Raw genomic sequence first — 69,305 nt, forward strand, 5'->3', positions numbered from 1 at the left:
AAATGAAGGGAAAATGAGCTTAAAGGTAACTGGCTATGGCTGTCCTGTCAAAATAGGGATGAGCAACTAGTAAATGAGCTCCCACGCGCTCCACAGGTTGAATCTGCTCAAACCCTTTGAGATGGAAGACCCTCACTAATGGGTCTAAATCCCCCTAAGAGGGTTTGTACCCATTATGCTCCAGTTGAGAGATCTAAGCCTTCAAACTGGTCGTTGTCAAAACTACACCCACATTTGGAAAAATGCAAATGCCGGGCATGATATGCATCAATATCCTTGATTTTTATGCCAACAAGTTGCGGCTTGACCTGAAGAACAACTCTTGAGAAGAAAGCTCAAAGAGATATGGCCTGATTGATGAGATATAACTACTCCAACAGAGGTAGGTAGGTGCTATCCACAAACATAGTTATGGTAGCAACTCTGAAAAGAGGCGATGCTGAAGCTATAGTTACCCAATCTCATTGATTGAGGTACCAAGAAGGAGCTTTAGAAGTAGAGAAACACTTATCTAGAAGGAATTTTAGAGAGATTTGGCCTGTGGAGAGAGATATGAAAGCTTCAAACTAACAGGGTGCTATTGTCTATGGCTGCCATGGAAGCTTCATTGAATATAGGAATGCAAATGAAGTTGGAGATAGGGTCCAGTACTCAAATTGAGCTGAGAAGAGATGGAAAGGAGCTGAGAGGAGTGAAAGGAGAGTTGGGCCATGCTCAATTGAACTCTGATACCATTTGAAATATGCAGGATCTAGAGCATGGTAGCACATGTGGAAGCTATGGAGGTTGAAAGAGGAAAAAGAAACTCATGAAGACATTGACCCTGACTAGGACAACTTGTTACACAAGTGAATTAGGTTCCAAGATTGAGACTTGGACTCATAAACACAATCTTGTGTATTGACAGTGACATGACACTTTACTGGAAAGAAAAGAGTACTATCATTGCATTAGAAAAAGAGTGCAAGTACAATGCTTTATAGGAATTAAGTGGTGGTACTTTCTCCTACTGTGCATATGGGATTCTGGTCCTGAGCCCTCATTGCTTCTCACAAAGGGACTAAAGTAGGTGTGATTGCAAATATCTCAACAAGCTCAAGAAGAACTTTGAGATGAAAGATCTGGGACATGCATCTCACATACTTGGTATGCGCATTCGACGCAACATGCATCAAGGACTCCTCTACTTGTCAGAGAGGGAGTACATTCATAAAGTCCTTGAGCGCTTCCACATGCAGGACGTAAAGCCTATTGGTTGTCCATTTCCTTCTTATGTGAAGGTATCATAGGCTGATTATCCGCAGACATATGAGCAGAGGGCTGCAATGGCCAAGATTCCCTTTGCATCTGCAGTGGGCAGTCTTATGTATGCCATGATAGCCACTCGTCCAGATATTGCCTTTGCAGTTGGTGTTGTGGCATGCTATATGGCTATGCCTAGCAAGAAGCACTGGGATGCCGTGAAGGGTATGATGAGATACCTGAAGGGCACTATAGATATGTGCATATGCTATGGCAGCCAGGATATAGGAGTCGTGGGGTACACTGACTTTGATTATGCAGAACATGCAGATAGTAGGAAGTCCACTTCGGTCTATATATTCACCTATGCTAGGGTATTGTTTCTTGGATGTCCAGGGTGTAGAAATGTACGGCCCTTTCTACTACAGAGGCAGAGTATGTTGCAGCCACTGAGGCTTGCAAGGAGGCCATTTGGTTGGGTTGTTTGGTTGCTGACCTTGGTATTGATGCTATCCCTATACTACATTCGGATTCTATGAGTGCTATTCAGTTAGCCAAGAATCCAGTCTTCCATGCCAAGATGAAACACATTGAGGTGAGGTATCATTTCATACGTGGGGTCATTGAGGACAAGTCTGTTGACCTTTTCAAGATCTCGAATGACCAGAATCCTGCAAATCTATTCACGAAAAGCCTCTCTATAGAGTACTTTTCCTTCCTCAGGAGGTTGATGGGCGTGGGATGAGATGACGTCTTTCCTCATCCTGTTGTACATATGTACATGTTGTACTATCCTTTTTTCTCTTTTCTTTTCACTCCTCACTAGGGCAGATTTGCCTTTAAGTGGGAGTTTTTGGGGGTAAAGGCACCTCTGCCTAGTTGCCCGTATATTACTACACTGACAGTCACCACCATTGCACACTGCATGTGGTGGGTGCCCATCACGATCACTTTATTCTTTATTCTTTTAGTGATAGTTTGAATAAAGGATGGCCCGGTCACACATTGTGATGGCTGGAGTTCCCATTTCTTGTCTCTCTCCTCCTTGCTCTTAATCTCCCCCCATAGCTCTCAGTGCAAGCTTCGATCCTTCTCACCTTTCATTTTTCCCCTGAAATTTGTAATTTTTGGCTACTTTTAAGCACTTCTGGGCATAAAAAATCATCTGTCATTACGGCTTCTCAATCTAGTAGTAGCTGCTATATAACGCCGAACCTTGCAGGGATTAAATTGTAATATTCTTGTTTGAAAAATATTGCTAGTCCGACTTTCCACACCCCGTGTGAAACTCATGCAAAGGTTAAATCCAGCATTGAAGTTACCGACAGTGCAATCTATAAACCGTATGCAAGGAATCATGTCCTCCGCATTAGCAAATCGGGACCGGGGTTCAAAACCACAGGTGAACTCCCTCTTGGAAGGAGGTTAAGAGGATAATGTTGAGATAAATTTCAAATTTTTTTATTTATCTTCCCCAGACGATGCGTGGCTAAGGGAAGGGGATGGGCTAGTAGGAGCTCCATGAGGAAAGGAAGGGAGAAGTCCATGCAATGTACCACGTGGGGGGAGGTCCCCTCTCCCCCAGACTATAAAAACCCCCTTTTGGGGGGGGAGTAATGAAGGCGTGAGAGCAGGGAGAGGCTGTCAGACTGCACGAGGTCATCATCTTGAGAGGAGGCTGAAGGAGACGTCGAAGCTGCGTGGGGTGGAGGAGCTGCATAAGTTTGCCGCCGCTTGTGACTGAGGCCGCCGCTGCCATTGTCGAAAGTCGCCTGTAATATATCAAATATTTTCATGGAAAATTTTTTCTCTCTCTCGGCGCTGGTTCGTGCTAGAGAGGGGTGAGGGATTTAGAAAGGACAACAAGGTCCTCGTTGGAGCTTGCGTATCCTCAAGCTCATGCAGGGCGACACAAGGCGAGGGAAGAATTCCTTCCCTCTCCCTATAAAAACCCCCAACCAAGGGCAAGGGAGAGAGGACAACGCTGCCCAGACTTGACGTTGTTGGAGTGGAGAGGAGGAGGTCGCCGGCCGTTTATTGGAGTGGAGAGGAGTCGTCGAACGTGCCGGCGTGAGAGGGAGAGGAGGAGTGGGACAACCGCCGCCACCACTTGGAAGCACGAGAGCTACCACCCACGAGCCATTATCTTATCCCTCTCCTCCACGTAGTGCCTCCACGTGCAGAAGCCTTCAAAAGCTTCTCGAAGCTTCCAAGGAGCTTCCTAAGTCCCCCTTCCACACCACACCCATTTCTCTTGTGGTCTCCCATCAAGCCCCGGTTCATGTGGGTTTGTTAAATTAATCTCCCCCCCTCCCAGTTTTAATCCTTTTTAGGGCCTTTCACCCTCCCTTGTGTCCCCTTTTTGCACACCCTTTCCCCCCCGTGCTATAAACACCTTCCACCCTTCACCTTTCCCCTTTTTCCCCTTTCACTGCCAGGTTTTTTAAAAAAAATCCTCCTAAGCCCCTTTTCATCCCCCTTGTGTTCCTTCGCCTCCTTGTGTTGCCCTTCATCTTTCCCCCTCGGGTTTTAAAACCCCTAAGGCCTTTTCACCCCCGTGGTCCACACACACACAGCCTTCCCCCCCCCCCCCCCCCACGTGTTTTAAGCCTCCTCATCTCATGGGTGTTGGAACCCCCGTAATGTAAACCTTTCTTCCCCCGTATTTAACCCTTAAGCCCTTTCTTTTGGGCTTGTTACTTCCCCCCCCCCCCCTCCCCCCCCTGTGTGTAAAACCTTATAGGGCCTTTTCCGTGGGCTTTGTAAGCCTTTCCCTCCCAAAATAATTAAGACCTTAAAGGTCTTATTACCCCCTCCTCATGGTTAAACCCTCAACGGTTCCTTGCCTTTCCAAAATACCCTTGGGACTTGGTTTTTCCCCTACTCGAAAAAGAGAAGAAGAGTATTGACGTGCAAGGGAGCGACGGTGGAATTCCGAAAAGGAGTGTAAAGCTACTTCCACATTTGAAGGACTACAATTGCGATGCCTCCTAAGAAAGTCCAAGGAGTAGCTGTGGAAGGGTCATCTCCTGGTATCCATGTGGATATCTCACCCCAAACGGAGGTTTTTCCTTCTTAATTTTATATTGGTTTTAATTCAATCGTGCAAGATGAATTGTTAGGGATAAGATATATTTTGTCCTAGTTATTTACGACAAAGGAATTTAGTTTAATTGAACATGCAAAATAAATAAAGTATAAACATAGTTTTCCTTCAAATAGCATTATGCATTGAAACGAATTATGAGCAAGATTATTTACTCACTAAAGTAGTATACTTCGGTTAAGCCTAGAAGGTATAAAACTATATCTTGCACTATTAACCCCTATTCTTTTTACAACGAATCATCATGGAAGTTGTGAATGATGAAAGGTTTCTTAGGATGCTTAAACTCTAAGAAGTTATCATTGCTAACTGCATAACTTAGCAAGGTAAAGATTGCTTATTTGGCATGAGTTTTGTTTGTAAGGAAAAAGGAAGATTAATTGAATTTACCTAACCTCAAATCAATAAAGTTTAGGATTGAAAAATCAATTGACACATAGATAACAAATCGTGCGGAGGTAATCTCGATATTACCTTCTAAAAGTTAACCAAATTAATAGAAATACCTATGCTGTGAAATATTCATTGGCAATTAATTAAAATCCAAGAAACGTTTATACCTTAAATACTTGCCCACATTCCCTGATTGTAGGGTCAGTAAATTGTAAACGTAAAAGAAGTTAGGATCTGTCCGTGAGTTTCTTAAAAGAAAATAATAAAGCTAGAAAACCCTAGGTAACAACGTCAGCTTAAAGAAACTAAAACGGATTGTTTCGTAACTCCATTATCGCATAGTACGATATAGGACTTGCGCGGCAAGTACGAAGTCATATGGTCTTGTAATTGATTCACAAGAAGAAAGGCTAAATTCTCGCAACAAGGATGGCGGATCCTTACGCAAGTTATCTTGCAAGAGGATGTATGCTTTGATATCCTTCTAAGTAAGGAAGGTAAAAAAAACCGAAAACTGAAGTATCCAATGAACTTTAGGGTTTGACCAAGTTGGGTTAATAGGGTACACCCTAACCCAGAATATAAGGGAACTTGCCAAGTTGCAAGACACCTCGGATCGAGTGCTGGATGCATTCAAAAGGAAAGATTCCTTCCTTAGCAGTTTGCCAACAACAAAATCGATCAATGGAAATGTTTGTGCTTGTTAGAGATTTTAGAGCACTGTTTGACTTGTTTGACCAATGAACTACAAAATAAATAAGTATCTATACTTCAGGTTGAAGGCCTGAAGGGAGTGGCAGCTTCAGTTACCCCCGACTACCTGCTTGACCCTAACCAAGGGGGTTGTTGACTGCGCCGGGAACATGGACCGAACCCACTGCGAGAGGTCTCTCCGTTGGGCACTACTTGGAGTAGGAGGACGCTTGGGTGCTAGGGGGAGCTCTAGCCATAAATCCTCGCCTTCGGGGTCTTGCACAAGAGGCTAACGTGACTCGGGATTGGATCTCGAGGCCCACATACTAGTCTACGAGCGGAAACTTGGAATAGTGATCCCTATGGATTGCTGGATAGCCTTCGGGCGGATTGTGGTCAAGCCTACGGGCGGAACTCCTTGTATTTCAAAGATAAATATGATGACATGTTAATAAAAAACTTGTCTGATATTGTTTTTCTATGTCACGCGATAAGATTACGTGAAGGAACCAGTGCTTAACGGATTAATTAAAGAAGTTGGTTGTTATATGTCCAACTAATGTGTTAGTTGATTACATAATTAAAACAACCCGAGGAAAGTGCGGAGGATGGGCCATGGGTCTGTCCTACGGATGGGTGGTCCTGGTTGGCCGGGAACCTTTCTCAAATCACGAGGAACAGCAGGATGGTTGTCAAAAGACACGAATAACAAAAGCGTTGACCTAGAGTTATGTCTTACTCGATTTAGGGTGTTTTAGGGGAATGGAATGGGACTATGCCTTATGGCAGAGAGGTTGAGCTTTGCATCCCTCTCGTTTCCCATTCTCCTTGAACCAAGTGCAGCGTGAATCCGCTTCGGACCTGGCGTTTCTACCCTAATTCAGGTTGATCCTAAGTGGGAACGGCCAGAATACTTCCGCTACGTGGCAGATGTGAAAAGCCCTAGATCGCAAATCCCGTAACATTCCATGGGAGTGCAGGGCAGAGCTTTCTAGACATCCTTTCCGATGGACTGCTAAGACGTGTCCTGGATGATACTAGTCGTTACACCGCCAGAGCTGAGCCATAGGCTTCCATGCCACCACGTAGCTGACAGAAGTTGTTAGAAGCTTCTTAGAAGATTCTAAGGGGGCTTCTCTAAGCCTCCTTCCTATTGGATCCACCACAAACCCATTTTACCCCCAGGATAATAAATTTTACCCACAAGATACGAATAACAAAAGCGTTGATCTAGAGTTATGTCTTACCCTATTTACAGTGTTTTAGGGGAAGGGAATGAGACTATGCCTTATGGCAAAGAGGTTGAGCTTTGCATCCCTCTCGTTTCCCATTCTCCTTGAACCAAGTGTAGCGTGAATCTGCTTCGGACCTAGCGTTTCTGCATAAAGTAGTTCGCTTGGGTTCGACACTAGTTGCTGTTAGGAAATGACCAATCAGGAAAACCCTAATTTAGGTCGATCCTAAGTGGAAACGGCCAGAATACTTCCGCTACGTGGCAGATGTGGAAAGCCCTAGATCGCAAATCCCATAACATTCCATGGGAGTTCCGGGTGGAGCTTTCTAGACATCCTTTCCGATGGACTGCTAAGATGTGTCCTGGATGATACTAGTGGACACGTTACAGTTGGTATCAACGACGACCAACAACGGAATTGTTTTTATGAAATCTCAATGAAATGAAGTAAAGCAATAGTTGTTGTCCAAACATTTCCTTACCTTCAATGCTGTCTTGTAGAATTACGAAGCGTGGAACAAGTTTTTGGTATTTCGAGTCATGTTTATGACTGCAATGCATTCTCTGCTTTATAGACAAAGGATTGGGATGATGAACATCGTGGAGCAAATCTATAATCCATCACCTTTGTACATGGAATGAAGATGGACGGGTGCTTCAGGAATCTATTATATAGCCGACCACCGGTTTGCTTATCTACAGACCAACCTAAAGAGGATCAAGTGGTTGGAAGACCTGAAAGTCGTGAAGCTGTTCGTTTTCGTGGAAGCTCACGTAAATTGAACTTTACATATTCAAGGTCGGAGGCCTGAGATGAACTCATATGTATATGAGGAAGTAACCCGTGTAATTCCCGTCGACAGGATTAAAGTGTTGGGCCGCCATGAGAAGTATGGATTCCAACGGAAAGGATATCTTGAACTTCCAATGACTTATCGATTCCTGAAGATCCATGATCCAAAACCTTACTATTACACAGTTCTTGTAGATAAATGCAATACAATGTTGTTCTCCCCAAACTAAATGTAACAATTGGCTTATCATCGAATGAAACGTTGTATTCGAAAGGGCTATGCCCATATAAATACAAATAAAGACTTCTTTTTATCAATGTTTGGCTGTGCATAAGAGTTGATAAAAAGTTAAGTAGCTACATTGTTTACGAGATAGCTGAATTAAAGATGTAATATAAGCTAATGTCGATTATCGTATAATAATGTTAAGAAAACCTTTATTTAGAGACAACCCCAGGTACAGGTTCCTAATTCGCCTCCTACATCAAGTACTGCTATAATCCAGGAGAAGAAGTTCCTTCTTAAGCAAATTAAGCCACCCCAGTTTGACGAGAGAGGCAGATTCATCCAAGCTGATGCTGAAATTTGGATTGAATCAATGGAGGATTACTTCGAAGCAGCCTGTACTACAACCGCCAATCAGGCTATGCTCACCAAGTTAAAACTCACCGGCGAAGCCAGACTTTGGTGGAAGCAATGGTGTAGGGATCAAGGGATCGCAGAGGGATCCGTTACCTGGGAGAAGCTGAAGAAAGCTGTCAGGGAAGATACTTACCACTTGCATATCGCACGCAGAAAATGAACGAGTTCTACGAGCTAAAATAGCTAGGACTCACTCTTGACGCATACTACTCTAAATTCGTCTCACTTTTAAAGTATGCTCCATAGATGGACATGACACAGTAGGTGTCCAAATTTTGTGTGGGTTTAAATCCACCAGTAAATACCCGTCTCGAATCTATGCATCCATCAGATCTTCAGGATACACTCATTCGAGCGGTGCCTATAATTCAAGAGGTGCAAGCTAGACCAAGGGGTAACAAAACTTGGTCTTATAATGACCCAAACAGAGGAGCATTCAGACCTCAAATGAAGAGAGTTCAAGGTCATAATCAGGGACAAAGAAAGAAAGCAAGAACGAATAACGTCAACAACTTTGTTCCTACTCAAAGTAATGGCCGAAACCTCCATTGTTTCCACTGCAATGAACCCGGTCACTTCAAGAGGCAATGTCCCAAGCTTGGTGGAGGACATCGCCAAGTGCCTTTTCAAGGAACATGCCGTGGTCAAGGAGCCGCTACCCGAGGAAGAGGAAGAACCGCCTGCATTGCCAATAGGCAAATGTGCGAAGAAGGAGAAGAAGAAGATCCGACCATGGAAGTAAAATTCGAAAGAGCGACAGTCCATGCCGCTTTACACAAAAAAGGGCCGAATCGCCAGTTCTCGGTGATTCAGACACCGTCGGACTATCAAGGTAAAAGTTTCAAGACCTTGATTGATTGTGGCAGTACACATTTCTTTATGTCACCAGCATGTGCAAAAAGATTAGAAATAACCACAGTAGAAGCACCTACCCTACTTGTGGAATTGGAAAATGGTCGTGAGGTTACTTGTACCAGGAAAACTACTAAGGTGGAATTCTTTCTAGGAGGAAAGAAGACTTCGGTTAAATTCAGAGTCATGAATTTAGGTATCCATGAGTATCTACTCGGAATGGATTGGCTTAAGCCTAACGACGTCCACATTCACTCTGGAAAGGGTCAAGTTTCCTTTTGAAACTCTGAAAGGGAATTAGTCACAACTCAAGGTGAGGCAGGAGTGCCAAGAATCCAATTGGCCAAAGTATCTTGGATCATAAAAGGAGTCAGAAAAGGATTACCTATTTACTTGATCAAACTCAACAAATTAGATCAAAAGTAAGAGTCTCATGAAGGACCTTCTTGGCTAAAGGAATACGCGGACGTATTCCTTGAAGAGTTGACCAAACTTTCACCTCAAAGAGAAGTGGATCATGAGATTAGGTTAGTACCTGGAGCTACGCCAATTGCAAAGAGACCTTATAGAATGTCCATACCAGAAGCAATTGAGTTGAAGGAACAACTCAAGCAACTATTAGATCAGGGCTACATCCGGCCTAGCAATTCACCATGGGGAGCTCCAGTACTATTCCAGAAAAAGAAAGATGGGACACTTCGACTATGTATTGATTACCGAGGGTTGAGTCAATCAACAGTCAAGAACAAGTATCCTATTCCTAGAATAGATGAGCTTCTTGATCGTCTTCAGGGTGCGAAGATCTTCTCCAAGATTGATCTCAGGTCAGGTTACTATCAGATAAGGATCAAGGAAGAAGATATCCCAAAGACAACCTTCAATATAAGATATGGGCACTTTGAGTTCTTGGTTATGTCATTCGGGCTTACGAATGCACCTGCCACCTTCAATAGGTTAATGCAGGATATCTTTAGGCCATATCTTGATGATTTTGTGCTTGTCTTCTTCTATGACACTTTAGTCTATTCTAAACAGGAAGAAGACCATGAACCTCAACTTCGGATTGTCCTTGAGACAATGAGGTCACATAAGCTGTATACAAAAATGAAGAAGTGTGCATTCTTCAAGCATCAAATTGGATATTTGGGATTCATAGTATCATTAGAAGGAATATCAGTGGACCCAGCCAAGGTTAGAGATTTACTTGAGTGGCCAACACCAGTATCCGTCAAAGAGATATGTAGCTTTCTTGGATTGACAAGATAGTATAGGGTCTTCATCAAAAACTATGCTTTGATTGCAGCACCTTTGACGGACTTGCTGAAGAAGCAAACTTCCATTGCATGGTCAACTCCGGAACAAAATAGCTTCCACAGATTGAAGCAAAGTTTGGTATCAGCACCTATTCTAAAACTTCCAGAACTCAATAAGGAGTTTGAGGTAGTAACTGATGCTAGCATTCTTGCCTTGGGGTGTGTACTTATGCAGGAAGGTCATCCAGTAGCATACTCTTCAAGGAAATTGAAGAGTCATGAAAAGAATTATGCTACGCATGATCTGGAATTACTAGCTGTCATCCATGCTCTAAAGCTTTGGAGACACTACCTGTTGGGTAACAAGCTTACTCTAGTAACCGACCATAAGAGTCTCAAATGGATCTTTACCCAGAATGAGCTCAACATGAGGCAACGTCGGTGGGTTGAAATGTTGGAGGAATATGACTTTGAAATCAAGTACCGACCAGGGAAAGAGAATGTAGTTGCCGATGCACTTAGTCGCAAGGCATTCCTAAATTCCCTAATCTTGCAGAATCCATCAACACCCAAATCTCTAGCTACAAAAGTATCTATGCCAAACAATCCTATACTTGAGTTAGCTAGAGAAGAAGCATGCCATGATTTGGCCTACTAATCAATGCTAAAGAAGATCTCTATCAAGGATGAGAATCAAAAGTTGCAAGCGAAGTATCAAGAATTTTCCATTAATAGTGGACTTGTCTACTATACAACAAAGCTGTGTATACCAGCAAGCCAATCACTTAAGCAGAAGATATTGTGGGAAGCTCATGATTCTCCTTTCGCAGGACATCCTGGCTATGCTAAAACTCTTAATGCTGTTAGGAAGAGCTACCATTGGGAGAGGCTCAAAGGTGACATTCTCAAATATGTCACTGAGTGTTTGTCTTGCCAATGTATCAAAGCTGAACATGTCATGATACCAGGAAAACTGCAACCGCTTGACATTCCCCAAATGAAATGGGAATTCATCAGTATGGATTTTGTTGTAGGCCTACCCCAAGTCCAGGGAGGATACAACTCCATCATGGTTGTGGTTGACATGCTTACTAAGGTTGCACACCTTATTTCAGTAAAGACAAACTATAAAGCCTCAGACATTGCAAGATTTTTTATCAAGGAGATATTTAAGCTACATGGTTTATCTAGAAGAATCATTAGTGACCGTGATTCTCTCTTCACATCACACTTCTGGAGAGCTATCTTTGAAGCTATTGGGACTCAACTCTGTTTTAGCACCGCCTACCATCCCTAAACGCATGGCCAAACAGAGCGAGTAAATCAAGTCATCGAGGATATGCTTAGGGCATACTGCTGTTGAGAGCCGAAGAGGTGGATTCAATACTTGCCTTTGGTATAATTTGCATACAATGCTTCTTACCAGCAGAGCATTTAGATGACTCCTTTCCAAGCATTGTATGGTCATGACTGTCAAAGTCCCCTAAACTTTTATGATCCAACCTTAAGGGTTGAAGCTTTAAGATAGATGTTGGAAGAGATGGATGACCAAATAAAGTCAATAAGACAGGACATACAAGCGGCCAAGGATAGACAGAAGGCATATGTAGATTTGAAGCGTCAAGAAAGGGTCTTCGAAGAAGGAGACATGGTCTTCATTCGCGTATGCTCTAAAAAGAGTTCTCTATCCTTAGGAGATTGCAAGAAGCTAAGTCCAAGGTATTGTGGACCATACAAAATCCTCAAAAGCCTAGGACCTAATGCTTATAAATTGCAACTTCCTCAGAACCTAAAGGTTCACAATGTATTCCATATCAGCCTATTGAAGAAATATGTACCTAATCCTAACCACGTACTTGACGACCAACAAGTTGTAATGCCTAGTCAAGGAGTCCTTGAACTAAGGCCTGACAGGATCTTAGATGTTAGGAAGAGACAATTAAGATCCAGAACCCTGAGAGAATGCCTCGTCCAATGGAAAGACTATCCCGAAGAAGATGCCACCTGGGTAGATGAAGGCACACTCAACCATCAATATCCCCGGGTTATCTCGAGATGAGGACATCTTGATTCCTCTAAGGGGGAGAGAATGTAATATATCAAATATTTTCATGGAATTTTTTTTTCCTCTCTCGGCAGCGGTTCGTGCTGGAGGGGGGTGAGGGATTTAGAAAGGACAGCAAGGTCCTCGTTGGAGCTTGCATATCCTCAAGCTCATGCAGGGCGACACGAGGGGAGGGAGGAATTCCTTCCCTCTCCCTATAAAAACCCCACAACCAAGGGGAAGGGAGAGAGGACGATGCTGCCCAGACTCGACGTTGTTGGAGTGGAGAGGAGGAGGTCACCGGCCATTTATTGGAGTGGAGAGGAGGAGTCGAACGTGCCGCCGTGAGAGGGAGAGGAGGAGTGGGACAATTGCCGCCACCACTTGGAAGCACGACAGCTGCCACCCACGAGCCATTATCTTATCCCTCTCCTCCACGTAGCGGCTCCACGTGCAGAAGCCTTCAGAAGCTTCTGGAAGCTTCCAAGGGGCTTCCTAAGCCCCCTTCCACACCACACCCATTTCTCTTGTGATCTCCCACCAAGCCCCGGTTCATGTGGGTTTGTTAAATTAATCTCCCCCCCTCCCGGTTTTAATCCTTTTTAGGGCCTTTCACCCTCCCTCGTGTCCCCTTTTTACACACCCTTTCCCCCCCGTGCTATAAGCCCCTTCCACCCTTCACCTTTCCCCTTTTTCCCCTTTCACCCCCGGGTTTTTTTTTAAAAAAATCCTCCTAAGCCCCTTTTCATCCCCCTTGTGTTCCCTTCGCCTCCTTGTGTTGCCCTTCATCTTTTTCCCCCTGGGTTTTAAAACCCCGAAGGCCTTTTCACCCCTGTGGTCCACACACACACACCCTTTCCCCCCCCGTGTTTTAAGCCTCCTCATCTCATGGGTGTTGGAACGCCCGTACTGTAAACCTTTCTTCCCACGTTTTTAACCCTTAAGCCCTTTCTTTTGGGCTTGTTACTTCCCCCCCCCAGTGTGTAAAACCTTATAGGGCCTTTTCTGTGGGCTTTGTAAGCCTTTCCCTCCCAAAAGAATTAAGACCTTTAATTCCGAAAAGGAGTGTAAAGCTACTTCCATATTTGAAGGACTACAATTGCAATGCCTCCTAAGAAAGTCCAAGGAGTAGCTGTGGAAGGGTCATCTCCCGGTGTCCATGTGGATATCTCACCCCCAACCCAGGTTTTTCCTTCTTAATTTTATATCAGTTTTAATTCAATCATGCAAGATGAATTGTTAGGGATAAGATATATTTTGTCCTAGTGAAGGAATTTAGTTTAATTGAATATGCAAAATAAATAAAGTATAAATATAGTTTTAATTGAAATAGCATTATGAATTGAAACAAATTATGTGCAAGATTATTTACTCACTAAAGTAGTATACTTCGGTTAAGCCTAGAAGGTATAAAACTACATCTTGCACTATTAACCCCTATTCTTTTTACAACGAATCATCATGGAAGGTGGGAATCATGAAAGGTTTCTTACGATGCTTAAACTCTAGGAAGTTATCATTGCTAACTGCATAACTTAGCAAGGGAAAGATTGCTTATTTGGCATGAGTTTTGTTCGTAAGGAAAAAGGAAGATGAATTGAATTTATCTAACCTCAAATCAATAAATTTTAGGATTGAAAAATCAATTGACACATAGATAACAAATCGTGCGGAGGTGATCTCGATATTACCTTCTAAAAGTTAACCAAATTAATAGAAATACCTACGCTGCAAAATATTCATTGGCAATGAATTAAAATCCAACAAACGTTTATACCTTAAATACTTGCCCACATTCCCTGATTGTAGGGTTAGTAAATTGTAAACGTAAAAGAGATTAGGGTTTGTCCCTGAGTTTCTTAAAAGAAAATAATAAAGCTAGAAAACCCTAGGTAACAACGTCAGCTTAAAGAAACTAAAACGGATTGTTTCGTAACTCCATTATCGCATAGTACGATATAGGACTTGCACGGCAAGTATGAAGTCATATGGTCTTGTGATTGATTCACAAGAAGAAAGGCTAAATTCTCGCAACAAGGATGGCGGATCCTTATGCAAGTTATCTTGCAAGAGTATGTATACTTTGATATCCTTCTAAGTAAGGAATGTTAAAAAAAACTGGAAATTGAAGTATCCAATGAACTTTAGGGTTTGACCAAGTTGGGTTAATAGGGTACGCCCTAACCCAGAATATAAGGGATCTTGCCAAGTTGCAAGACACCCCGGATCAAGTGTTGGATGCATTCAAAAGGAAAGATTCCTTCCTTAGCAGTTTGCCAACAACAAAATCGATCAATGGAAATGTTTGTGCTTGCTAGAGATTTTAGAGCACTATTTAAATTATTTGACCAATGAACTACAAAATAAATAAGTATCTATACCTCAGGTTGAAGGCCTGAAGGAAGTGGCAGCTTTAGTTACCCCCGACTACCTGCCTGACCCTAACCAAGTGGGTTGTTGACCACGCCGGGAACGTGGACCAAACCCGCCGCGAGAGGTCTCTCCGTTGGACACTACTTGGAGCAGGAGGACGCTTGGGTGCCAAGGGGGGCTCTAGCCGTAAATCCCTTGCCTTCCAGGTCTTGCACAAGAGGCTAACGTGACTCGGGATTGGATCTCGAGGCCCGCATACTAGTCTATGGGCCGAAACTTGGAATAGTGATCCTTGTGGATTGCTGGATAGCCTTTGGGCAGATTGTGGACAAGCCTACGGGCGGAACTCCTTGTATTTCAAAGATAAATATGATGACATGTTAATAAAAAACTTGTCTGATATTGTTTTTCTATGTCACGTGATAAGATTACGTGAAGGAACCAGTGCTTAACGGATTAATTAAAGAAGTTGGTTGTTATATGTCCAACTAATGTGTTAGTTGATTACATAATTAAAACAACCCGAGGAAAGTGCGGAGGATGGGCCATGGGTCTGTCCTACGGATGGGTGGTCCTGGTTGGCCGGGAACCTTTCTCAAATCACGAGGAACAGCAGGATGGTTGTCAAAAGACACGAATAACAAAAGCGTTGACCTAGAGTTATGTCTTACTCGATTTACGGTGTTTTAGGGGAATGGAATGGGACTATGCCTTATGGCAGAGAGGTTGAGCTTTGCATCCCTCTCGTTTCCCATTCTCCTTGAACCAAGTGCAGCATGAATTCGCTTCGGACCTGGCATTTCTACCCTAATTCAGGTCGATCCTAAGTGGGAACGGCCAGAATACTTCCGCTACGTGGCAGATGCGGAAAGCCCTAGATTGCAAATCCCGTAACATTCCATGGGAGTGCAGGGCAGAGCTTTCTAGACATCCTTTTCGATGGACTGCTAAGACGTGTCCTGGATGATACTAGTCGTTACACCGCGAGAGCTGAGCCATAGGCTTCCATGCCACCAAGTAGCTAACAGAAGTTGTTAGAAGCTTCTTAGAAGCTTCTAAGGGGGCTTCTCTAAGCCTCCTTCCTATTGGATCCACCACAAGCCCATTTTACCCCCAGCATTTAAAACCCCCTTCCCATTGGATCTCCATAAGTCCATTTTACCCCGGGATTTAAAGCCTCCTTTCCACCAATCATCTTTATCCCCCGAGCTTCGAAAGAGGAAGCCTACAAGGCCTTCCCATTAGTTCCCCATTAAGCCCATCCTTACCCTCGGGTCCTTCTAGAAAAGAACAGGGGCTTCCTTAGACCTCCTCCCCACTGGATCCACATAAGTCCGTTCCTACCCCTTTTTCCCCCGGGATTTTTAGGAGAAGAAGAAGAAGTTCATAGGTCTCTGTTTCCGCAAGGCCTTCACAAGATCCCTTCACAAAAATCCTTTTTTTCCCGAAAGGAAGATGGCCCAAGCTCCAAACTCTAAGGCCTTCCAAAGCCAAATTTCGCAAGTCAAGGGGCCGTACTTCAAGAGGAATTTTCATGTGCGAGGGAGACGGCCCAAGATCATAAGACTGCGAGCCAAGGCAAGAAGTTTGAACCCACGAAGGCAAACCGGAATTCACGATGGCCCCTAAAAAGTCACAAGGCACAACCGCAGGAGGATCATCTACTAATATTCGTGTGGATATCTCACTGAGCCCACAAGTCCAGGTTTTCTTCCTACTTTTGATTTACGTCGAAGTATTGCAATTATGCCTGGTTATTTCATGGAATTAGGATGCACTTATGTGATTGAAATACATTGGCTATTTTAAAGGAAGCAACTCACAATTGAAGATCGGTCATCTGTATTTTTCAATGGAATAAATGAAAAAGAACATAAGGTGTCTGTGCATTTTTAGCAAGTAGCCTTTGTGCATTGCAAATTAACGAATCTAAAACAACTAATGACTATCATTATCAAGTCGAAATTATTGTAGTACACCTTTGATTATGCATGGAAAGATTAAATTGTATGTCACAATTTTAGACAAATCTTCTTCGTAATGAATCATTAAAAAGTCGTTATCAACCATAGGAAACTGCAAAGCATGGAAAGATTCTAAGGTTGCATGAAGTAGGTTAACTTTAGCTTCAATTGGCATAAATCTCATGTAACTACATAGTAGTTAGGAAAGGTTGCATAATGCCCATTCTTCATAAGAATAATTTCATTCAGAGATGTAGTTAGGAAAAGGCTACATGGTTCATTTTAATATAAAACCTTGAAAGCTTAGTGGCACAAATTGTGAATGCAAACCTAGAAGGATCAATGGAAATTATGTCGTAATTTAACATGTGTTTTGGTCTTAACATGTAAAGTTAGGGATTGTAAATCTAGTTGTACGTAGAGACAGTGAATCACGTGCTTACGTGAACTATGACATAATGCGACTAGTTTTCCCCCTTTAGATCAAATCAACATCCCTAGGATTGGTTCGTCCTTGTCGTAAGACAAGTAAATTGGATTACCCAAAATACCTAAACCACAAAGGATTTGCTTAGGATAGTTAAATCGATACAATATACTCCAAGTGCTAACTAGGGTTTAGCACATTAAGGACTTGACCTAGTCACACTTATTGCCAAGTCGCAACTCTCATACCCTAAAGTCCTACCCACATTCATGGAATGTAGGGACAATTGGATGTACTTGCAAGAAACGATCTAGGGTTTCTACCCTAAAGATCACTCGTTAAAAAGATGAAATTCGGATTGAGTTGGAACCCCTAGGACCGAACGATGTCGGCCTAGTGCAATCGGTAATGGATTGGATATGAAGACACCCTAAACCCTGTTTCTTATCTAATCATGATTTTGTGATTAGAAGTCGTCGTTCAATGGGTGAAATAGTCCCACGGATTAGATGCGACATTTGTGCAACAAGTTGCAACGCCGCATGATCTTGTGGTTTGATCACAAGAGAATGGCCAATTCCTCGGAATGAGATTGGCAGATTCTTGCGCAAGATTAACTCGCAAGTGGATGAGTAGTCATCCTGTTATAAAATTGCCAAGATAAGGGAATTAGGTATTTGCTTGGAAGCGAAGGACTAATCAGTAATTTGGAGCGACACGGTCGCCATGATTTTCTGTTGATAAAACCTAAGGTATTGGTTTCGTTGGGTTAATAGGGTATGGCCTTAACCCAAGGACATAAGGGATTAATAAACAAACCCTTGGGGATCTTGCCTGGTCCCAATTGATCCCGGATCAAATGCTGGATGCATTTGGAGAGAAGGATTCACTCCTTAGAAGTTGGCCAAATAACGACCACTAGAAATGATTGTGCTTGTAACAGTTTAGAGAGCACTGTTTGCTTTGTTTGCTCAAGGAACTAGAGGATGAAAAGATATCTAATGCTTCAGGTTGAAGGCCTGAAGGGAGAGGCAGCCTCAGTTACCCCTGACTGTCTAACTGACCCTAACCAAGGGGGTTGTTAGCCGCGCCGAGAAGGTGGACCAAACCTGCCACGTGAGGTCTCTCTGTTGGGCGCTACTTGGAGCAGGAGGACGCTTGGGTGCTAGGGGGGCTCTGGCTGTAAATCCCTCACCTTCTAGGCCCTACACAAAAGGCCAATGTGACTCGGGATTGGATCTTGAGGCACACATACTAGTCTACGGGCGGAATCTTGGATTAGTAATCCCTCTGGATTGCTGGATAGCCTTCGGGCAGATTATGGATAAGCCTGCGGGCTGGACTTTATGAATGTATTCCAAAGATAAATATAATAACATATTGAAAAGGAACTCATTTGACATTTATTTTCTATGTCAAGTGCTAAGATTACGTGAAGGAACCGGTGTCTAACAGGCTAATTAAGGAAGCTGCTTGATGCATGTCCAACTAAATGTGGTAGGTAATTAGACAACTAAAACAACTTGAGGAAAGTGCGGTGGATGTGGCCATGGGTCCGTCCTACGGATGGGTGGTCCCGGTTGGCCTGGAACTTTTCTCAATCATAATGGACAGCAATGAGATATTCTCAAAGGAAATGAATAGCAAGGGCATTGAACTAGAGTCTAGGCTATAATAATCCTGGTTTATGCTGTTTTAGGGGAACCAAATGGGACTATGCCTTATAGCAGAGAGGTCGAGCCTTGCATCCCTCTCGTTTCCCATTCTCCTTGAACCAAGTGCAGCGTGAATCCGCTTCGACCCTGGCGTTCTTGCGTAAAGTAGTTCACTTGGGGTTCGATGCTAGTCGCCATTTAGGAAATGACCATTAGGGAAAACCCTGATTCAGGTCGGTTCTAAGTGGGAACGGCCAGAATACTTCTACTACGTTGTAGATGCGGAAAGTCCTAGATCGCAAACCTCGTAACATTCCATTGGAGTGCCGGGCCGAGCTTTCTAGACCTCCTTTCGGATGGACTGCTATGATGTGTCTTGAAGGGAACAGGTGGACACGTTATAGTTGGTATCAGAGAGAACCAATAAAGGATTTGTTTTTAAGAAACCTTAATAAGATGAAGTAAAGTAAATGTTGCTATTGAGAACATTTCCTTATGCTGTCTTGTAGAATTATGAAGCATGGAACAGGTTCTTAGTGTTCCGAGTCATGTTTATGACCGCGATGCACTCCTCAAATTATCGACAAAGGATCGATATGATGAACATCCTAGACCATATTTATAATCCATCGCCTTTGTGCGTGGAACGGAGATGGACGGTCTAATCCATGCAATATATGGTCTTCTTGGCATATATACCACATCCTATCAAACGAGCCAAGATACCAAAGATATCATAAAATATGAGGACTAGCCTCATTCTACTCAAGCAAGTGAGCTAAAAGGCTTCATCTATGCCCTTTGTAGATCCACTAACCCAAGCCTTTCTATTGATATCTCAGTAATAATGGCAATCTCTTCTTGGGTACTATGAGCTGAATGAATGACCTCATTGGGCTTATATATCTCATCTCCTTGGTTGTCATTCAAACGGATCGGTTGTCCCAACTTTCTAGAAACTCTTCCTACACGAAGAATCAAGGATTTATGATCATTCAACCCTTCCCTATTTGGATCATTACATGTATCAATGGTACAACCCAAACTAGGTAGAGCTCCAAGCCTAGACCCATCACATAGATGCATCTCAGGGCGGTCCCTATTGTCAGATGTAGCATTATGGCCTTTTATCACACCTATGTGGAAATCCATCAAAGCATGTTCACATGCAATTCTTGGCCCTTCATCTAATACAATAACCATACATTTAGAAATTTTGGGTCTCCAAACCCATCTCATATTCCTTTTCATATGCTTAGACTGCCCCATTTTGCCACATTGGTCTAATGGACTCAAAACGGACTTATTGCTTTAGCCAAATGGCCTTATATCCTTATGACTTCCATCGAGCATAGGTGGACCTTGGGCATGCTGCATCTTCTTCATATGAGATGTCTTCCCTGTCCTTTGTCCACTCTGCAACAACCGCTTAGCCATAAGAACCATGCTTTTACTAAAAAGAATAGCATCTACTCAAAAGCATGATTCATCACTAAATTGAAAAGGCTTCTCAAGAGCCTTACTTAGAACCACTCATAGCACACTTATCCATACTCATAGGCTCGGTTGTCCTACCAATGCCACCATTGCAATTACCTCTCGTGGGAGCATTGCAAGCCTTGATGGGACTTACTAGGCTTGGAATATGTTTATCTCCATGGGGTATATTATCCCTACTATTGCCATTTTTTGCTTGGAGATTTTGGCTACCAAGGTTCCCCTCATAGGTTGCCTTGGTATCAACAAGCGAGCTATCTCCTTGTAAAAATGGTTGGAAGCTAGGATGCACTTGTACTGAGCGAAAAAAGTCCAAAAGTTTTCCCAACATCTCTGAATATGTCCCTCATAATCAATGGCATGCATCTTTGCTTCGCTTAACGACTTAGGATTCCACATTCCCACTTGGATTCGCATGTTAATCTCTAAGCCACTCAAAAAGAGCTCACATAGTACATCACCTAGAAATGCAGTAGCTGATCTTCTTGGCCAAAGCCTCAAAATATCATCAAAGGCTCTAGCATATCCTTTAATAGAAGGATAGGACTCTTGCCTAATCTGCATCAGCTGTCCTAAAACATGAGTCATAGGCATCTTCTTCTCATATTCATCTTAAAAACGATCACCCAACTCCTCAAAGGATTTACTAGACCCCCTTGGGAGGCTCTAGTACCATTTTCTAGCCTCTCCCTTTAGGATACTTGAGAATACGAGCATTCGATGAATTGCTATGCATTTCCAGGAGTTGATACCACATGTATGATCAATGCAATAGTTGATGTTTCATGGTGCACAAATAGTTATGTTTCAAAATCAGCCTATATGCTAGTACATAAACAGTCTTTCCATGAATTCCAACTAATACGTAAATGCTTCATTGCAAGAATCTAGCACCAAGGCAAACCTTGTGCTACTAGATTCCTAATTTCCAAATAGGCCATTTCCTAAATGCTATGAATAGAAAAAACAATCAAAATCTGTATTATTTTAGCCCTCAAACTATTGCATAAAATCCTACTCCCCCTCACCGTTTAAGTTTTCCTTCATTACACATAGGTGTATAGATGTCGTTTTGTCATGGTTTAGTATATAAGAATCAATAAATCACACACTGTGATCAAAATATAGGGTAAAAAACCTCATGTTGTGCCCCACCATACATCCACAACCACTTATTATATTTTTTCGTATGTTTCTAAGGCATATTCCTTTTTTTCCTCTTATTTTTTCCAATTTTTCTCTATTTTCCTTTATTTTTCCAATATAAATTTGATATATTTTCAGAGCTATGTCTCTTGATTCTTAGAATAGTAGAAATGTAGATTTTATTAGCATTTTATCCCATGAGTGTTGGTTTATCCCACCCAAAAACACCAAAAACCCCATCTTCCTCATTAAAACCGTGTTTTACGGGTTTCTAAAAATTATTTCCAATATTTTGACTTTATGTTTTCTAATTTTTTCATCATGCAAGCATAGAACAAACAATAAACATCATGTCTACCAATTGTCACTCCATAAGAGCAACATTGGCTCAATCAAATATAAAAAACAATCAATTTTCCTTTGTAAAATAGAATTACCAGTTTTTTTCATTCTTTGCAGGTTTTAAAATTCGATGCGGGACTGCAGATCAGCCCTCATTCAAGGCTCAACCCACCTCCGAATAGCCAACTCTATCCCTCCATCGATTTGGGAGTGATCCGATAGTACCATGCTAGACAAGCATCCTTCAACCAGTTCTCTTCTTCTTCATGGGCATGAACTGCCCCTTACGGGGAGAGAGAGGGAGGAGAGAGAAAGGCTAAAAATGAGATTTTTAAATCCTCCATTAAAACGGGCAAGCTTGCAGCCATCCTGTTCCTCTCCCTTCCCTGATCGAGAATCTCCCTCTCTCTCTAAAGAGGTTTAAATTAGAGAGGCATCGAGCAAAAATGAGGAGGCGCATTGACGCTTCCCTCTATTCGACAGCTTTTACATTAGTTTCAAGGATATTATTAAGCCTAAGGTTTAAAACATTAAAATAACCAGTTCATCTTTTTATGTTCACATTGTCTCGCAAGTGGATTTTTTCAATTTTGAAGGCCCAAACGAACTCTGATTTGCAATCCGATTGGACAAGCGGCTTCTTGGCATCAAACTCCATCAAATTGGCCTCTCCCACACATTTTAGGGCTTCTTGATCTGATAGCTACTTTATAATGCCAAACCTTGCGGGGATTAAATGGAGAGTCAAATGACCTCCGATTAACAAACCGAGACTTGTATTGGATTCCTGATGTCAAAATGCATATATGAAAACTCTAGCTCGCCCATCCACCACCATTTGATTTTTCATGAAAATTGGCTCTTTAACACCTCTCGTGCACTTTCTGGCTCCAAAAGGAGCTTCAACACTTCAAGAACAAGTCCAAATTGGGTCCTAAAATCTAGTTCTCAAGTTCAGATAGCAATGGCCAATTTCTGTAATGCCGGGCTAAGGGCTTAGGTAATGAAAGGTTGCACCTTGAAGTTAGAAAGGTATCCCTGGAGGAAAGATTGCAGAGACATGCTCTAATTTGAGAGATTGAAATACTCCAAGGAGACAGGGTGCAGGCTGGCAATGGCAGACTTGAAGATAAACTAAAGATAGAAGTGGAAGATGAGATCTTCAGAAAATACTGATTTGACCACAGATGGAAAGGGACCAGAGGAGTAGAGAGAAGAGCTAAGTTGAGCTTAGCCATGCTCACCATGGCTTTGATACCATGTTGAAATGCATGGATCTAGAGCATGGTTATGGTGGATGGAACACAAAGGCAACGTTCATGATGACATAGATTAGAGAGACCAACTGTTACTCAAGTGAATTATGTTCCAAGATGGAAGCTTGGACTCATAAACACAATCTTGAGTATGACACTGACTATGACAAAATTAACTTCCTGAAGCAAACATCATTTGTCATATCTTTCAACACATGTGACTCTATGTAATACGTACCTAAGTAATGAGATTCAAGTGGCTACTCATGCACTATGAGTGGCAAAGGCTCCTTTGTATGATCATTGTTAGATGATGTGGTGACAATTAAACTGGAAATTTGAGAACCTGGAGGTAGTATTCATGATCATTTGAGTAGGTGCCTAAAGCTCGAGTCAATAGGAACAATTGCCAACTATGGCATTTGAGGAGGTGGCCTTGTTCTAGGAGTGATGTATAAGTATGGAGGGAGATGTGCTGAGGCTATTGTAGAGTGGTCACAAAAGTGATATGAGGGATTATTTATCATAGGGATCATATTGACAATAAAGTGATGTGGTTTATAAGTAATGAGGAGTGAGTTTGGGTACTCAAGTTGGAAAAGATCTCTAGGTGGAAGTCAAGACTTGCAAAGGCCATGGTCTTGAAGGGCCAAGGGATTGGTGTCCAAGTGGTATGTGCCAAGGGGCCTAGTTTTTGCACAAATTTTTATCTTTACAAAAAATATTATATTTGATCATCATGATTGGTCTTTGTCCATCATCATCATGCCAAATTTGGCATCTTGGCTAGAAGTATATCTCGGTCCACTCAGGTTGCAGTTGGACTAGTAATGCAAGCTTCCAATCCATGGTAGAAGGCCAAGGATGGTGGGTTAGTCCAAGAAAGCATAGGCCAAGATGGCAAGTGATTCATTGCCAAGTGAAGAGGTAAGATAACTAGTGGGTAGGCTATGTGCCACCTTCTATTAGGGAGGGTTGTAGGTGTCCCAAGCCCTTCATGGGGACTCTTATTGCATTGTCTCACAGTGGGGTCCATCCAAAGAGTTTGCACTTATGCAGTTTGAGAGGGGTTGGGTAGTCTTCCCATGTAAGTTATGAGCAAGGGGTTCCTATTGACATGGACTAATTGGCCTAGCCAAGTTTAGTATGATGGGTTGAGGGCCTAGTAAATAGATTGATATTTGAGGTGTTGACTGAGGTTCAAGTTGTTCAAAGGATGATGTGAGGTAATTGTGATGCAACCCTAACCTCTCATTCATACTCTCCCTCTCTCCACACAAGCAAAAAGATAGAGGCAAGAAGCAAGAATAAATCTCTCTAAAGTTTGTACATCATAAGAATGATTTTTTCTTTTTTATGCATGGACTTGCATTGGGAAAAAAATGAACTCACAAATGGGCCCTTAAAAATAATATAATTTAAGATGTGGGCCTTTTGGATTGTCCAATAGGAAGGCTAGATGTTGGCATCTATGGAGGGTGAATCTTCTCTCTCCAATTATTGGGTTTTTAATTAAAAAAAGAGGTAGTGGGGGATTAAAAAAAAGAGAGAATGAATAGTACACAAATTTTTTCTCTCACCATATATTTTCCCCCCTTTTTTGTAGAATTTTCAATTTTGGTTTTTTTTCCCTCTCACAAAATTAGTTTGATGTAAAAGTTGAGCAGCAAACCACTTTCCCTCTCTTCTCTATAATGGTGAATTTTCATCTTCATTGAAGCTCCCTGGTGAGAGTAATTAGGATTTTGAGCGTTCTGCTTACCTCTACACTTTCTTCTCTGTGTAGCTCCAAATTTTGGGCAAAACACAGGTGCCCATTTTTCTTTGTATTTTCTCTTATTTGCTATTTTTTCAATAGGGTTTGATGTCATTTCTAAGTGTGATTGTTGTTTTATTGCAGAGGTTGTTTCGGGTAAGAGGAGACATAGGTACTCCTCTCTCTCTCTCTCTCTCTCTCTTTCTCTCCCCTTTCTTCTCCCCTCTCTCTATGTGTTGTTTCTCTTTTATATTGTGTTTTCAATAGAATTTGATGTTGATTCTAATTGTTGTTTTCTACATAGCTTATTTGGAGAGAGGCAAAGATGTTAATCTCTCTCTCTCTCTATATATACATACATACATATATATATATATATATATATATATATATATATATATATGTTTTTTTTTTGTTGCTATCTTTCAATATAGCATGATGTTAGTTCTAACCCTTGTTGTTGTTTTATTGCAAAGATCGTTTTAGTGACATTGCATAAGTGCTTCTCTCTCTCTCTCTCTCTCTCTTGCGTACTCACACACTCTCTCTTTCTTCCTCTTTGTGTTTTCCCTTTTCTACTATCTTTACAACAGGGTTTGATGCTAGTTCTAACTTAAGGATCAATTGTTGTTGTAGCACTTAACACAAGGTAGAGCAGAGATTTTGTAGCTTGATTTACGGGTAAATCTACCATAATATTTTGTGGTGCCAAAATTTATTCATTTGATTATGAATTTTATTTTTGATGGGATTGATATTTTCTTTTATCTATCATTTGCAATGGATTTTGATAAGCAACGATTCAATCTTATCTTCAATAGATCACCTTATAGGTAAATTGGCCCTATTTTGTGTTGCTTCTAGTATTCGTGCAGTTATTTGGATTTTTTTTGTTAAAAGGGATTAATGGAGGTATTTTTGTTAAAAGAGATTCATGCAAGTATTTTTTTGTACATGTAGGTATTGTACAAGGTTTAGGTGAATCACATAATTCTTGATCGAATATTTTGCTGTGGGGAGTGATTCCTTTGTGCTGGATGATATGGATTTGCTGGAAGTCGATGGTTCAAAAATCCTTTGCTTTATTAGTCCTATGTATCCATTCGGATCTCCATGCCAATTGGCAATGATCCATGAAACTCTTGTGTCATATCATCCATACAACACACAATGTGTCGAGTCATAGAATATCTCAGGTGTCAATCCAATGTGCCTATTAAGATTTGCATGCCATATGGCTGCTATTCTTGTAACAACTACTCTGTAATACCCACGTTTCATACAATGTATTGAGTCAAATGAGACTCCTATTCATTATAATGAAATTTATTTTGGCAAATTTCTCTGAGTATTCTTGTGCTATTCTTTTCATTATATTTCATCCAAATGGTATAATTAAAGTGATGCCTTGAAATTGAATCTATACTTTGTGTTGATATACATAGAAAAGATGAAGAAGGGAATTGGATCATTGATATGTATGATTGCTCGTCTTGGGTACATATGCATCTAAGTATGAAAAGAGCTTTCAAGGTGAAAGCATATGCAATTGCAGATGTATCAAAGCACTGGAAGGGTAAAATTTTAGCTCTCAGACAAAGGAATGTTGATTCTCAACTTGTAACAGAGGCATTGATACAACATATATTCATGCAAAAACAAATACATATCACACCCACTATGCCCTTTCAACGAAACATTGCAAACAGTAAGTATTTGCAACTCATTGAGAATGAGAAATTTCATGATATCTATGTAACCACTTATCTCAAATTTACAGAAGTATACCCTTAGAATTGCTATAAGTGGCAAAATGTCGACAACTTCATAGGTTCTTTTAAGTGTTACCACCTCAAAATCGGTAGATTACTCTTTGAGGGGCGTACAATTAAGTAGCTCATAGAGGACATTGTTTTTTCTATGACTTGAAGTACATATTGCCCAAGGGGGGTTGATAATATGGAACCCTTGAGTCTATGCAGATACCAAATCTTAATAGCATATAATGGACATTGTGTAGTAGCAACATGTGTAGCACAAAAATTTCAGCAGACATATTAAACTCTATGAAGCCAAGCACTAGCTCAAAGAATATACATTTAAGCTGGTTCATACCAATTACAATTTTTGCACATATGTTCAAGGAACATAAGGGGTTGAGATATACCAAAAGCACGTACATCATAAAAAGTGCATTAGAGGATTATATAACAAGGATTCTAGGCAAAACTCGCACATAAAAAATTACTCACAGTCTTAACATAATGGAGTGTCGAGTCACAACAAGGGACATGGCTTTCAGGTAAAAATTTTCTCTCTTAGTTGACTATTTTCTTACTTTGGGATGGATCAACTAACTTTCCTTTCACATTACATGTACTTTGTCACACAACAGACTTTATGCCTAGTGTTCAAGTATCGTAGATGGAGGATGCTCAAGCGTGAATGGTTGTGCCTTAATCAAGAGATATGTGAAAGTGCAGCTATGGATGTTACTGTTATTTGTGAGGATTGTGAGCCCCAAGTGTTGAAAATGGAGGATGACTAGCCCTTGAGTATAATGCGCCAGGAAATTACAATGTTAATGCAAAATCCACCTTCCAACATCTATTTTAAACTAGGTGGCAGGAAAATTCGAAGCCAAAGCTGAGGATATTGTTATCAGTGGAAAGTGTGTGGCTCTACATATTTTAGAAATTGTAGTCTCCCTAAAAATCCCAACACTACAAGTTGTAATATCCATTACTTGTAAATTTTTAGATTTTTTGGCCAATCGAATATTGTCGCTTGCAAACTTGCAATATTTAAATTTTATGGTATTGACACAAAATCATACACTTACTATACACTTTCCACATCGATACATTTACATATGTATGTGAACTTTACAAAGATGTTAGGTAAAGCCATAACTAAATATCGTATGATGTGAACAACCCTTAATGGTTTAAAACTTAAGATTTTTAAGGTAGAACTAGTTTAGTTCTTGTTTCATTGTTTCATTTCACACTTTCTTTCTTCATCTCTTTACATCCACCACATCTCTCCTACTTGCTACGATGGATGCTCGCACATACTTTGACGAATGGATCTACGATACTCTCTTTGCCAGCTAGGGTGAGACGAGATATTTTTCAGGTTTTCTCTAAGAAATTCAACCTTGAAAGCATACTCTCCACACTGGATCCCTCCCTTTAGGTTTTGGAAGACTTTGTGGGCACCATTGCTACCTGCATATACTCCATTGATAGATCCGACATGACTTGGGTACCTCTTTGGAATAGCTCATGGTATTTCAAGCACGGAAGAATCACCAAAAAGTGGTGAATAGGTGTCTGGCCCAAGTGGATCCTTCGCATAGAGTATGCACTATTCCTATGGGCAATGTACTAGGTACAATACCTTTGAATCTCATGGAGTGTGATTGTGCATTGCCAATTTACCTCCTTGCATTGGATACACCCCTAGAGGAGGAGAGCAATGAAGATATAACTCCACAAGTCGTACATGGGAGAAGAGCCAATTGAAGAGCTCATAAATATTGAAGAGAAACATTGGATGGTGGTAGAGCAAGGGTTGGCTCTCATGGTGCCATCTTCTTTAGAACAACCACAAGTCGACAAACCCAACCTTGCCTCCTTAATGTCCATGATTGAAGTAGATGGCATGCAATACTTGCTTTTGTTGGATGTGCTGCAACACTTGGAAATAAAGGAAAAAGAGTTGTTTTCCATCCTAGTTAGGGATTCGATGGAAGACTTAATCGATTATGATTACATAGATATGCATCCAATGATTGCAGAGATTGAAAGATATGATGGCACAAGCTTAGATATAGTGAGTGTGAACAAAGCAGCATAGAAGTAGATTACCTCAGTTGAAGAAGATTATCTTATGCCAGATGTTGAATTCGAAGCACGATAGCATGATCTGTTTGGACCAAGGCCCTAGCTTCCTACCAAGGGGTTTGTAGATCCCTCTACCCAAAGAGCTACCTTGCTGACACACAAGGAAATGAAGATACAGGATGATCTAGAGCATGTGAGATATTTAACTACCATATATTTTAATGCAACGAAACTTGACCGTAGGTGTATCGAGTCCCCCGAAGTCCACTGATGAAATCTTGGTAAAAAATAATGCCTGAAATTGCCCTATACAAAGTCTAGCATCTATCAGAAAAGTGGCCCTAGACACTAGACTCCGGACAGGGCAGCTAGAGGTATCATTTTTTGTGAAGATTTCACCGGTGGACTCCGGGGGACCAAATGCACCCTATGGTTAAGTTTCATCTCTTTCTGCTAACTCTAGGTTAGTTGCTAATTATATTGTTTGACTTGAGTTTGTCGTTCAAGATATTCTGTATATAGATGAGTTTGCATTGAGGCAAGAAGAAGCTCATCATGCGGATCAACGGAAGGATTCAACGCTCTGAAGGAGTTCATTGGCAATCTTGTTGTAGACTTGGTGGTCTTCCATAAGAAGCCACAATAGTAGGAAACAATCATGAAAATTTAGGCTTTGACCAAGTTTGGGCCTTTTTGAGCAATACATGTGACATCTAGCTTGGAGAAGGTTGTGCTAGTCAAGCGGTCAAAAATTCTTTACTTGTTTGATCAAACATGTGGTGGAGCAATGTGCGTGCTTGCTACATTAGCTGACCTTGCTAAAGTGTTAGATCCACTTCTCTTGGAGAAAGAGATGAAGGGGGAGCGTGTCATTTTTGAAGCAAAGAAGAAACTTCTATTTTCATCAGAAGCTTGCCTCTCCTCTCCATCAATGAAAAAGTCAAGGAACGAATGAGAATTCTTGTTACTATTGGCTTTTTGTATCTACTATCACTATCAGCCAATCGCATGTATTTTTTTTATGAATATAAGATATTTTATTTTGTCCTTATAAATAAATATTTATTGAATAAATGTGTGGTTCGTATAAGTGTGACGACAATGTGTGGTGCGTGAATGACGTATTTGCATACGTTAGCATAATCTAATTTAATTATATCAACATGTAGTATTGCACTTGCGGTTGTGCATAGGCGATAATGTAACTTGTATCTGTACGTATTACTACTTTTGATGCATGCATACGTTAAATAAAAATTAAGAGTCGTGTGTTTCAAGAAACAAAACAAAAAAACTTTATTCAATTAATTGAGTTCAGTACACATCGCATGAGATATTTTATATATATATATATATATATATATATATATATATACATATATATATACATACATATATATGTACATATATATATACATATATATATATGTACATATATACACACACACACACACACACACACATATATATATATACCAATGTGGCAAAGTATACAAAAAAATTTGGACTTCCAAGATGCTATGGTGCTATAACACTCATTACAAAACCTTGCATCATTAATCTCATAACCTATGGAGGAGTCCCCTTGTCGTATCGAAGCTGAACGATCAAGTTCGTGTCTTTATTTGTGATTGTGATGCGCTTTGCATGGATGGCTGCTAGATGTGTATCATTGAACAAGTCGATGAGAAACCCCTCTATAGCCGTTTGCAGGGCCTCCATGGCTATCGCAGTCAACTTTCCTATTGGTGGACCATCACGCACTCATGGCCACAATCTTCCCAACCCTTTCAGCTCCAAGTCTTGCATAACTTCTCGAATGACCTTATGAAAAGATCTTTTCAGGATGAGAAGCTCGTAGCCGCACTCGATTCTCCTTATCTCCTGAAGGGCAACAGTGCCTAGTTTCCATCTTCTCTTCTCTGTGGTGGTCGTTGTGCTCTATGGAGAGCACCTGCTACTGTTCCACTAGAGGAGGCTCCGATATATTTTGGTATTTTAAAAATTATCCCACACCAAAATTATGAATGGACCGACAATCAAGAAATCAACATCGCAACTACTGGCCCTTAGAAACTTCGTACTACATAGACTATACATAGGCATTAGAAGTAAAGTCTGCAACAAGAAATGGCAAATTTTTGCATGTTTTTCCTATTGAAATTGACAGTGTTAGAAAAAATTGTAAGTAAGAGTTAAAAATACAATGAAGATGCACAATCAAAGTTGAGAGCAAAGGACAAGAGTAAAAATTTAATTCATATTTTAAGGGCGTGTACAACAATTTTGCACTGGGACATAGTCAAATGTCCAATGCACGAGAAGAATACTATGCCAAAAAAGATAATGTTACAAACTGTGTTCATTCCATTGGAACAAATGCATCCTTCCCTGCTTGAAAATTTCTTACAAGTTGGAAGTCCTTGGGAGTTACAGTGATGTGCTTCACATGTATTGCACACTACTGAGCATTAGTCATCAAGTCAATCAAAAAGGCCTCTGCACCACACTATAGAGCATGAAGACATTTTTTTGTCAAGTGATTAGCCACCTCTTACTTTCTGTGCAGTAGAGGTCTTGCACAATCTCATGAACAAGTCTCAAGAAGCTCGCCTTCGAAATGATGAGATCAAAAGAGCCCTGATACCTCCCGATTTCTCTTAGGGTCACTGTACCTAACTTCCACTTGCATTTCTTGTAGGGATACTGAGGAGGATCCTTGTGAGGGTAGCTTGAGGGAGCTGGGTTAGGTTGAGAAGGGGGTGTATTTGAGCTAGTAGATGCTCCAAGGGACCATATGGGACTCTGAGTGGAAGCTTATTTGCAACTACCTTAGGTCTAGCCATGTTTCCTATATAAGAGATGTGAGAACTCAATGAATAAGATAGAAAGTGAAACCCTCTTTTATATAACCCTAAACTGTAAGACTCATTTACATAGATGCACACTCTCTCTTTCTCTCTTAAACAATAAATTGTGTTCACATTGAACGCATTGTTCATCTTACTATCTTAGCTCTCTTCAAATCCATTTATTGCCTTCTTGAATCCTTGTTTCTAGCCACTTGGCATGGTTTTCTTTGGCACTTGATGCTTCATAATGCACTCTTTTAGGGACATGACGTGATTCCATTATATCTACAGTCGACTCATCAACACTTTCATTTTCTCTCTTTTACGAGAGTTTAACTTTATCCGCTCTACTATAATCCTATACCACCAAGAAAGTAATTGGATCATCGGATTGCTACCATTCACCCCTCCACCATGATTGGTTTTTCTTTGGTATACACCATGCACTATCCAATGTGAATTTTCCATCCCTTGTGTGGACTAAACTCCGATGCTCCCCTTTTCTACAAAGTATGGTGCATGTGCCTCAAGGATATACTACGAAGACACATATTACACATGAGTAAAACTATGCTCAATAGTTTATATAATTCATACAATTTTAAAATATTAACTTAGTACATATCATATAATGTGTGATATGGCTTTTGTCTCATGCTTCCACCATGTTTTCGTAGAAGCTATGCACAACATCAATAAATTCTTGCTTATCTTCATTGTTAAATACCATTTTGCAAAGTAAGGGAGCAAATTTTTTAAGATTAATCCAATCCTTAGATTTGGCCAACCTTGTTTTTCCTCCACTACTTTGATCAGCAACTACAAAATGCAACATTTTCCACCCATTGTAGTCCTACTACCTATGAACCATGACATTCCCTTCCTAAATGATAGGTGCTGAGAGAAAATTCATAGTTTTTTCTCCTCCAAAGCAAGTCTTTTTTGGCAAGTTATCAAATCTTCCTTATCTCTTCTCATTTTTTCAATCGTCTCTTGATGCTTGTGTAGCCCAATTTCTGATAGCACTCGCTCCACATTCCTACACGTTGCAATGTCTTCTTTTTCTGGTAGGTACTGAGAGAAACTTCATAGTTTTTTCTCCTCCAAAGCAAGCCTTTTTTGGCAAGTTACCAAATCTTCCTGATCTCTTCTCATTTTTTCAATCGACATTTGATGCTTGTGTAGCCCAATTTCTGATAGCACTCGCTCCACATTCCTACACGTTGCAATGTCTTCTTTTTCTCGTTACATCCTATAAGCAAAGAAAATGTATTCATATATAAGTTTCTCCATGATTCTGAAAAAAACATGCAATGAACAAATGTGAATACGATCCAATGGAATGTATTTTAAATTTTTTAAGTGTCTTGCAAGATGCCATTCAACCAAAATTGACCATACCCTTCAACCTTGAGCATCTCACCATGTTCCCAATGATCGATGATGTTTGGAATGCTTGTGTGCGTAAAGAACATCTGCAGCATCTCAAATGTTTCCTTAGAAACTTCAAATGCAGTAAGCCACCACACACGACACTCGAATTGAACACTAAAAAATCCTAGGTTGTTCTTGTTGAATTGTAAAGCTCTATTCATCAAAGTTAGACTAACTCTTTCAAGCTTTATTCCTTTGACAATCTCACTTTTATCCAATTTAATAACAAATTGCAATTTACCGTTACATTCCTCAACAGACATATTGTAGTACATTACCATTGCTGACTGCACCTTGTACAAATCTAAATAGTAGTTGTTGAGATTGGTGAACTTCACCTCATATGCATTTTTTAGTCCCAACCTTTAGTGTTTCCACACATTGAACATGCATGGGATCTCCTATCACCTCCAAAACCTTTGTATTAAGTTGCCATTGGTCCTGTATTAACTTTGAAGGTTGAGAAAGAGGCACGATTCTATTTCTCTTCAGCACATTACCAAACCCACTTCATACCTTTGAATATCTTTGAGTAAGTTATTATGCTAGTACCAGCCCTATCACAAATGGATTGTGCACCCAAAGCTGAGAACTTATTTGACACATCTTTTAATGTGAACTCAATCACATTTTTGTTCACGGCCTTAAACTTAGGATTGCTTAAAGCATTTTTCAATGTACTTTCCTTATGTACTTTCCTTCAGCAATTTATTAATACATGATCCAACCTCACCCTCACCTAGGTTCTCATTTTGAGCTATCTTCCATGCTTTGATATGCTACTTCCATTGACTGCTATTCACAATTAACTCGTTGATTTGCTTCTTCTTTCGTTTGCACTCATGTGTTAGCTTGATGTTGGACCTTCTCAAGTCATCCAATTGTGCCTTTGCATCCTCATATGAGATACCAATGTCATGGATAGTGTCCTGCATTATAATGATTTGATTGTTTTGTTGAATTATAGTGTCATTTAGCTGTATCACTTGTCCTATGAGCTGTTGTATATGAAGATGATGTGCAACAATCATATCATAATAAATTTTTATGGTTGCTTGGCAAGTTGTAAATACTTTGAATGCCTAATCATTGAGCTGCCTAGTGCAACCAAGCAACCCATTTTCACCCTCACACACATACTACAGCAAATTTGTGATTCTTGAGAAAGTTGGAGGTCTATTATTTAAGGGATTACACTACAACATATAGACCCAATAGCGACGTTTAAAGCGACGAAATTAGTCACGGAAAAAATTATCCCCGTCATCGCTATTCGCCTCGCTATTAGCGACGCGATCGATTCGTCGCTATATGCGTCGCTATTAGCATCGCTATTTACGTCGCTATTTGCGTCACTAACCCAATTAGCGACGCAAATAGCGACGCATATAGCGACGCTTATAGCGACGCATATAGCGACGCTTATAGCGACGCTAATAGCGACGCATATAGCGACGGTTGCAGAGTAAATTTGCGACGCAAATAGCGACGGTTACAGAGGGGGAAAAAAATAGGTAGTAGGGCATACAACCCTGCCACCCTTCTAGCTATATGCACTAAATATTCTTGCATAATTCATTTGCCAATGTTAGCTACGTCTAATGTCTAAAAATTGTGTATCAGATTATTTAAAAAAAACTGAATCCTTTGATTGCAAAAGCAAGATATAATTAATTCGAAAAGGTATTTCGCAAGGAGCTTTTTCATCACTTGCTTAGGCCTGAGAAGAAAAAGAGATTGTGATTACAAAAGCTAGATATAATCAATTCAAAAAAGTATTAATCAAGGAGCTTTTTTATCACTCGTTAGGCCCAAGAAAAAGAGCTTCACTTCAAGCTTTCATTATAGTCAGAACCCTGAGGTATGAATAAGTCCCATTGATCTTCTGCTTACTCCAGCTTATTCTCCCCCTTCTCAAACTCCATTTCTTGAGCTCAGATTAGTTACTGTACTCCAAGTAGATCCATGAAACAAACAAATTTCTCTTTACCAAGTGATTTGGTGAAGATATCGGCTACCTGGTCTTGTGTCTTCACATGAAGTAGATCAATCTGTCCTACAAGTATCATTTCTCTGATGAAATCGTAATGAATCTCTATGTGTTTGGATCTAGCATGATAGACGGGGTTGCTAGTTAGTATCCATATACACCTCAGGTTGTATACATAACCCTCATGCTACTCCATATATACCTCTTCAAGCAAGTCACCATTCATGAATGCATTTTTGACATCCACTTTTCATAATTTTCAGCCCTTAGAAGCCACTAATGCAATGACTATTCTCACCATTTCCATCTTAGCAACCGAGTTGAAAGTCTCCTCATAATCTAGGCTATATTGATGTGCATATCCGTTTGTAACGAGCCGGGCTTTATACATTTCCAATGAACCATCTGACTTGCATTTCTCTTTATAAACCCATTTGCTTAAAGACATCGAGTATCTCATCCTTGTACTTCCGAATGTACAGCCATGTGTATCAGTTGAAATCATCTATCCAACCGACACTAGATTCTTGCAAATTTCGTTCTGCCATCTATCCAATCGACAATAGATTCTTGGTAATAGAAGGTACACGTAGTACATCATGTAGGCTCTTCTTTCTATCGTCATAGCTGTAGCAGTCTACCTTCCTACTGGTGGGCTGTCTCACACTTGTGCCTGCTTGGTTTCCATCTCCTCTTCTTCTCTAGTGGTCATTGTGCTCTATGGGGAGTACCTGTTGCTGCACTAGAGGAGGCTCCACCTTGTACTCCAGGTGGCGGGCTTTGGCATGAGGCCTCTCCATGGCCAAGAAACGGGGACATGCTTGCTTGGTGCCTGCCATGCAAGCTCGAGGAGGGCAAGATGGAGAAGAGACAGAGGTTGGCTTCTCCTTTGTAGTTGTCCCCTCTCTTTTAGTGGATGTGCTGGCAATGGTAGTGGCAATGGCAGCTTCTCTCTCTCTCTCCCTCTCTCTCAATCTCCCTTGTGTTGATTTGTCTCCCTTCTTCTCTCTATACATCTATTCATCAACAAAAATAAAAAGAGAAGTAAATAAAAGAGAAAAACAAAGAGAGAAGATATAATAAATTTACCTCAAAGCTTGAAGAAGAATCCTTTCACGCTTCTCTCCTTCTTCTTCTTCTCCTTCACGGGTTCCCTCATTCTTCTTTGCAGTTGTCCCCTCTATTTTTGTGGTGGATTGGCGGTGGCAGTGACCTCTCTCTCTCTCTCTCTCAATCTCCCTTGCGCACGTTGATCTCTCTCACTTTTTCTCTCTATACACTCTTCATCAACAAAAAGAAAGAGAGAAGTAAAGAAAAGAGAAAAACAAAGAGAGAATAGATAATCCACTTACCTCAAAGCTTGAAGAAGAATCCCTTCGCGCTACTCTCCTTCTTCTTCTTCTCCTTCACGGGTTCCCTCCTTCTTCTTTGCAGTTGTCCCCTCTCTTTTTGTGGTGGATTGGTGGTGGCAGCAACCTCTCTCTCTCTCTCTCAATCTCCCTTGCGCATGTTGATCTCTCTCACTTCTTCTCTCTATACACTCTTCATCAACAAAAAGAAAGAGAGAAGTAAAGAAAAGAGAAAAAAAAAGAGAGAAGAGATAATGCACTTATCTCAAAGCTTGAAGAACAAAGAGAAAAACAAGGAGAGAATAGATAATGCACTTATCTAAAAGAGAAAAACAAAGAGAGAATAGATAATGCACTTACCTCAAAGCTTGAAGAAGAATCCCTTCGTGCTACTCTCCTTCTTCTTCTTCTCCTTCACGGGTTCCCTCCTTCTTCTTTGCAGTTGTCCCCTCTCTTTTTGTGGTGGATTGGTGGTGGCAGCGACCTCTCTCTCTCTCTCTCAATCTCCCTTGCGCATGCTGATCTCTCTCATTTCTTCTCTCTATATACTCTTCATCAACAAAAAGAAAGAGAGACGTAAAGAAAAGAGAAAAACAAAGAGAGAAGAGATAATGCACTTACCTCAAAGCTTGAAGAACAAAGAGAAAAACAAAGAGAGAATAGATAATGCACTTATCTCAAAGAGAAAAACAAAGAGAGAATAGATAATGCACTTACCTCAAAGCTTGAAGAAGAATCCCTTCGCGCTTCTCTCATTCTTCTTCTCCTTCACGGGCTCCCTCCTTCTTCTTTGCAGTTGTCCCCTCTCTTTTTGTGGTGGATTGGCGGTGGCAGCGACCTCTCTCTCTCTCTCTCTCTCTCTCTCAATCTCCCTTGTACATGTTGATCTATCTCACTTCTTCTCTCAATACACTCATCAACAAAAAGAAAGAGAGAAGTAAAGAAAAGAGAAAAACAAAGAGAGAATAGATAATGCACTTACCTCAAAGCTTGAAGAAGAATCCCTTCGTACTTCTCTCATTTTTTTCTTATTCGGGAGTTCCTTCCTTCTCCTTTACACTTGTCTCCTCCCTCTTCATGGATGGTGGCAGTGGGAACGGCCTCTCTCTCTCTCTCTCTCTCTCTCTCTCTTGCTTGTTTACAAACCTGTAAAATGCCATGCTCGGGTTTTGACAAATTTTTATGAAGCCCCTCTCTCTCTTGTTTTTTATTTCTCTCCATCTCTCTCTTCCTTCCCCTCCCTTCTTCTCTCTATTTCTCTCCCTCCTTCCCTCCCCACTCTCACTCAACTCATCTCATTGCAAAGACAATCAAAGATAGAAAATAAAAAGCTTAAGAAACAAAGATATTGAAAGAAATGTCACCCCACCTCTCTTTATCTCTCTCCCCCCTCTCTCTTTACTTTTCTTTATTAACCTTCTCTCTCATTCTCTCATTGTTTTCTTATTTCTCTCTCCCTCTCTCTCGCTCTCTATTTTTTCTCTCTATCTCTCTTTCTCCCTCTCTCTCTCTCTTCTTTTCACTCTCCTTCCTCTCTTTACCTCACCCTTCTTTTCTACGTCCTCCTCCTCTCTTCCTTCCCTCTCCCTCTCTCTATTTCTCTCCCCCTCCCCTCTCCCTCTCCCTCTCTCTATTTCTCTCCCCTTCCCCTCTCCCTCTCTCTATTTATCTCCCCCTCTCTCTATTTCCCTTTCTTTGTTTCCTCTCTCTTTGTTTTTTCCCCCTCTCTCTCTCGTTGTTTCTCTCACTCATCCTCTATCCCTCCCTTCATCTCTCATTTCTCTCTTCCTCTTTCTCTTTATTTCATTTCTCTACCTTTTTCTCTCTTTCTCTCCCTTCATTCTTCTCCCTTCTTTCCTCCCTCCCTCTCTTTCTATGTATCTCTTTGCAAAGAAAAACAAAAAAAGAAAACAAGATAACACAAAAATAAAACAAGAAGAGGCAATGTACCTACCTCAAAGGCTTGAAGATGAAACCCTTTGTACCTTCTCTTTGCACCTTCCCTCCCTTCTCCATTGCACACTTCTCTTTCTTCTTCATATATAGCGGCGGCGGCATGGTGATGAGCTCCCTCTCTCTCTCTCTCTCTCCCTCGCAAAGCTTTAAGCTCTCTCGCTCTCTCTTTCATTCTTTCTCGCAAATGTTCTCTCGACGAATGTTACGCTCGGGTTTTCGAAAAATTTTCCCCAGACCGGCGTCGCTATTAGCGTCGCTATTTGCATCTCTATATGCGTCGCTATTTGCGTCTCTATATGCGTTGCTATATGCGTCGCTATTTGCGTCTCTATATGCGTCGCTATTTGCGTCGCTATAAGTGTCGCTAATATTAGCGACGCAAATAGCGACGCATATAGAGACGCAAATAGCGACGCATATAGCGACGCATATAGAGACGCAAATAGCGACGCTAATAGCGACGCTTTTAGCGACGCCGCCTTTTTGCGTCGCAAATGGCCGTCGCTATTGCCCCATTCCCTTGTAGTGTTAATTGGATAGATTCCCCTATCAACCCACAAGTCCATATGTTTCAATCCCATTTACTTGTAACTCTGTAGAACCTAAGGGTTAACATTGGTATGCTAAGTTCTTTTGAATAATGGGGCATATTCAATATCTACCGCAATGTGCAACTCCTTCTTTTTTGTATTCATTTTACTTATTAATAGAAACGGGGAGCTTGCTTGGTTGTCACAAGAGGTAGAGTGGAGATGCATAGAGACGCACACAAAGGTGCCAAGGGAAAGGAGGGTATAAGTAATTCACTCTGTTAATGAAGGTTGCATAAACACAGAGAAGAGGTCACAATAGAGCCCTGAGAGAGCATAGATATGGGGGAAAATAGCTCAGAGAGTAGGGATATCCAAGGCTTTTCGTATTTTAGAAATTTCTATTTTACCTCAAAAAACATTTTTAAAAAATATAAAATTTGATCAATTGTTTTTTTTAAAATACTAGAAGCTAAAATATAAAAAATCCCCAAATTATCTTAAAAGAAACTTTTGAAATTTTATTTTCCTTGTTCTTGATTTAAAAATCAATTATCTCGTATATACTAATCTTTTTGCATTGAAAATGAAGCACCACACTTTCATAACTAACTCATTTTTGAATGTAAAATTTGGTTGAAAAAGACTTCTTGAATGAGGAGAGGGAAGGAATCTGAGTATATCTTTATAGATAATATAAAAAACAAAATGAGATTGCAAAAGTCTAGAGAGAAGAGGATTATTTTACTATTCTTCTCTTCTCTTTTACTTGTTTTAAGGAGGAGAGGGGAGGGGCCTAAAAGACCCATTTGTGAGTTCATTTTTTTTCTAATGATTTTTTGCTATCTTTTTCTCTTTTTTTGGCCTAAAATTGGATTTCTCTTGTTTTATACTTGCTTCCTAATTTTAATCTTTTTTATTTTAATGAGCCAAAGCTTTTGTTGCACGTGATGCCTCAGTCAATAATGTATTTACGATTTGCATAGAAGTGAGCTCGACTCTCTTAAAAATAAAATTACAACATAATGTTCTTTGTGTTGGCTTCCATGCCTTGGGCTTTCCTTTTTCAACTTTCTGATATTTTGAAATATTTTGCTCACCTTTCCTTTCGAGAAGAGGTTAACAACATTTGTATAGGCATATGCATAGTCTATGCACATGTATGTGTGTATACATATGTATAGTTTGTGTGCATACGCTTGGCGGCATATGTGTAGCATACATTCATGTATAGGTTACACATATGTATTGACTACACAAACTCTTAGTATACATAACACAAGTTCACAAATAGGCTATCCACATTCATATGTATAATCTATGCAAGTGAACATGTATACATATACACTATACATATATGCATGATATATGTAGGCTACACATGTGTATACATATTGGCGTATGCATAAATGTATGCATGTGTGTATATGCACATGTATGCATAGTCTATGGGTGCACATATGCTTATACATATATCAAATAATGAAATGATGAAAGAATGATGTATATAATTCATGACTATTATATTAACAAGCAACGAGTAGAGAAAAACTAAAACAAACATCAAAATAAATGTAGGTAGCTATATCTTTGAATTTTCGAAGATTCTAGGATATGGTTCTCCTACCCCTTCTTCTACTTCTTGTCCAAGGATCACTACAAGGATTTGAGCTAGTAGCGACGCCGATTAGCGATGGCAGATAGCGGCGTCGCAAATGCGATGCAAATAGCAACGCTCCACAGGGAAAAAAAGCGGCCGAAACCGAGCGCGGTTTTCATTTCGCGTTTGCGGCTTGTGAGTTTTGAGAGCGAGAGCGAGGGAGAGAGCGATCGTCGTGAGATAAGGAGAGGAAGAAGACTTGCCGCCGCCGCCGCCGCCATTGTTCGCGAAGGAGAGGAGGAGCCTTCATCGCAAAGAGGAGCCACCCCACGCTCGCCATATCTCATTGGTGAGTCTCCCTCTCTCTTTCTTTTGCTTATTTAAGGTTTAAATCACTCTCTTTGCTTGTTTAGGAGAGGAAATGAGAGAGAAAGAGAGGGAGAGGAAGAGGGAGAGAGAGGGAGAGAAAGAGAAAGAGAGGGAGAGGGAGAGGGAGAGGGAGGGGAAGGAAATGAGAGAGGGAGAGAAAGAGAAAGAGAGGTAGAGGGAGGGAGAGGGAGAGTGCATTCTCTCTGTCCCTCTCCCTTTTGCTTGTTTAATGTTTAAATCACTTTCTTTTTTGCTTGTTTAGGAGAGGAAACGAGAGAGTAAGAGAGAAAGAGAGGGAGAGAAAGAGGGAGAGGGAGAGAGAGGGAGAGAAAGAGAAAGAGAAAGAGAGGGAGAGGGAGAGGGAGGGGGGAAATGAGAGAGGGAGAGAAAGAGAAAGAGAGGGAGAGGGAGGGAGAGTGCATTCTCTCTCTCCCTCTCCCTTTTGCTTGTTTAATGTTTAAATCACTTTATTTTTTGCTTGTTTAGGAGAGGAAATGAGAGAGAAAGAGAGGGAGAGGGAGAGGGAGGGGAAGGAAATGAGAGAGGGAGAGAAAGAGAAAGAGAGAGAGAGGGAGAGGGAGGGAGAGTGCATTCTCTCTCTCACTCTCCCTCTTGCTTGTTTTATGTTTGAATCACTTTCTTTTTTGTTCGTTTAGGAGAGGAAATGAGAGAGAAAGAGAGGGAGAGGGAGAGAGAGGGAGAGAAAGAGAGGGAGAGGGAGGGAAAGGAAATGAGAGAGGGAGAGAAAGAGAAAGAGAGGGAGAGGGAGAGGGAGAGGGAGGGAGAGTGCATTCTCTCTCTCCCTCTCCCTTTTGCTTTTGGAGAGTGTTAAGATATATTGTGAGAGGGAGAGGAAATACGAGAGAAAGAGAAAGAGAGGGAGGGAGAGGGAGAGAAAGAGAAAGATAACATATATTGGAATTATAGCATATCCATGATTATGGTAATGGTATCCACTTTACTTTTTTTATGGGTACCATTACATCGACTCCTTAAGGGGGCTAAAAATTAGTCATACCATTTATAAAGTCTAATTAGGAGATTTACGATGCACGACAATAGACTTATCGATACTGGTATGCAATGTGCTTTGCCATGGGCCACGTACATTGGTGACTCTTTAAGATGGCTTAAAATTGGTCATGTCCTTCATAATGTCCAAGTAGGGGATCTAATTGTGATATGCATAATTCATTGTTTTTGTATTAGCTTTATAGGCATAACAAATTAGAAATCATGCCAACTAGTCAACGGAAGGACTAAAAGAAAATGATACCCTGGCTAATGGTCATTACGGTACTTCATCAAAATGAACCCAAAAGTATTGTTATAGAAGAAGAATCCCTTAAATTGAGTATAGGATATTTTCTCTCAGGTCTTATGACTATGAGTAGAATTGATTGAAATAAATTTTATTACTATAGTTGATAAATTTCAGAGATGGCATTAATTTTAATATCCGATCCTAGGACAAAAAAACCGGATTTCTAATATGCTTTTTGTTGAGACTAATTTATTATTAGACTAAGAGATCCTCAATGATACTCATAAATGGATTACTTATACTCAAAGCCCTCTAGTGCAGTTTTTTACAATAACCAATAATTATCTACCGGGACAAACAAATCCTTGAGCATGATACAAGGCCGAGATATAACATAAAAAAATCTCTCAACTACTATGTACAATGCAAGATTTATGGTCAACTTGCAACTTGACGTATATCTCTATAAAGCTATCCATTTAAGCCTCGTTTGCTGTAATGTAGATAAGATGGAAAACAAAGAAGGTCTTATTGTTCAAGATCGTGAGACGTATCTTAATCAGCGTATCCCATGTCCTTGCTCTCAATACAAGTTGGCAATTAGACAAAAATGCCGATTGTCTATAGAACACATACCGCGATTTGGCGAGTTTCAATTTGAGATTATTGATCAGGCGATTGCGTACTTTCAGAAAACGGTAATTTGAAGTTAATATTAATCATGCATTGTACTCGCAAGCTAATTGAAAACCATACACAATAAGATTGGGTCTTATTGGCAAATTTTCTATCTAGGGGGGTGATGTGTCAACCCAAGGGGGAGTGCACCCTTTTCGGCCAATTAGAAGAGTTCGTGGACGTGCGATGGATGGATTGCAGGAGCCAATCCACCACTCGCAAGGCCCATCTATACCGTCAATGCCAGAGCAGGCAAACAACCTTCCCAACCTACCTACAATCTTGGAGCCTGAGATGAAGGCAATGATCGATGTATTAATTCCCATGGATGTTGAGACATCTGACCCGCTTAGAGAGGAAGCATCCATACCATTATATGATGGGTGCCGAGTATCTCGGTTGAAGACATTTCTTGCACTCTTAAGTGTGCAAGCAAAATACGTTTGGAGCGATACGAGTGTGACTGAGTTATTCAGGTACCTTGCACATAGGCTTCATTGATTTTTATTTTTTACAGTATTATTGCAAACATTTGTGCTTTTTCAAGGTGTTTAATGATTTTTTTCAGGTTATTGAAATATCATATATTACCACCTGCAAATACCATGCCTAAGTCTCGTGATGATGCACGACATGTTTTACGGAAGCTTGTCATGGACTACAATAACATCCATGCATGTATCAACGACTGCATATTGTTTCGAGATGAATACAAGACTATGGAGACATGTCCAAAGTGTGGTGCTCACAGGTGTCGACAGGACTTGCAAGGGCAAACCATCCTCAAAAAGTTCTCTGACACTTTTCTCTCATCCCCCGCATAAACCACATGTTTCGCACGTCTGGCATGGCAAGCTTGACAATGTGGCATGTGCAGAATAGGTCTACGAATGGAATTCAACGAATATCAGCGGATTCGCGCGCATGGAGCCACATTGACTCTACCTTCCCAGGCTTTGCGTGAGAGCCAAGGAATCTTCAGCTCGGTCTCGCCATGGATGGTGTGAACCCATTCGGTCTGCGCTCGACTTCTTGCAGTGTGTAGCCTATAGTGCTTGTCAACTACAACATCCCTCCATGGCTTTCTACGAAGAAAGGACATCTCATCCTTAGCTTGCTCGTCTCGGGCCGCTACAAAGTAAAAAATATGGACGTGTATCTTCGTCCATTAGTTGATGAGCTTAAGATTTTGTGGGAGGAGGGGGTCACTGTGCAAGACATGAACATGCGCGATGGTCGGCGGTCAGCCAACATTCGAGCCATTCTCATGTGGACGATGCATGACTTTTCGGGATTGGGAGAGTGCTCAGGTGAGCAGACCTCCATTCTCGCTGGTAATATCTATATTTTATTTCATTCAATCAAGTATTCACTAGGTTGTGGCTCGCCTTACAGGTCTGGTTACCTCAGGTTATTATGCGTGTCCATTGTGTGGGCCACAGTTAGACTCGCGAAGGTCAGGAACCATGAAGAAGATGGTATATCAAGGACACACCGCTTTCTTGCCGGAGGATCATGAACTCAGGGAAGGTTTTCTTGGACGACCTCCAACACGTATGAACGCTGCAAGCTAGTATGAGCTAAAAATGGTAAACCTGGAATCACATCCAAATGGAATGCGCGACAGTTCTCAATTTTCTATGAGTTGCCATATTGGACCCACTTACAGGTCAACCACTTGTTAGATCCCATGCATATTTTCAAGAATGTGGGCAGCTTGCTATGGGACCACATCACAGGAAAGAGAGACACTATAGGGTCATGAATGGATTTGAAGGAGGTACGTAAGATGGAGGCACTTTGGCCGCAGTCGAGTGCTGAAGGGGGAGTGCAGCTTCCTCGCGCTCCTTGGGTTTTGTCCACCAAAGAAGAGCGCATTGTGAAGCAAGTAATCAAGTCTATCTGTACTCCGACGTATATGATGCGTTCTCTCAGGTCCGCATTTTCTAAAGATGACCAATTGTCGGGGCTAAAATCCCATGATTGGCATAAGATATGTCAGGTTTGTGAACAGAATGGATTGTAATTAGCATGGGTATTTGTCATACCAATCGCGATCACAGGATGTCTTACTCCATAAATTTGCGGGGCCATTTACAAGTTGTCGACTTTGGTGCAATGGATCTCACAGAAAGAGATTAAGACGTCCTCTATTGAATCCATGAGGCGGGGAGCAGTGGAGACGGTCTGTCTCTTTGAGAAATACCTCTCCACTAGCATGCTCACGATACAAGTTCACCTTCTTGTGCATCTTGTGGACGAAGTGGAGATTGCTGGACCTGTCCATACGCGATGGATGTTCTTCTTGGAGCGCTTCATGAAAACCCTGAAAGGCTTTGTGTGACAACGAGCTCGTCTAGAAGGTAGCATGGCGGAAGGTTGGTTGGTGTCAGAGGCGTTAGTACATATCTCACAATGGCTACCAATGGTGGAACCAGACAATGAAATGCTATGGACGCTGAAGGACGATGATAGACTGACTGGAGATGTGGTGGTTGAAAATGGGGTAGAAAAAAGAATGGATGCCTCAATGGAAGAGAAGGTGAATCGCTTTTGTATGTTGCACCATGCCTCCATGGAGACGTGGCTCACCAAGTACCAGATTGCAAGGCAAGATCGAGAGGAAGCGCGAGCTAAATTCCAACGTAGTACGCGTCATCGACTGATTCAGTATTCCAAAGGCATGGAGGAGATACCGCGGTTTATGTCAACACGATGGTTACATGGAGCCTTGATCGCAACATCCAGCGAAGGGACAGAGGAATCAATGGAGAAGTGGGAGTTCTCGAGGGAATGTAGTCCAAAGGTGATGAGGGGTTTAGAATATGTCGTATCTAAATTTTATATGCGACATCTAATTTGAGTGTTTCAATGTACAATACAAAATATATAGTGCAGCGTGGTCACGCGGACGGCATTTTCGCGTGGAGCGTATTGACAAAATGCGCTCCACAATGGACTGTGGTGTCATGGCAAGGTTTGAGCAAGAGAGCCGGCGACGAGCAACGGATCCAAACACGGTTGTGGATGAGATGGAGTATTTTGGGAAGTTGCAAAGTATTATTACGGTGGATTACCGTAGCTTCTCCATGATACTATTCGATGTGCAGTGGTTCAAAGTGGTACTTGGAGGAGCTGGAGCAATAGTTCGACGAGGTCTATTTGGATTTCTCGAAATAGATTCCGAAAAAAAATGGACGGATTTGCGCAACACCTTTGTGTTACCGGCCCATTGTGAACAGGTGCATAGAGTCATTTACTTGCTAATTGTAATACGACATGGTTTATGTCACAATGGTTTGAACTCGCTTTGTACGTGTTTGTGAACAGGTAATCTTCTATCCAAAACCCCGACAACTTCGATGGTGGTATGTTATACCTTCAACTCCTCGAAGTGCGAGAGTATATGATCAAAGCGATATACCGGGCATAGATTAAGATAAGATGCAAATAGAGGGGTCGATATTATAAGGGGTGGAGACCACTGCAAGCTTGGAGCCCGCATCGGCTAACAATGATGGAAATACAGTAGATCAAGAATTTTTTGAGAACGAGGGAGACTCGTTCTTTTGTGGTGACATGTCTATCGACCTTCCAGTGTATGCAGAGTTGTGTCAGGAGATTAACATGGGACCATAGAATACTTCATTCTTGGAGAATTGTATTACTCAATTCGTTGTTTAGATCTTCCATAAAGGTACATAAGATATGCATTTTAAGAGGGATTTTTCAAAAATGATTGATATTACTGTGCTTTGTATAGTTTAAATTGATTATTCTAACACAATTTTTTATCTGTGTAGGTGACATTTTCAGGATGAGTCGAGGGATGAGCGATGAGGAGTTTCAAGACATGATGGCACGTATGTCTCCAGACCAGCTCGCGAGATTCAGAGAGATGGCAGACTAGGAGCTATCTCGTTCTTCGTCAGGGCGCTCTGCTAGATCTGCTTCAGCGCGATCAGATGCTTTAGCTTCAAGCAGACGATCTCGACGCTCACGACTTGGGCCAAAGGGAGGGACTACATCGGGATCAGGGGGTGCTGCTATGGAGACACGGATATGGTGTCTCAGTCTCGTCGTTCAGCTAGAGCTGCGTCACCTCCAGGATTTGTCACACTTGTGGGGACGTATGCTCCAGTTACTCTGGCTTTTGCGCAGCCGTCAGCAGGTGGCACCCCTTTTGGTGGCACCCCTTTCAGTGCCACTCCGAGCGAGGTTACCTCCATCGGTACACCGGATGTACAAGGGTCTCCTGGATATGCCCAGGAGTGTGGACGGAGATGGAAGAGGACCCATCCTTAGGCAGACTCCTAGAGGTCATGGATACCTGGTTGATAGTAGGTCAGGATCCATCATCATGAATGATGAGGGGAGGAGGGTGATGGCTCGCATGAGAGAGTTGTGCCAACAAGTTTTTCGGCACAACGTCCTGGATCATTGGAAGAACATACCGGAGGGGAGCAAGGACTACATAGTAGCATCCTTGCACGAGGAGTTTCCGGTGCCAGCCGCAGTAGATAGATTCTCTACGGGCTGGATGATGGATTGCATTCGTGCATACATGTCACATAGACGATCCGACACACGCAAGGCAATCAAGAGTGGGGCTGCAAAGCCCAAGTGGTTAGATGCAGACGACTGGCGCCGAGTGAGGGAGGAGGCTACAGATTCGCCAAGATGTTGGAGTCGGTAGCGGGAGGCGGTGAGGGCACGACTCGAGGTCGGAGTGGTCCATCATCTTGGGAGTGGCGGCCACAGGACATATTTGGAGGACTTTGTAAGTTTCTCTTTTGTTTTGCTTGTTTGTTTTTTTTAAAATATTCTTTGTACTGACAATCATGTTTCTAACATTTAGCATTTTGTTTTCTTTGTAGCACTCCATTACAAATCGCGATCCGCAAGGCCTTGAGACTCGATATACAGAGAGGCACAGTCTCAATGCATTAATCGACTGATTGTATAGACGCGGCGGCCCTGTAAGTCACTCATCTTTCTTGTTCGTAGTTACTATGAGATATTTGAATGCATTATTGTATGGTGGATTGATATGTTGTTTCTTTTTCTGTAGAATCCGTTCAATGCTCCTTTGCGGCGGGACGAGCTTTCGGGGGACGAGGATTTATAGCTCGCCCTTGGATCCTCGGAGCTCACACACCTTTAGTTTTTAGTCGCCTGATCTATGTAGACATTTTCTATGTATTAGTGATATCCTTTCATGATTGTACCAATCGCATTTTATGCGATCATGTATTTATTTCATGTATTAGTTTTATGATTTCAGTATACATTCTTTTTGTTTGCAAGCGCTTTGTATGCATTAGTGCAGAAACTATTTTGTAGCTGCCCTGCCACAAATTTTTTTCCCCTGTTATCATCGCTATTTGCGTCGCAAATTTACTGGTCGTGTTGCTATTGGCCTCGCTATGTGCGTCGCAAATTTACTGGTTGCGTCGCTATATGCATCGCATTTGCGTCGCATTTAGCGACGCCAATAGTGACGTTATATGCGACACAAATAGCGACGCATATAGCGAACGCCAATAACAATGCTTTTTGCGATGACAAGGGCAAATTTTGTTGTTTGTATTTTCGTCACTTTAAACGTCGGTATAAGGTCTATATCTTGTAGTGGATAAAGAAGGTAAATCCTATTCCATGAACCCATAAGCAATTAGCAATTAGATTAGCTTAGAATAAAATAATTTGATATAGCTAGCAAATTTACATTTCTTCTACATAAATTAGAGAGATTACTTGGAAATTGAAGACTCAAGTATCTACCAGCATGTGAAAACTAGTGTTTAAATACACGTTCAATACCACCCTGCAAAACTCAGCATGCTTACAGTCACGATAAAGTTTGTTTATATGCATGGCAATAGTCATGTTTGCCTTGCATAAAGCCATGCTAACCCTTGCATCAATAAAGCTATTATCACCATTGAAAGACAAAAGGGAACAAAAAATTATAGCCAAGAAAACAAGAAACTCCATATCTCGATCATCTTGAAGCAACTGCCATCTTCTACTCCAAGTGCTCCACTCAAAGTCTAAGATATAACTATCCATCCGTGTGTACATGTGTGTTTTTTTTTGCAACTACATCTTTCTTTAGTAAGGCCAAAAAGATGAAAATAGTGTGACTGGTTTTTAAAAATTGAGTTGCATGAAACAGTGTGTTTATGTTCACGGAAGAAACTAAGTTTCATTATGCATTTAAAGGCGTGTTTATATGAATGTTTACTTGCTCAATAGTTCCCTATTTTTAGATATGTATTTACACAATTAAACTAAGCATGCATGTACTATCTCATCTAGCTTTTGCATCTTTGCTTTTATTGTGTTGTAGTGATACTTATCGATTGTCTATTCAATTTTTGTAACACTATCACATGTATATGGAAGTTTACATCGATTAGTCTTTGTCCATGTATTTTCACAAAAAGTTACATGTATTGTTATGTAGAGACAAATCGTGCATGGAAGGTGGAGTGTGTAAGGTTGGTTAATCTCATGGATAAGAGTTGACCTAATCTTCGAAAGAGCCCTCAGTGTGGACATGTTTCAATAATATAAGAGACAAAATTGAGTGGTCCACAAGATGGTATTTATTTTAATAAATCAAGACAAGAGGTTCTTTACTTTATCAACTTTTTGCATCTTTTGAAATAGAATTAATCATAGGTTGGAGAATTAAAAGTAAATTATGTATTGACATTAGTATTGATCAACAAGTTACAGAGTTAAAAGTGTCACTTACATACCGATGTTTATCACATGCTACACCTTTGTGTGGGGTTGATTGCTAGTTAATAGAAGAAGAGAACAAGATATTCATCTAGTGTGACAAACATTGAAGAAAAACTCACCTTGGTGGATGATCTTAGCATATTGGGTGCAAATGGACAATTGGAGGTATTTAAAGCGTGTCAACCACAAATCACTTGCCTTTAATTTCAACAACCAAGCAAATACCCTCAATAAGGAGATTCTCTTCAACAAGGAGAGATGGGTAGGTTCCTAAGCTTTTTAGAGAGACTAGCTGGAATATAATCCAATGGGACTTTTTTTGTGGGTAATCTAAGAATTTGATCTAAAAACGTCGGTAGGCTGACGTTGATTTAGTCAAACACGCGCTTCTATTGACTTGCAATATCCTTATTTTAGAGAGACTAGCTGGACCCTGTAGGGCAAGACCGTCTCGCATGTACAGGAAGTTGTGATGAGGTTATGCGCTGGATGAGGAAAAAAGCTCTCTGACGATTGTGATTGGCGGCCGGCCGAGATAAAGAAATTAAGAGAGCGAGCGCGCGAGTGTTATGCAGTTCGCCGATCGAATAAATAAATATATCACAAACCTGACAAAGGCTAATTATCACAAGTTGATGCATAGACGACCCATATTACATGCCGTGCAAACAATACTATGAGCATATTATGCGGTAGCACATTATCATTAAAGATTGCCTTGTGAGAATCAAGAATGTGATACCAGAAGGGAAGTCTTTTAGAGCGATTCATGTGGCTACGATGGCGGCTGCCATTGGCCAATTCTTTTCCTGATTAGATTCTTTTCCTGAAGCTTCTAATCTACACGACAATTTTCACCCGTTACTGTGAAAGTGTTTACGTTGCCCTATTCATTTACGATTCCAAATACTATGTCAGCTTTAGATTTGATGCCACACTTTTCATCGTCTAACGATCACATTGCCATTTTCAATGACCCGAAAGGTGAGTTGTTATATTCTAGTTTCCATACACATTCAAGTACATAGCATAGTAGATTAATCTCTAGAGAATCGTGATTAGTACAAGAAACTTCCCTTAGACTTAAAACCTAAGAAGTGTGATTCTTAGAGTTAGCTCGGAGCATAACTGATAAACCAGCTTACCATGCGAATGCCAAAGTTTCTGTCAAATCATGACCAACTTTTCATGATTATTCTATGTGAATTGATTTTACTCACACTTGTTCCTTATGAGTAGTTCTCAAATAGTGGCAATCAATTTGCAATTTATATTGTCTCATTATATGAGCATGACCATGACCTTTTCAATCTTCTATTGGCATCAAGGTAGGTGTGTGTATGTGTGTTGAGAGAGAGAGAGAGAGAGACTCAGCTGACCTTGAATGAGTTCATGCACCCAAGGGGAGGGGATTTAAGAGAAAATATTTCAAAGATAATCTAAGAGAAAGATTAATGCTTAAGCACATGCAACAAGAGGTAAAAGGGAGAGAGGGGGAGAGACACCAAGAGAGAGTGTGTGAGTGCATGTGTACATGTGTGTGTTTGTGTATGTGAGAGAGAGAGAGAGCACTGGCTAACTTGAATGCATTCATGAATTGAGGGGAGATTCAGGAGAGAATACTTCTAAAAGATCAATCTAAGAGACTATAATAGTTTATGAAAAGAAAAGAGGTTTGGGGACGTTGTATGCTTGCCATATAGGATTGGTCTTAGTTTCATAGAATCCATCAATTATAATATAGTATAGATAGGATAAGTTCATATGGCTACAATGGTGGCTATCATTCACCAAATCTTTTATGGAAGCTATTCATCTACACACCAATTCTTATCCATTATTGTGAAAACGTTTGTGTTGTCCTATTCATTTACGGTTGCAAATACTATAAGCTTTTGATAAGAAGTAACCCTTTTCATCTTGTAATGATTACATTGTCAATTTCAAATGACTCGAAAGGTGAGTTTTTATATTCTAGTTCCCATGGACATCTAACTACATAAAATAGTAGATTCTATAGAGAATTGTGATGAGAACAACAAATCTTTAGACTAGCTTAGAATTATAATTATTCAAGGTAAACTAAGTTACTTTCTTGCAGACACAATTGGTAATTAGCTTATGATGGGAATGCCAATCTTTTTGTCAAATCATGACAAACTTTTCATGATTATTCTACTTGAATTGATTTTACTCATGTTTGTTCTTTATGAGTAGTTGTCAAATAGTGCAATTAATTTGCAATTTGTATTGACCTCATTACAAGCATGAACATGACCTTTTCAATCTTTTACTGGCACCATCAAGCAAGTTGGTGGACAATTGATGGATTCAGTGTGGGAGAGCACTTTGATTGAGAGCAAAACTTTTAACATTTGGTAGGAAACAATGCAATATGTCCTTTGTCCTGCATGTAGGGGAAGAGGACTAGGGGATGAGTAGATGGAGGTGATTGCTGCAGCCCCAATATCTTGAAGACCAATGAAGAGGGTGAAATGGACCTAGAAAGTTATGCTACATATGCTAAGGCATGTAGTTTAAAGTGAGCTTTCTTGCAATAGTTCGAACTCCTCATCTGAGATCTCATATTGTGGCATCACATCCTCAATTTGCTCTTGGATACTCACAATGGCACAGATGTCATCGACACTCGTGCCATCATATCGAGTCACCTCATCAACATGTGCTAGGGCATCTTGTATATCAAAATCTATAAAATCATCAGGTGCATCACGCACCATGATACACTATAGTTATTCTTCTCTTAGCTCCAAAATTTCTAATACATCCTACATGAGTAGATATTCCACCCCCTCGATGTGGTAACAACATGGATAGAAGTGAGGGGTGGCTCATCGCATGCGGGTATCTCTTCTTCTCTTAGCTCCTAAATTTCTAATACATCCTACATGAGTAGATATTCCACCCCCTCGATCCATAGATTCAAGTCTCTCCATGTCATCATTTGAACGGTATGTTGTGCATCCCTATCACACCATAGCTCCCTCTCAACTTTGTTAGCGCATCATGTTCTCTTTTAGTTTTCAGCATGTATTATGTCCAAGGGCATCACAACATGTGTCATGTCACATCGAGGTCATCATGTTGCATTGCACATTCTATCAAAATAGGATCTCGTTTTTGCATCTGTGAGCCAGCCTCTCTCTAGAGCTAATATGCTCCCCATGCTAGATTTGCTCTAATACCAAGTGTTACGAACCTTCACAGGACTTAAAATCATAACCTATCATGAGGCGTAGAAATGGCATAACAAAAAGTTATATCATATATAACTAAAGATAATTTAATTATAAGTATGTCTCACCTTTGATAAGCAATCTAGTGCGTATTCACACTCCTCTTGCAATATATCCATCGCCTCCTGTTTTTCCATCTTCTCCATTTCTTCATGTAGCCAATCTATATCAATATGATGTGGAAGCGCACTTAAATGTTCTGGATATGGGACATTACGTCCATGTCTAGCACGAAATGCTTGCCTTTCACTTACTGTTCTTACCCTTGCTTCTTTATATAGTGTCACCCATTTGCTCATTACTTCACTGTTAAGCACACAAAATACATTTAACTTACGAAGTTCCTCTTTCATTAGCACTTTGCTCCTTCCTTTTCCTTGAGGTATTATAGAGGTCATCCTCAAATCTTCATCATCTTTCCATATATAGTAATGATAAAGAGGGGTCCACTTTAGTAAGATATTCAGAGATTTGTACAAGGGATGATTGCACTAACCAACCCTCAACCATTCTTCCCTCGGACCGTGCATTTTTCCTTACAAAATATTTTAGGGTTTTCATAAAGCACTCTAGAAAAAACATCCACCTTGCATGAACTACCCCACAAATTGCGATCTTATCAATTAGATGTATGAGTAAGTATACTTGAGTAGTCAAAATGGAGCGAGGAATAGTTTCCTCCACCAAACAAACCACCTCAATGGACAATACTCGAGCCTCTTGCAACGTATTTGGATTGATTTCCTTCAAACTCACAAATCTATCAACATGCAATTGAGAACGGTGATTAGTTTTGTCCATAAATTCAAGCGGGTTTACTACGTGATGTACGTAATATGTAAACTAAAAAATAAGTATAATGTATACATACCTTGCGAGCTCGCCCATCTTGTAAATTATATCACGCACATCTTTCAAAACACAATGGGATATGTTAGTAGGAAGGATGAACTGTATGTAAGTATTCATACATTGTTAATTAGTCTACATAGTTACTTCACTAATTAATATATTTATGGCTATGAAAATCCTTAGCTGAATCGTTTTGTGCCAATCATGAGACTTCAAACCGGATAGTTGCTCCACACCTCTTTTCTTTTTCTTTATGAAGGCTCCCTTGAGGCATCTCATATATCCTGTGGGAGTTTAAAAGCTACATATCTACTGCTTCACCATCTTTTCTTCGGTCTTCGACAACATCTAAGGTGCACGCGGTAACTCGATCTTTCCTCTGGGTCCGATGCGTGGCCAAACTCGTCTCATACGTCCAATGCTACGTAAATCCTCCCTTACATTGACAGAATCACAAGCCCCGATTAAGTGATCCCATAATGTAGAGGCAACATTCTTGAATATATTCATGGAGTCCAATATGTGATTGATCTTGAGTTCAGTCCAATATGGGAGACGAAAAAATATAGAGAATCTAAGGCACAAACAATATATTGTTTCTCGTTCTCATAATGGAGTGTAATTTAAAGATAAACAAAAGAAGTAAACTAGTTACCGACTCATGCCGCGAGTGGAGGATGATCATTGGCGTGTGTCCAAGTGTCCTTCCAATATTGAAGGGTTAGAGATTGTGGAGTTCTTCCATTAGTGGGGGGCGCATATTTGGGGTGGTCAATAGGAAGAAAACGAGTATGATTGTCATAGATAACCTTCTTCAAGCATGTCAGTCTAGAAGAAACCAGAGAGGGACTGCAAATTGGACATGTATGATATCCTGATGTAGTTAAAACTGTAGAAACAAGTGGGTTAATGATGACATATATTTGATTAAGAGTAAGAATGAATAAAATAGAGTACGCAACTACCTGAACACTCTCCATAGCCTGGAAAGTCATGCATGGTCCACAACAACATGCCCTTTAAAGTGAAATCTCTAGAGGAAAATTCTAGCTCCTCGATCAAAGGCTCTAAGTAAATGTCCATGTTTTTTACTTTGTGTTTTCTAGGAATCAAAAGGGACAACATTACATGTCCTTTTTTTATTGCCATGGACGGAGGGATATTATAGCTCACCAATACCACTAGCCATACACTTTATGAGGTGCTTTTGATGCCAAATGGATTTATTCCATTTAATCCTTGACCAAATCTCAAAATTTTGGGCTCTTCTTTGAAAGTAGGCCACAAATTGTCTAAGTGTTGCCAAGCTGGTGTGTCTGAAGGAATTCTCCACTTTCCATCACTTGAATGGTGACTAGCATGCCGTGACATGAGTCTCGCAATAGATTCACACTTAAACATAAGTTGAATACATGGAATAATAGAAAAATGCTACAAAACCTTACAAGGCACATCCATTTATTTCATCTCCTGGTTGTGTCTTGGTTCACCACAAATAGGACACCGTCGTGCAGATGCATGATTCCCATGAAACAAGATGCAATCATTGACACATGCATGGATTTTAACGTAATCAAGACCTCCAAGAGATGTCAAGAAATGCCTTGCTTACTTCCTTCTAGTTTGTAATTTATTTTCATTTTGAAGCATTTGTGACAATAACCTGCATATATTGTGCAAAGAGAGTTAACAAACCATGAATATTGTATAGAAGCATTTATTAATTAATATCAAATGACACATACTTCAATAATGCATTCAAGATAGCATTACTCCATCCATAAATGGTTTGTAAGTTCAGTATCTCGAGAGATGCACGTAGGATGGAGTATGTGTAATCTTTGTACAATGGAGTTTTCAACGCTATGTGTAGCGGGTCATTTGTCTCTCTAATGGCGCCCTCACCCCGAACCTCATGGGAAAATAAATCGTGCACCATGTTGTCCAAAATCTCTTCCTCCAAAACTTGATGGGAAATTTGAAGAGGGCTGCTATTGTCATTATGAGCCTCTACTCTTCTTGAGGACTCTGCCTCCTCGCATCGACGCTTCGTAGCCTCTCGATGCCGTGGAGGGACCATTTGAGGATGTGGTACCACATTCTGCTCAATAAGAAAAAGGAGGTTTTGTTTAATGGTGAAGATTAAATCTCTTCCTCCAAAACTTGATGGGAAATTTGAAGAGGGCTGCTATTGTCATTATGAGCCTCTACTCTTCTTGAGGACTCTGTCTCCTCGCATCGACGCTTCGTAGCCTCTCGATGCCCTGGAGGGACCATTTGAGGATGTGGTACCACATTCTGCTCAATAAGAAAAAGGAGGTTTTGTTTAATGGTGAAGATGCAACATAAACCAATAATATTTATGCAAATAAAGTAGTAAATTTTACTAGGTCCTTTTCTTGGTCTTACTCTCCGTACATGCTGAGGTGTGACATTGTGATTCGACATGCTCCAAAAAAAACATCCTCGACAAAGATCACACATACATTTGATTTTCCGTCATAGCCAAGCATCTCGATTGTGAAGACGCAATGTCTTGTCTTCACTAGAGGATGTACTATTTGTTGACTCAGCATGTTCCATACAAGTAGAAGATGACGACATAATTACACCTGAATCATAAGGACATATATGATTTCATTTGGTATATATGTCATATTCCCTAAATATTTTGATACTTACAACATGGAGACAAAGATTTTGATATTGAAAGACTAGGAAAGTCATGTTGATCCAAAAACAACCATAAGCTAGCATTTTAATAAGTTTAATTGTAATTGCGCGTCTATCAGCGCGTGTAATATGTTTTATCTGCGCATATAGACGCGCAATTACACGCACTTACAGATGCGCCACGAGAATATAATTTTTTTTTTAAAAAGTTGTGGCTTTCTTTTCAAACTAGTACTTTCCTACGTTCTTTGCGTATTTTTTGCAATTCGAGCTCGACATCACTAATCATGTCTATCTATCACTTCATGAAGACAATGAGGGAAGGAAATAAGAGTAAAAAGAGGACAGGAGGAAGGAAGAGCCAGAAAGTAAAGAAAAAGAGCCAAATAGCAAGGAAGAGAAGAAGAATCAATCAACCTACCAAGGGAAGGGAGAAGAAGGACAAGGAGCTTGCAACCTAGCCGCCACCCGTCAGAACAAGCAAAGAAGGTGAGTTCTTCTTCTCTCTCTCAATCTTCTTTGCTTTCTCTTTGTCTGTTTGTCTCTCTCTCTCTCTCTCTTTATATGCTTTAGACTGTCATCTATGGAGGTTTTTTGCACGTTTTTTTATAACAGTTTGGAAAATATAGTCCGACGTTGCGTGTCTATAGGCGCGTCTAGATGACATTCTAGACGTGTTTTTAGACGCAGGTATAGATGCGCTAATAGATGCGGATATAGATGCGGATATAAACGAAGCATGTAATATGTTTTATCTGCACAGGGTAGTAATGGATTTTTGCTTGTGTAGATGTGGAATCCTAGATCTTCCAGCACCGATCCTGAGTTGGAACGCATGAAAAACACTTTAGCGGAGTTTTCTAGAGGTGTTAGTAGCTTTTTTGGAGGTTTTTCGAACAAGGAGAAATTCATGGGGGAGATGACTAGTTATCTTGGTCACCCTCCCACTGCAGATGAGGTTTTGAGTGTCATGTTTGGGACACCTATCACATCTTTGCCTAGCACTACCCACAAACACAAAACCTTGGCATACCAAACCTTGGTACACCTCTACTAATAGGTATGCCACGCACTATGTATACACACAGATCAACTGATGCACAGGGATCAGCTGAAGTACATGGATCGGCTGAAGCACGTGCATCTGCAAAAGCATGTGCATCGAGTGAGGTAGAGGGTAGTGCCCGTCGAGGGAGGAGGGAGAGTCGTGCGAGAGGACGAGGAGGTCGAGGGCTTTGTGGAGGTTGCCTAGGAGGTGGATCTCGATCACCCTTACCGGGAAATGAGAGAGGTGAGCCTTCACAAATATACTACTCTGTCATAGATGTTGGTGGTATCTTGCATAACCCTCAGGGTGTTGAGATTGAGAGAGGTAGAGACAGAGTGAAGAGCAAGCATGCTCTCTCATTCTTCCATTCATTATCACCTATCCACACACATGGAATAAGTGTATACAATAGTACTAAGGTCCGTAGGACCATTCACACTGGGTCTAAGACCACCGACTTATTTAATGTCCCACACTTGCTGATACAACTGGACAAGGCTAGTGTCGGTCATACATACTAACAGGAGAATAATATGAGCTTGATATTCTAATACTCCTCCTCAAGCTCACTCCAAGTAGCTGTCTAAAACTACTAAACTTATCTTTACCCAAAGACTTGGTAAAGATATCTGCAACCTATTCATCAGTCTTTACATGCATAAGATCTACTCTCCCTACAAGAACCATCTCTCTGATAAAATGGTATTGTACCTCTATGTGTTTTGTCCTGGCATGATATACTGGATTCGTTGCCAGGAGTACACTACTGAGATTGTCACATAGTAAGGTCACTAGAGCATCCACCTAAATATCCAAATCAGCCATAAGCTTGAGCAGCCATGAAATCTCCCATGCTACCAATGTAGCACCCCTATACTCTATGTCAGTACTAAACAATGCAACCGTTGGTTGCTTCTTGTTGCTCCAGCTGATCATGCCACTTCCAAAGCCAAAAGTATAACCACTCGTAGATTTGCGATCATATGAGCATCCTGCCCAATCCGTATCTGTATATCCAACCAGTTTCAAGGGCTTATCTCTCATATAGAACAACCCATAATCTAAAGTGGACTTAACATATCTCATAATCTACCTAACAACATCCAACTGTGGCTTCTTGGGCTTCTGCATAAATTGACTTATGAGCCCAACTACATTACTCAAATCTGGCCTAGTGATGGTCAAGTAGATCAGACTTCCAACCATTTGCTTGTAAATAGTCACATCTTGAATTTCAGCTCCAGTGCTAATGTCCAACTTGACATTCTGATCAAGGGGTGTATCCAATGGTTTGCATTCAGCCATGCCATACTTTTTCAGCATTTCCATGGCATAATGTTTCTGCATTAGCCATAAACCATTTTCAGCCTTGATTACCTCAATACCCAAAACATACTTCAATTCACCTAGATCTTTGATGTCAAATTCAGATTTTAGCATCTTCATTACATACTGTATGCCCAAGTCATCATACCAGTGATTATCAGATCATCAACATATATGACTAGCACTACCAAGCCACTGTCAGTCTTCTTTGTAAATAGGTTGTGATCAGCCCTATCAACAGTAAATCCCAACCTCTGCAAGTAGTTACTGATCCTAGCATGCCAAGCTCTCGGAGCCTGCTTCAGCCCGTACAATGTCTTTTTCAGCTTGCATACATAATGCTGAGAATCAAGGTGAACATACCCTTCTGGCTGAACCATATAGACATCCTCTGCTCAGTTACCATTAAGAAAGGCATTCTTCACATCCATCTATTGTAATTTCCAGCCTCTAGCAGCAACCAAAGCAATCACAGTGCGTATGGTTGCCATCTTGGCAACAGGGCTGAATGTTTCCTCATAATCAATTCCATACTATTGGGCATGCCCCTTAGCAACCAATCTGGCTTTGTACCTTTCCACACTGCCATCTGACTTGCATTTGATTTTGTAGACCCATTTGCAGCCAATGGTCTTTTTTCCTTCAGGCAGTGGCAGAAGATCCCATGTCTTATTTTCAGCCAAGGCATTCATTTCTTCATCCATGGCTGCACACCAATTCTCATCATCCACTGCTTCAACATATGTATCTGGTTCTTTGATCTCCATCACTTTTGTTATGTAAGCATAATGCTTTGTAGTGTAGCCACTATATGTCAACCTGTCAACAGGGTATCTGACCCTCTATGAGCGTCTAGTTGTGGTGCACTGCTCGATTCCCCTCTCTCATGAGGCGGAATGTACCTACTCTGCCTTACACCAGACATATAGATAGTTGGAATACCAAGTTCACTGTCTAAAGTGTCAGCAGACTCATATCGAAAAGTCATTCTACCAGGTGTCATCATCCCAGATACATCCTCGGTAACTTTCTCTTTTTCTTTGTTGTCCATGACATCATATCTCCCCCTCACTGACATACTGATATCAGTGGATGGGGGTCAGTTTAAAAAGAAAGCTAAAAAAGAATTTGACTTAATTTTAAACTGATGTCTCCCATGGATGCATTATGGGCTGGCCCCCAAACATCAAAGTGTACTAACTGCAATGGATGTGCACTCTACCTTACATGCCTGACAAATGGCAACCTTGACTGCTTACCAAACTGGCAAGCATCGGATACATGACCAATATCTGAATATTGGAACTTGGGTAAACCTGTAACAAGCTGTTTTTTCTGCATAATTTGCAGCCTTTGCAAATTTACATGCCCCACTCTCTTGTGCCAAATTTCCAAATCTCTGATAGTGCTAGAACCATGGGCAAACATAGTTGAATTTAGCTCTGGCAAGGTAGCATCAAGAGTAAACATTCTGCCATTCCTGTGGCCATGAGCTATCAACTTGCATCCATTGCCAAACTCTTTAATAAAGCAACCATGTTTGTTGAATCTAACCTGCAAGTTCTGCTCCCCGAACAAACAGACAGTAGGTTCTTCGTAATCGAAGGAACATGCAATACATCATGCAAATTTTTCTTTCTGCCATCATGAACCACAAGAGGCGCTTTGCCTTTATGCTCAATGCTATGCTACGGGTCATCACCTGTACAGACATAGCCATGTTTTTCAGCCACCATATCAATGAACCAATCACCGTGAGGAGTCATGTGGTTGGATGCCCCTAAATCAATGTACCAAACTACATCATCAGTGCATTTTTCAGCAACTCTGTCTTTTACATACTGCATGGCAAACAATCTATCTCCTGAAGTGTCATCTTCCTAACTAGATGTAGCAAAATATCCATGTTTTTTGCCTTTCTGATTGCCTTGCTTCTTCCAGCAGTCCTTGGCAATATGTCCATACTTCCCTAGTAATGACAATCCTTATCCTTGTTCGGATTGTCAGATGGACGATGCTGTTGCCAAGAGCCTCTACCTTGGGCTAGATCTCCCCTTGCCTCTAAGTTTCCACCACCTCTTGCATTCGATACCTTTTGGTTGTTATTGCCATAGGATGGATTTTGCTAGCCTCCTTTGCCAGGTCCATAGCCTCTACCACAGTTTCCACGGCCGCGTTGATTGGAATAGAAAACTGCATGCTTGTTTTTAGAACTGCTAGATCCTGTAGCCAAGCCAAGCTTAACCTCTTCATGGATAAGCAATGCAACCACCTCATTGAAATCAGGCATTTCAGCCTGCACAGACATAGAAGTGTCAAAGGACTTATACTCAAGCCCCAAGCCATTCAAAGTCACAGCAACCATGTCTTCATCTTCAACCTGTGAACCAACAGATGCCAACTAATCCGCAATGGTCTTAACCTCCGTGACATAATCCTGTATAGATCTGCTCTTCCTCCCCATGTTGTTGAACTTCTGCTTCAACTGAATCTTCCTGGCACTTGTGGTTGTGCCATAATACTTGATCAAAATGTCCCATGCATTCTTAGGAGAGCTGCAGTTCATTATCTGCATTACCATGGCATTTGAGATACATAAAGAGAGCTAGTGCAAGACTCTATGAGCTCTTTCTGTCCAAGCTCGGTGTAATCGTCTCTAATCAATCATAGGTCGATCTGGGAGCTCAGGTTCAGCTTCCCTTCCAATCACCAACTCCCAATAGCCTTTCCCTATCAAGAAGTTCTCCATGCGGAACTTCCATATGGCATAATTGTTAGTGTCAAGCTTTTCTCCCACTATCTAGGTTATGTTGTCAGTCCTCTCTGCATTAGCCATGTCGTATGCTCTGTTTGACTACCTGCAAGCCAACAAGTGTCCCTGACTCACTACAGTTCTTGACTGTTTTTGACAGTTTTATGCAACAAATTTATTGTTTAGAGATATATTCACCCCTATTATCTAACCTTAGGCATTTCAGCCTATACCTAAACGGGTTCTCAACTAAAGCAAGCCAACACTAAAATGTAGCCAAGACTTCTGACTTTTGCTTAATAGGATATGCCCATATCTTATGTGTATAGTCATCAATGAAAGTAACCAAATATTTTACATCACCTAGTGACTTGCAGGGCATGGGACAACATAGATCTGAATGAACAGGAGCTAATGGCTCATCCATGCATCTCATACTAGACTTTTTATGTATATTGCATGTCTGTCTACCATGTAACAGTGATCACAAGACTCAAAATATTTTTAGACAAGGGGTGAAAAGTACTGCAAATGGGTAAGAATTTTCATTCCTTTTAAGGACATAGGCCCAAGGTGATGTTGCCATAGAGATACATGTGGAATTGTATCCATTGCTAAAATAGAGTCAACTAATCTAGATACAAGCAAGGGGTAGAGAGTATTAGACCTAGCACCATATGCAATGACAAGATTCCCATGGGTAATCTTCCATGAGGAATCACAAAAAGAATCTACATAACCTACATCATATCAAAGTGTTAGTAGAGATAAGGGTCTTCGTGAAAGCCGATACATGACATACATCAGAAGAGTAGACATGCAACTTGAACTAAACTTCAACTGGACATCACCAATTCCAAAGTATTGCCAATGCCAGGTCATTATCTAAATGGATAGATCCAGTCATATTGTGATACAAGTGAAACTACTCTCTATGAGGGGTCACGTTGTCATGACGCTGTGTGTCTACCACTGCAAACCTGAGGGCAAAATTTTCTGCCAAGATTTTGGACTCTTAAGTCAACATCATTATTTTTCGTTGTGTGTAACTTTTGTGTTTGCATTTGCATGACGCACTAGCACATGTAGTTAGGATAGGCATAAATTTCTTAATGCATTCACAATTTTTTCGTGGAGCATCGCTCGATTGATTACATATCATGGATCAAAAAAAAATTATTTCCTTAAAGCATGAGTGATTGGACATGAAGTTTTCTTTCAAAAGCATGTTTTTGATAGGATGTAATGCATGGGAAGATGGGTTCATAAGAAGATATTCATTTTGAAAGCTCAAAGACATGGGAAGACTATACTTGAAGTGACTCTCTACTCCAGGAAATCATCATCCATGGTAATGGAAACAAAGGCAGCTATGTGGTATGATGGATGAAGAAGCATTGTAACTTTATTTTCTCTCTTATTGGAAGGCTTTAAGAAAAGCCAATTTAAGATCTCATCCTTGGATTCAAGATGGAGTATAATTACTAGAACATGTTGAAATTTTGAGTACTTGTCATGGAGAAGATTTTGAGGATCATGGCTTGAAAAAAGAACAAAATTAGATGACTGTAAAATTTCATTTTGAACGTTGTATGACCTAAGGCATGGAGGTCGGTGGGTAGGATTCTGGGTGGGTCAGAAAAAGGGCTGCTTCAAACAGGGTCCCCACAAGACAGTCACTGTCAAATTAGCTTAGGCTGGTCGGCCTCCAATTTAACATTGATATCTTGCTTTCTTCATGATGAAAAGAAAGTATGGCACCCTCTATTCCTAGCATGTCTGTCTAACCTATTCAATGATGTTAAATCAACAAAAATTGTGAAAGTGTGTTCTAATCGGAAAAGCTTTGATCCTGGAGTAGTTTTTTTGAAGGTGGCAAACAATTATAAATTTCCACGACTATAGGAAGGACGTAGGGAGAAACGGAAGATGCAGAAGCTGGCACTATGGAAGACGGTCGAAGGCAAAACATGCTGGCGGAAGTCAAAAGAAGGAGGGAAGACAAGGTTGAGACATGATTTTGAATGGCGGAAGATGATGCAAATGACATGATTAAACTATCAACAATGATTGAAGTAAGCTGAAGCATGAACGATGAAGCTGATGCAGCGGAGGTGAATTTAGATATGAAGGTGGAAACAAAGTGGTGGACGATGCTATTGCTGGAAAGAGAAGAAAAAGACAATGACAAGATTTATCAAAGCTATGCCTTATGTTTTTTTTTCTTTCCCCCTTGGTTCTACATAAAATGACATGTTGACAGACATCAGCCCGAGGACCATCCTCTCCAAGCTTCCATGCAAACTGACACCTCAAAGCGATGTTGGAATTTGTAGAGTTGTGATGTTGGAGTGGCTTGCGGCTTGGTTCACACTCCTTCGGTATCTAGACATCTCACAAGTATTATTGAGGTCCTTCTTTGCCTACTTCGCATTAGGTTTCCATTCGGCATAGTTGCGTTATTTGTCTTCGATCTCTTGCTTCTGGTGCTGTCCATCTCTTGACTTATGTGAAAAGAGCTCCAATTTCACTCTGAGGTCATCTTAATCAGCCATGTGATTCCTGCATTCTTCAAGGCACATCGACATCTAAGCTTCTTTGAGTTTGAGATCAATGGCTTGCCCCCGTCAGCAGCAAAGGGACGGTGTGCCGCCTGGGACTAACATTTACCTGCTCATGAGAATTTCCTTTTCCTTTCTGGCTGCATTGGGAGTTGGCCTTTCCACTTACAGTGGATAGATAATGGCATATGCGAGGGAGGTGGAGTGATGATTTTCAAAGTAGCTTAGCATTCAAGTCTTCATGCAGAAGCTTATATGCAGAAGCTTACGTTCAAGCCTATGAGCAGATTATAGGTTAAGATGTATTGAAGATAAGATCAATGCAACAAAGGCGACAATCTTGTGCTCTCATCCTATGTGGAAAAACATGTGAAACGCTTGATCTGTTCTATGAACATTGTCAAATATACTTCAATTTGCTTCTCTTTTCATGCATATCCATGACATAATATGCTCTCATGTGACAAAACTTTGAAGATCTCTTGTGAAACGATTCTTTATACTTCTTCTAATCTATCCTTTGTAAACCCAATAATTATTCTTGCTCCATGAATTGATAATAAGTTTAATGTTTTCCTTCATCCTTTGCTTCCATCTCACAAAGCGTCTCTATGGCGACGAGCGATTTCATGAACAACCCTCCCCCTACACAAATTTTGAGTGACACCTGGTGAACCTGACGTGAAAGCGTCACTTCTGATTGTGGAAATGGGAGACTCTTCAAATGCTCCATCCACTTCATCATTAAGTGCTTCTTCATTTTTGACTGATGAGATGAAGAATTTATTGCAAACTCTATCTTTGACTATTACGATGCAGAATCAGTAGATGTAGTTATCTATGCAACAACAGTAGCAGCCACATCAACAACAATTGGATCAACAATGAATGCTACATCAAGAACAAGAGCATACACATGGAGCAAAAAAAGCGATCGAGGCCGTGATAAGTGAACACAAATTATTTGATGGTTGGAATGTTTTCACTTATCTTAAAACATTTGAAAGCCAGATGTGCTTCTTTGGAGTTCCTACCAACTGGAGTAACTATTTCATACGGCTAGTCACGCCTGCTTTGTGGGTTAGAGTGACTAATTTATTTTTGCAAGATTCAAATTGGAATGTCTTCAAGAAGGCACGCAAATATGAATATTTCATGGAGGATTATGGTATTGCTACTCGAAAGACGTTCAGAGAGTGGGTCTATAAGCCCAACAAAGGACTTGTTGCTTTCGAGTTATTGCATGAGTTTGAAGAACGTTACAACTAGTTGGATGCACTTGAACAAAGAGCCCTAAACTCGAAGAAAGTGGAGTTATTCTTGCAGGAAACTGATCCTACACTTCAGATGAGTTGGGAGAGCTTCTTGAAGACCGTATGTAGCCTATGGGATTGAAGACGAATTGGCAAGATGTTGTTGATGCTATTTCCACATTGACAAAGAGGTGGAGATGGAAGGCTCACTTACAAAACGGTATGCAAATACCTCTAACGATGTCTTTTCCTACCTCCACTTCTCCTACTATTCCTTCCACTTTTTCTCCTACCTCTCATCCCATGTCTATGTCTACTTCTATGCCTATGTCCATGCCTATTCATGCGGCAGTTTTTAGACCATCTGCTAAACCAACTGTCGAAGACATGGTGGAAGAAATTTCAAAGAGCTTGAAGGATCTTTACATAAAGATGGTCAAAAGAGATCAACAACCACTTAACCCACCTCCAACTTCTGTCCCATCCTCTTGTACTCCTATGAATTCTTCCAGAAATGATCGTGTTTGCCATTTCATATGTTGTGACAGTCCAAATCATGAGTATAAGGACTGTCAAGACTTTGAGGAGGTGAAAAGAGTGAAGTTGGTGATGTGGAAGGACGGCATGATATGTTTTGGAGACACAAAGAAACCACTCAACAAATTTTGGCAAAGAAGGTATGAAGAAATTATTGGAGGAAACTCTCTTATGTTATTCTTATGTGCAGCAAGACGGGGCAAGAGAAGCTACTGCCTATGGTCTTCAATTGGAGCAGTTACCGAAATATAAGTCTCATTTATGGTCCTATGCACTGCACGTAGAAAAGAAAGGTAAAGCTTCATCATCTGAACTTTCATTCATAGGAGATGCAATTAGAAAAGGAATCGAATGGAATGATCACATAGATGTCTTCTCTATCTATGCTTATATTGCAAAATCTCAAGGGTTTGAAGCACTTGTTGAAGAAAAACGCAAAAGAGATAATGATCAACCTGAAGGATCAAAGAAGAAAACTAGGATGAGTGAGCCAGTTCTTCAGCCTTCTTCTTTAGGAGATCGGAGCACAGTATAGCCAACGTGTAGAAGCCAAAAGTGCAAGAATACCAAAAGGCCCCAAAGTTAAAGGATTCAAAGCTGAAGAAGCAACCTGGATTCAAGCTGCTATCCGACATCGAGACTTCCACAGCCTTGAAAAAGGTACTTGAGGATCAAAATATGAATTCCAAAATTGAATTTACACTTGGAGAAGTTTTGGGGATTTCCAAGAGAGAGTTTCATGATGTTATCCTTGACATCATAAAAAGAAAGCGCCAAATTATTGAAGAGCCAACGTAGGATATGATCCATTGAGAGGCTTTAGCTATTGCCGAGGCTATTGTCTATGGATTACAAATTGAGGAGGTTAAATCTGAAGAAGAGACATTTGAGGAGCCTACAGATGGGGCTCTATATATGCAGTCCAAGAAGTCTCTTCATCCTTCACTTCAGCCCATACCTCGGGTAAGTAACTCATGAATATATGTGTACATCACGTGGATTCAAAATAAGGTAATTTTAAAATACCATTTTTATATATTTTTAACATATAGAAGGGTGTAATATAAAGGAGTTATTTACTGACTGAATAGAAAATGGTTATGTTATATTCAAGAAAATTTCACAGATAAGGATATTTATAAATAGGCCTTGAACACACGTGATGTACATTATATACATAAAGTAACTTCCCTAAGGCCTGTATAGTATGATGAGAGCGAAGATGCACCTAGATTGGTTCCTCGTAGCCTATTTTCTTAAAGTCACCGGGCTCGTGCAACTACGAAAATTGTCGTCAAGCTTGGTGAGATTGAGACTCCTTGTGTTGCTCTTTTGGATCATGGTCCTGAGATTAATGTAATTGTGTAAGGATTATATGATACTGGTAGATGGCCAATTGATGTGGATCACGGTTGGCACATGCCTGCCACCAAGAACATTGCAGGAGATTTATATGCTACTTGTCCAAATATAAAGATTTCTATTGGAGATGTGGGTGAGTCTTATCATTTCTTTGTTCAAAACTCTTATTCCTATCCTACTATTTTGGGGCAGCCATTTATTGTTGAGTCTCGGATGGAGACTAAGGTTCTGGATGATGGGTCTTCCTATGCATGGATCTGAAGTAAGGATGGGAAAAGAGCTGTCTAGTTCATGACCGTTTGCATCAATCATCAGAGAAATAAGGATTCTTTGAGGGATTCCCCTCTTCTAGAAGGAGAGCCGGATTTTTGCTAAACACCACTATCTTGCAAGACGATGGTGGTACGAGTCAAGGAAAGCTCTCGCCTCTTGGTAGCAGCAGTTTTTTCTCATGTGTTTATGGTGTATCCATTGAAAGTACTTTGTGTTTTCAATATATTTCAAACATGCCTAGAGCTACAAGGTAGTATGTAAAAAGAAAAGAAAAAGAATTGATGATTGAATCTCTTTTACAGGAAGAAGACCGGATAGATGGTCTCTATTATGGCCTTTCATGCTCAGATACCATGGAAGAACTTTTAGGATTGCTAAACGCTAACACTCAAGAATTGTCATATGTCTTACAAGTTCATTCTCTGGTGATGTATTGTGAGATTTCTAATTTCATGCTTCAAAAGAATTAGGGTGCTGAGGATAATCAGCAAAAAGTATTCCATGCTGGCATATTTTAGCAAAAAGATTTGGGTGTTGCTATTATACACAACAAAAATTGTGTTTATCATGGTATTTTCATCAAGGGATGAAATTTGCAGGTTGTAACAATGAAGCCAGATTTCAAAAAAAATATAAGACAGTTGAAAAGAAGGCTAGACCAGTTGCAAGACCACTACTTTTGGACAATGGTGAGATGATTAGGAGAGCTGCTAGGCAACCTCCTTTGTGAGATCCTACAGGTATTGGACATAAGTTTTTAGCTAAGACATTGAAAGAGATGAAGATTGGGACTGAAGATTTTTTTATTCCTGAAGAGGTAAGATGTTTTGAAGAGATGTTATGCATACATGAAAAATCTTTTGCTTTCTTTCCACATGAGATTGGATGCATTGATCCTAGGGTTGTGATGCTTATGGTTATTTTTACCATTCTGCATATTCCTTGGAATCTACGGCCAATTCTTGTATCGAGGGCTCACTTTTCCAAACTAGTAGAGCTCTTGAATGAGTAGATTAGGATGGGAATTCTAGAGCCATCTTCAGCTCCATATTCCAATAGATCAATCACAATTCTTAAGAAGAATGGGACAGTCAGATTTATACAAGACCTATAGCCAGTAAACAAGGTCACTATTCGAAATGTTGGTGCTGGACCTATTGTGGATGATGTTGCGGCTTTTGTTGGATGTACTATCTATTCACTTGGTAATCTGTATTCTAGATATGATAAGTTTTAGCTTGCTCTTGAGAGCAAATATTTGACTATGATGAAGACACCTCTAGGCCTGGTCCGAATGTGTATGCTTCCACAAGGAACTACGAATTCAGTTGCTCATATGATGAATGGGATGAACAGGGTTCTACAAGATTTTATTCCTCAGCTTACCATGCCTTTCATTGACGACTTACCTATCAAGGGATGTTTAGAAGAAGGTAAAGATGATTCTTTAGATGATCATGGATGCAGATTCTTTGTGGCTTCACATATTAGAGATGTTGAGAAAATCCTTTGTAAACTAGAGGAAGTGAATTTAACCTTGTCAGGGTTAAAGTCCATTTTTGGTGCTGGAGAAGTTTTGATTGTTGGTCATATGTGTGGATATTATGGCAAGAAGCCTTCTTTTGTGAAGGTTGATGCCATAGAAAAGATTATGGAGAATTGTTCCTCTACTTCGGAGCTTGTGTATTTTATCTTATTTGGATTCCTCACTTTGCTCATATTGTAGATGATCTTTATCAGTTTTGAGAAAGGGGCAACATTTTTCTTGGGAGATAAAACATACTAAAGCCATGCAAAAACTGAATAAATTATTGAGAGTTGCTCCAACTCTTTGAAAGGCAAATTATGAATGTGGGAGACCTATTGTTCTTACTGTTGATACTAGTCCTATTGGCATTGGATGGGATGTTGGACAAGATGATGTAGATGGGAATAGGTATGCTATTAGGTTTAGGGTGAAAGTCCTAAACGAGGGACAACAAAGGTATCCACAAGTTAAAAGAGATCTCTTGGGCATTGTCACGGCTCTCAAGAATGATAGAGAGTACTTCATTGGAGCTATTGTGGTGGTTGAGATTGATTGCTTGCCTCTTCTAGGTATGATCACGAGCTGTTCTAC

The 69,305-nt window shown here is 40.6% G+C and overlaps 1 long non-coding RNA gene and 1 pseudogene across 1 annotated transcript; both read right to left on the reverse strand.

The window, feature by feature from the left end:
• Positions 1 to 35,923: 35,923 nt before the first annotated feature.
• LOC148013465 (uncharacterized) lies at positions 35,924 to 36,602 on the reverse strand. Its single transcript, XR_015688864.1, has 3 exons — positions 36,503 to 36,602; positions 36,146 to 36,335; positions 35,924 to 35,973 (listed from the first exon to the last, which is right to left on the reverse strand). It is a non-coding gene; the product is annotated as an uncharacterized LOC148013465 (long non-coding RNA).
• Positions 36,603 to 48,336: 11,734 nt separating this feature from the next.
• On the reverse strand, positions 48,337 to 53,911 carry LOC148013466 (uncharacterized; annotated as a pseudogene).
• Between the last annotated feature and the right edge of the window lie 15,394 nt (positions 53,912 to 69,305).

The sequence above is a fragment of the Lygodium microphyllum genome, chromosome 26 (genome assembly GCF_053477565.2).
Source record: "Lygodium microphyllum isolate KBCC chromosome 26, Lygodium_microphyllum_v1.1.10, whole genome shotgun sequence".
Classification (NCBI taxonomy): domain Eukaryota; kingdom Viridiplantae; phylum Streptophyta; class Polypodiopsida; order Schizaeales; family Lygodiaceae; genus Lygodium; species Lygodium microphyllum.